Source organism: Peromyscus maniculatus, chromosome 23 (assembly GCF_049852395.1).
Source record: "Peromyscus maniculatus bairdii isolate BWxNUB_F1_BW_parent chromosome 23, HU_Pman_BW_mat_3.1, whole genome shotgun sequence".
NCBI lineage: Eukaryota > Metazoa > Chordata > Mammalia > Rodentia > Cricetidae > Peromyscus > Peromyscus maniculatus.
Window position 1 is genome coordinate 5,705,162 of NC_134874.1, and position 70,025 is coordinate 5,775,186.

The 70,025-nt window shown below is 51.2% G+C and overlaps 2 protein-coding genes across 7 annotated transcripts; both read left to right on the top strand.

Moving 5' to 3' along the window:
• The first annotated feature begins 19,343 nt into the window (after positions 1–19,343).
• On the top strand, positions 19,344–46,483 carry Msi1 (musashi RNA binding protein 1). Of its 6 annotated transcripts, none has more exons than XM_076561324.1 (15): positions 19,348–19,499; positions 19,670–19,710; positions 20,317–20,398; positions 20,509–20,593; positions 23,606–23,647; positions 25,462–25,554; positions 28,880–28,928; positions 30,800–30,882; positions 31,614–31,731; positions 36,742–36,822; positions 38,817–38,873; positions 41,317–41,385; positions 42,041–42,228; positions 42,620–42,683; positions 44,637–46,483. In XM_076561324.1, the coding sequence occupies exons 1-14, from the start codon at positions 19,441–19,443 to the stop codon at positions 42,659–42,661; spliced, it is 1,089 nt and encodes a 362-aa protein (XP_076417439.1). In that variant the 5' UTR covers positions 19,348–19,440; the 3' UTR covers positions 42,662–42,683; positions 44,637–46,483. The 6 variants fall into 6 exon arrangements, with proteins under 6 accessions (XP_076417442.1, XP_076417441.1, XP_076417439.1 ...); XM_076561325.1 differs by having other exon boundaries at positions 42,074–42,228; XM_076561327.1 differs by lacking the exon at positions 38,817–38,873 and having other exon boundaries at positions 19,344–19,499; positions 42,074–42,228.
• Positions 46,484–59,199: 12,716 nt separating this feature from the next.
• On the top strand, positions 59,200–67,227 carry Pla2g1b (phospholipase A2 group IB). The gene is made up of 4 exons (XM_006995805.3): positions 59,200–59,239; positions 64,334–64,493; positions 65,648–65,775; positions 67,029–67,227. Exons 1-4 carry the CDS (start codon positions 59,206–59,208, stop codon positions 67,133–67,135), a joined length of 429 nt encoding a protein of 142 aa, XP_006995867.1. The 5' UTR covers positions 59,200–59,205; the 3' UTR covers positions 67,136–67,227.
• Positions 67,228–70,025: the final 2,798 nt, after the last annotated feature.

A 70,025-nucleotide genomic window follows, 5' to 3' on the forward strand; every position in this document is an offset into this window, starting at 1 on the left:
GCTGGCTGGCTCTCTGGCTTCCGAGGAGACTCCTGTCTCTACGTCTCATCTCTTCATGGGCAGCTATGGATGACCTTGAAACCCCTAGGCTGTAATTACAGATGTGCCCGACCACACCCCAGTCAAAAGTATCTGGGTGTGTTTTGTCATCAAATATGAAACGTGCAAAAAGTATGACTGTACAAGCTTAAGCCCAATAAATACAAAGAATACATATCGACGAACTAGGCTTCTCTCTCTGGATCATTCTGAGGGGCTCCCAGGGACTCCGGCTTCTCTGGAGCCTGCTAATGGTGATGACGCAGCAAGCACAGCATCGCTACAGGGACAGCTGGGTCAGTTGCAGTAAAGCAAAATCGGGAAGTCCTCGCTTTTCAGGTTCAGCATCTCACTTCTAGGTCACGGTCGGAAGGACAGGCAGGCGTTGAACCCTGCTGCCTGCTCTTTCTAGGTGCTCTAATACTACACTAAGGAACCACTCTCACAGACTTGCTGATCTCCCGATGGTAGCTTCAGAGTTCAAGGCAGAAGCCCGTTGGTGGAGGATCTGAAGGGACAGGAGCGGGCAACATGGACAGTCCCGGAAGCACCTCAGTGAGGTGACACCAAGTGACTGGCGTAGTGTACCGGGGCCAGGAGAAGAAGAGGCCTGGGCAGGAGGAACCCTGCTCTTCTTCTTACACCTGATGCCACTTTAGCCAAGGAGTGGCGTGTCTCTGGACCTCATCTCTCATATGGATATACTAGTAATTAAAACAGCATCATAGAGTTATCTGATGAGCCAATGAAATAGCATGAGAAAGTGCTTAGGCTGCTGAAAGAGCTCAATAAACCATCGTGGTCATTATTATTATGTCCAAAGGCTTAAGGAGGGCAATGGGTCCACCACATCGTGCATTCAAGATGGAGTGCCTACTGTGCGCTAGTCCACACCACGGGGAACAAGAGAAAACAATCCTTACTTTTGGGAAGGATTTAATGAGGCTGGGATGTAACTCAGTTGGCAGAGTGCTTGCCTAACATGCACCCTGGGTTCTGCCCCCAGTGATCCATAAACTGGGATGGTGATGCAGTGGGGAGGTGGAGGCAGGAGGATTCCAAATTCAAGTTCATCCTCAGCTACATATTGAGTTTTAAGCCAGTCTGGGTTACATGAGACTCTGTGCAAAGAAAAAAAAAGAAAGAGGATTAAGAGGGGGAGGGGGAGAGGGAGATTCAGGGGCATTAATCAGGAGACACATGCACACAGTCACATGGGCACAAAAACACACAGTTGTAGCAAAGGCTGTAGGGAAATACAAGGGACAAGGGAAAGTGAAGCAGAAGGTCTCCGTGGGGAAGTGACACTCATTCTGGACAGACAAGGAGGAGGGAATTTATGAGGCACAGGAAGAAGAGGAGGGCGTATTTAGGGGATAGAAAGCTCAGGCTGAGGAAGGGTGCCCGGGCTAAGATGGGTTTGCCCATAGCAGGAAGATGCTGCAGAATGGGGAAGGACACTCTCGGCAGACAGAAGAAAGCTCCGGGAGAGAAACATAAGGGATGGGTATTCTAGCCAGGGAGAAGGTTGTTGCCAAGGCTGAGTCTGGCGATTTCCAGATTCTTCAAGGTCAGTTAGTAAAAAAAAGAGGGGCAACAGTTGTGGGGCAGATGAGGCAGGGGCCAGGCCACCCTGAGCTTTGTCATCTTCTGGGCATGTTTGGGATTTGCTCTATAGGTTCGAGGGAGCTGCTGAGTCTCAGCTAGAGCAGAGGGCAGTATGACACCAGGTCACGTGTTGTCCCATGTCACTGAGCTACTCTTTTTACTTTTCTATGCCTGTATGGGCCAGTGGACTATGCACATGTACCTGTTCATGTGTGCATGCATGTGCACGTAGAGCCCGGAGGACAGTTTCAAGCATCTCTCTCTCTATTGTTCTCCGTATTAATTTTTGACACAGTCTCTTCACCAAACGCCGAGTTCCCCGATCCAGCGAGATTATCTGGCCAGCGAGCTCCAGGAGTCCTCCTGTCCCGGCCTCCCCAGTGCTAAGATTACAGGCATGTGTCACCAACCTTGGCTTTTATTTAGTGCTAGGGAACAGAAGTAAGGTTCCCACTGTCGTGCAGTAAGCCCTTTTATGGACCGCACCATCGTCCCAGCCATACGAGGTCAATATCGCTCAAGGAAGGCAGCTCCTTGATTCACTTGATAGACAGAGAGGTAAGACAGAAGTAGTTGGATTTGGGCTGGAGAGATGGCTCAGAGGTTAAGAGCACTGACTGCTCTCCCAGAGGTCCTGAGTTCAAGTCCCAGCAACCACATGGTGGCTCACAACCATCTGTAATGAGATCTGGCTAAGCAATACACCTATTTCTTGGCTATGTGGCCTTGGGATTCTATGCACAGTCTTCGGGCTTGGCTTTTCTCTACTGTGTAAAGTTAATAGGAGCTGAGGGTGTCAGTCTCTAGTGGAAGAAGACATGCTTGGCGTACTGGAATCTGAGTCTCACAGACTCCACCCTCCCAAAAGCCTCACGTTTTGAGGAATGACTAAATGAATCAGTTGGTGTGTATTGCTTAGCAAGCCCGTGGGATATTTTGTAAATGGCTGCTACTGCTGCTATCTTTGTTTATCAGGAAGAGAGGGAGGGAAAGACGGGCTTGGCGATGGCCGACCCTAGTGGAGTCAAGTCCCAAGGAAGAGCACTTAGCACTGTACTTGGAACATAGCAGACATTTATTAAATATTTGCTGGATGGATAAATTTCATGCACTTGATTTTTTGCGATGGAGTCTGTTGTGGCCTGGCCTCCGAGAGGAGGCTGACCTTGAACTCCCAAGCCTTCTGCCTTTCCCTCCCTAGCGCCATGAGCACAGCCTGACTTCCTCTCTCCATTTTTGCTAGAGTAAGTTCTAGCCTGTGTAAGTCAGTGACCCTGGTTGAGCTTTACTGTAGACCGAGCGCCCTGGCTGATACTGGAGACAATAGCTGGGTGAGGGGAGAAACACCAGCTCAGCCAGAGGGCTCTCTCCCCCATGCCTGCCTCTGCCTCTGCTCGAATGCCAGACTTCTTTCCTCTCCATCCACTGTCTCCTTCCTTTGAGCCTCCGAGGTTCCCTAAAGATCTCATTCTGTGTTATAACTTCTTACAATGTGTCCTTGAGTTGGAGGCTAGACCTCCCTGAGAACTGGCGGAAGGTCTTGCTCAGGTGGGATACTGACTGCTGAAGTAACTGGCGTGCTGGCCAAGGTAAGTTTGATTCACTGAATGAAAAGTCAAGATTCTTTTTTTGTTTGTTTTTTTGTTTTTCGAGACAGGGTTTCCCTGTGTAGCTGTGGCTGTCCTGGAACTCACTTTGTAGACTAGGTTGGCCTTGAACTCAAGAGATCTGCCTGGGCCTCCTGAGTGTTGGGATCAAAGGCGTGCGCCACCACCGCTGGCAGGAAGTCAAGATGCAAAGACGGGGCCACCAAGCTAGTTGTATGGTCTTGGACTAAACACTTCCTTGTCCGGATCTATAGCTAGAGTTTTTCTCTCCAGGTCCCGCCAAGCCCCGGCAGTCCCATAGCCCACTTATAAAATAAACATACAGATGCTTATATTATTTAAACTGCTTGGCCATCAGCTCAGGTCTACCACTGTCTAGCTCTTACTCTTATACTCAGCCCATTTCTGTTCATCTATATGTTGCTACGTGTTCTGTGGCTTTACCTGCTGCCTTTACATCATGCTCCCTGGACGGCAGGCTGGCGTCTCCTCCTCTCTGCCTTCCTGTTCTCTCAATTCTCCTCTCTGCTAGTCCCGCCTATACTTCCTGCCTGGCTACTGGCCAATCAGTGTTTTGTTTATCAATCAATCACCCACAGCACGGATCCCTGAGTGTCTGTCTGTGAGAGGGTGGCAGAGCCTCTCCATGGTAACATGCGCTCAACCATTTTGAAACTGGTATATGGATGACGAACAGCTTTCCCATGTGACACACTTCCGTGGGTATTCAAATAACGCAACCTGAAGTTCTAAGTCACCCCAGGTCGATCTCCCCACCAGGAGAGCTTATCTAAAGGGCCGAGAGCAGGAATGACATTGTTAGTGGATGTAACCTTGACGACACTCTCTCTCATTTGTCTCGTTGCTCTGCTCGTCTTTTCCTTCACACCTTTCCAAGACTCCACGGCTCACAAAATGAGGCCAGGGCTTTAGAGAGATGATTGAGCGGTTAAGAGCACGGGCTGCTCTTGGAGAGACCAGAGTTCAGTTCCCAACACCCCTGTGCCGGTACACAACCACCCGTAACTCCAGTCCCAGGGGATCCAACATAGTCGCCTGGCCTCCAAGGGCACAAGGCACGTGTGGTACACAGAGAGCACTCGGAGAGTTCCAGGACAGTCTGGGGTACATAGCAAGTTCAAGGCCAGCCCAGGCTACAGAATGAGACCCTTTCTCAAAAAGAGGGGGTGGGGCATTGAGGATGTATGTGGCTCAGAACAGTGCTTGCTTTGCATGCCTGAGGCCCTGGGTCTAATTCCCCAGCAACAAAACACACACACACAGGAACACATACACCGCCCCCCCCCCCACAGGAACACACACACAAACACATACACACATGGTTTTTTTTTTATTATTTTTTATTTTTATTCCATGGTTGGTTAAATTCATGGATGTGAAACCTTTAGACACCAAAGCCTTACTGTATTAGGCACATCTTGCCCTATTCCCCAATTACCTGTATCCATGGCAGACATTGATAATCAATCACAGATTTCCATCCTCACCCAGCCACAGCTACTGCCCGTCAGTAGAAAAACTGAGTTCAATTTCCCGTCTCTAGTATAATTTGGCCACTTTCCATTTTGCACATGAATAAACTAGGGCTCTGGGAGGGGAAGAGCGTGCTTCAAGGTCAGAGACAGAGCCCCAGGCTCCTGCCTCCCTGTCAAATGCTTTTTCCTCTTTATTCGCTGACTCCAAAAGCTATTTTCTCTGGGACTGCTGAAAACCTGATCTCTAGGGAGAGGGCACAGGGCGGGGGACCCTGCCCTCTAACCAGCCCTTCATCTCTGTGCCCTGCCCGAAGTACAGGGGAAGCCCCTGCCAACAGCCTGCAATCCCCTCCCCCACGGGCACCAGCAACAGACCTGTGGTTTCTGTTCAGTTTCCCAAAATAAATACTTATACAAAAAATGTTTTTTTTTTTTTTTTTTTTAAATAAAGGAAGCATGCTTTTAGCATCTCCGTGTTCGGCCCCTGAATTGTGGGATTATTAATTGACCAGACTAAATCAAATAGTTAATTACAGGCAGGAGGAGGCAACTCCGGAGGCCGAAAACACAGAACTCTGAAAGCAGCTCTCACCCCCTCCTTCCACCAGCACATCAAACTCGCTCTGGTTGTCATTGGAAGCGACAGTGAGAGGGTGAAGAAGAGGGAGAGTCAGCAGATCTGGACACACTGGGTGTTCTCAGCCGGGCAAGCCGAATCGTTCAGTGAATTCCCTCATGCCAGGGCCGGGGCACAAAGCAAAGGGAGCCAACTCCTGCTGGAGGTGGCTGGCTGTTTGATCTTACCTGGCTTGTCACTCTAGGCACCTCAGCCTCGGTTTCTCACCTGCAGGACAGGCATAAGACCATAACCTATATGTATTGAAAGGCTGCCCTAGTTCCCATAGGGATGCATAATTACAGGCCGGTGAGACAGCTCAGTGGATAGAGGTGCTGGCCGATCGCTAAGCCGGCCAACCTGAGTTTGATCCACGAGCCCAACCTAGTAGAAGGACATAAAAGGCTCTTGAGAACTGTCCTGACCTCCACATGCACACGGTGGCACACATGGGTGGGCATACACACATAAACATTAAAGAGGCGTGCAATTATTACGTATTGATTAAGACTGAAGTTAGGGAGCTGGGAGTGGTCATCCCTGGGATGACGGTATAGGGTGCTAGTCCCAGCTACTGATGAAGGTAGGGCGGGGGGGGGGGGGGGGGGGGGGAGGCTAGTTTGAGCCGAGGGTTTTAAAGCCTGCCGAGCAATACGGTGAAACCCTCCCCATCTCCAGCGGACTTACCTGAATGCAGCACCTGGGTCTGTGGGTATATACCTCATCGGGACAAAGCATGGCTTGTATGTGTTACATGCGTAGGTCTGTGGGTTTGATACCCAGGACCAATACAATAAGATAAACATAGAAGGTATTTTGAGAGAGAAAGAGAGAGAGAGAGAGGGAGGGAGAAAGAGAGGGGGAGAGAGAAGGAGGGAGAGAGAGAGATAGACAGATGGACAGTCAGGCGGAGAGACTGTATCTACTACATTGCAGCGATTTTTAAATGATTTGGTTAAAAAGTACAGTTGTAGCTGTGTAGATGACACACCCTTAACTCCAAGCCTACAGGAGGCTGAGGCAGCAGGACCAGGATATTAAGGCTAGCCTGAGCTACACAGAGAGACCCTGTATCTCAAACAAGAACAGTCTAACTCTGCATAACAGTGCTTTATGCTTTATTATTTACTTATTTATTCGAGACTGGTTTTTCTCTGTGTATCTCCAGCTGTCCTGGAGCTTGCTCTGTAGACCAGGCTGGCCTTGAACTGGAAGATCTGTCTGCGTCTGCCTCTGCCTCTGGAGTGCTGGGATTAAAGGCGTGCACCACCACTGTCTGGTTTTATTTTGTTTTTGTTTTCGAGGCAGGGTCTCCTGAAACTCAGGTAGGCTTTCTATTTTTTTTTAATTTATTTATTTTTATTTTATTTACATTGGTGGTTTGCCTGCATGTATGTGTGTGAGGGTACCAGATCCTGGCGTTATAGACAGTTGTGAACTGTCATGTGGGTGCTGGGAATTGAACCCAGTTCCTTTGGAAGAGCAGTCAGTGCTCTTAACCACTGAGCCATCTCTCCAGCACCCCCAGGTAGGCTTTCAACTCAGCAGGTAGCCTAGCTGGCCTTGGTCTCCTGACCCTCCTGCCTCCACCTCCCCAGCACTGGGATTATATGGTGTGCCAGTGTGCCCAGCATTCATCATGATGTTTCGGTGTGCACAGTGATGGTTCCACAAGCTGATGAAGGAACGGAACTGTCCCTACAGCCTGATGATATCGCAGACCTCGTCACCCAGCAGCACAGTGAGTCACTCACCTGCTTATGGCCAGGCTGCTGTGAATGTACCCACAGCCCTGCCGATCGTTAAAGGAGCAGGGCAGACGTGGTTATGTGTAGCATCTCTCTCCTAAGTGAGATCTCGACAGGCTCGCTATTTCCCATGATGCACTGTACCCCCTCGCTATCTTTGTTTATTTATTTACTTATTTTTTTGGCATTGGAGATTGAACTCAGGGTCTTACCACCCATTAGCACTTGGCAGCTCCATTGCTAATTAATCAAATTTATTTATTTACTTTACGTTGGCATGGAGTCATCTAATAGATCGTGGGCAACTTATCAGTGGCTACAGCTCCCCTCTCCCCACCAGGACCAGCAGCCGTCCACTGCCTGTAGCTCCTTAGCTTGGGGGTGGGATCTCATGAGCCATTCCTATCCATGCTAGAATCTTGCCCGTCTGCTTAACCTAATGCAGGGAACCACATTTAGGAACGATCACTCCCTGAATGATCACGTTGACCAGTTATGAATCTCCGTCTTTACGGCTGACTGATGAAAAAAGAAACTTCTCTAAGAACAGCACGAGTCTGTGAGTGTTCACGTACGTATCTAGAAGGAAGTTTGACCACATGCATTTAGTGAGGCAACAGTAGTAGTTTCCCTCTACGGTTTGTGATCTCCTCAGCTATGGACTTTGGATCAGGATTACAGTACCAGGCATGAATTCCCCACTGGAAATCATGGGCCAGGCCTCAAAGCCAATCAAAAAGGGATTGGTTACCCCCATGACAGCTACACACCACTATTGCATTAGTGTGTACATTTCCCCTGGCAGTGTCCACCACGGGGTAAGACCATGAGTTACTTTTCTTCCCCAGTTGCCTGCATATCACCTGGCCAACAGGGAGGAGGTGTCTAGGTCTCCGGCTTGATTTCTCTAGGTTCTGTGACCAAATGTATTATCTTTAGCAATAGGGTCTTACTATTCTAGTTCTGGTAGATAATCTAGAGTCATGGCAGTAGCCTGTGTTTTCTGGAGGGCTTTTGTTGTTCCCCTGGCTGACAATTCATAGAAAGATATCCAGGCCTGGTACTGAAATTTTTGTTTAATGACTCATGTCTTATGAGTGTAGCATTATCTACCCATGCAGGGAATTCTGTTCAAACAACTTCTCCTTCTTCTTCTTCTTTTGGTTTTTGAGACAGAGTTTCTCTGTGTAATCCTGGCTATCCTGGAATTTGCTCTGTAGACCAGGCTGGCCTCGAACTCACAGAGATCCGCCTGCCTCTGCCTCCCAAGTTCTGGGATTAAAGGCGTGCGCCACTGACACCACCACTCAGCCTGTTCAAACTTATTTGTAAATATATATATATATATGTATATACACATATGCATATATATTTAAATTAGCTTATAATATTCATGTATCTTTTTCATACATCCTTAGTTTTGTTTACACCTATTTACTCCCATTCCATCTTGCATAAACATTCCATCTCCAGTTTTTTCCCCATCTCCCCTTCCCTGTATCCCCTATCCACCCAATTGGTATTTTAGAATGTACTCCTTCTACATATGAATAAATATACATATAATTAAGGGGACTAGAAACACAGCTCAGTGGTAGCTTGCTCCCCCAGCATACCTGAGGCCCTGGGTTCAAAACTACAAGAAGGAAAAGAAAGAAAGAAATTTAAAAACTAAAGCTAGGCGGTGGTGGCACACACCTTTAATCCCAGCACTTGGGAGGTAGACCAGGCGGATCTCTGTGAGTTCGAGGCAAGTCTGGTCTACAGAGCAAGATCCAGGACAGGCACTAAAACTACACAGAGAAACCCTTGAAAACAAAACATGGGTAGCCTCTCAGGGCCCACATCCCTGAAGAAAACTCTCCCCGTCACACACACACACACACACACACACACACACACACACACACACACACACACCCCAGCAGCCATCAATTGGCAGAGATCCTCAGATCTCTTGAAAAACAAAACAACAAAACAAAACAAAAAACCCTAAAGCTGGCCAGGTGGTGGTGGCAGCGGCGGTGGCGGCAGCAGCAGCAGCAGCAGCAGCAGCGGCGGCGCTCGCCTTTAATCCCAGCACTCAGGAGGCAGAGGTAGGCAGATCTCTGAGTTTGAGGCCAGCCTGGTCTACATTGGGAATTCTAGGACAGGCAGAGCTACACAGACAGACTGTGTCTCAAAACAACAACAACCAACCAAACAAAACCCTAATTAACTCTGATCATGGTGGTGCATATATCTCAGATCAGAAGTTTAAGGTTGCTGGGTGTGGTGGTACATGTCTTCAATCCCAGCACTCTAGAGACAAGAGTTCAAAACCAGTCCAATGTCCTTAGTGAGCCCCAGGACAGCCAGGGCTACATAGATAGACCCTGTTTCAAACATCAACAGTAACAAAACAACAACAACAAAAGCTTATGGTTATCCTCAATTCGAGTCTAGCCTGGGGTATGTGAAACATTTAAAATAATATCTTTCTCTTTTTAAAAATAATGGTTTTAGTGGAAGCTGCGCGGGGTCTGTGGACCAGTCCTTAGCCCTCACCGGAGAAGCTGCTTTTTGCAGAGACCTACAGCTAGTCCATGTGCAGACAACGAGAATGTGGAGTGCTCAGCTCTAAATGGGACACCTGTATCACACCTCCATCCCCCAAGGCTCTGGGGTCATCTCCGAAGAAGGGGCAGGAAGACTGTAAGAACCAGAGGGAGTGGACATCGGCAGAGAAACTACTTCCTGGACAGGACAGAGCAGCTGCAAACACGAACTCACTGCGGCTGGGCTGCACGCACGCACAAGACTTGCACCAGATCAGGCTGGCCCCAACCCTGGCAGGAGCCCCCAGCACAGTGGGGGCAGGGCTGGTGACATTGGAGCTCTATCTGAGGATCTCTGCCAATTGATGGCTGCTGGGGTGTGTGTGTGTGTGTGTGTGTGTGTGTGTGTGTGTGTGTGTGTGTGTGTGTGTGGTGTGACAGGGAGAGTTTTTTTTCAGGGATGTGGGCCCTGAGAGGCTACCCATGTTCCAGCGGATGGTCGCAGATCCATGCACTAAGGCAGTGGTTCTCGACCTTCCTAACACTGCGACCCTTTAATACAATTCCTCATGTTGTGGTGATCCCCCCCAACCACAAAATTATTTTCATTACTACTTCTTAATTGTAATTTGCTACTGTAATAAAATAATAATAATAATGTAAATATTTTTGGAGTTAGAAGTTTGGCAAAGGGGTCATGACCCACAGGTTGAGAACCACTGCACTCAGTGGCCTCAGGTAGTTAGAGTACTCGAAATTGGGAGAGGGGAGTGGTGGGCTAGAGAGTTAGAAGTTTGGCAAAGGGGTCATGACCCACAGGTTGAGAACCACTGCACTCAGTGGCCTCAGGTAGTTAGAGTACTCGAAATTGGGAGAGGGGAGTGGTGGGCTAGGAGAGGGATTGAAGGAGGAGAAATGGGAGGGGGGTTTGATTAAAATGCACTGCATACATGTATTAACTGCTGTTTTAAACTTGACTGTGTAACAGTTGGCTGTGGTAAGCCGTCAGGGGCCTCACTTACTTGGCGCTTGACTGTCTTGATCACATCAAGAGGACACGTCAAATGACCGACTGTACTGGTTAGGTTGACGTTCACACAACAAAATCCCTCAGCTTACTTCTCAACACTGCTTCGCTGTGGGGAAGGGACACGCAGACGTATATAAATCTGTGCTCCGGTCTGTGAGCGTGGGAATCGCTGTCTTACTCACCATCCCTTGCTCCCTAACTGAGATGACCCTGAACTTCTGATGCTCCTGTCTCCGCCTCCTGAGGGATGAGATGGCAGGCATGTACTACCATGTCCAGTTTATGTGGTTCTGGGGATTAAACCCAAGGCAATAAATACTCTACCAATTGAGCCACACCCCCAGCTTCTGACCTTGAACTTGTGGTCCTCCTGCCTCCCCCTCCAAAGCGTGGGGATTACAGGCAAGCATCACCACACCTGGCCTCTGGGTTAACGCTTAAGTACTCAGTATCTGTAATACATGGGTCCAAAGGTGGAGAGGGGGATGGAAACTTCAAAGAGGCTTAGAACAGGGTGCCTGCCCTTAGTAGCCCTCATCCTAGCACAATAGATAATCCAGAACCATCTATGATTACCAGGTGTATTGTGTACACTTTAAAGAGGTGGGTAACATGGTACAGTGGTTTATGATGGGAACAATGACATCATAAACATCTCTGACGTCCCCAGCTCACCCACCTGCTAACAATCTGACATTTGTTTATTTATTTGTTGTTGTTATTTTGAGATAAGATCTCACTATGGAGCCGAGGCTGGCCTCAAATGAATGGTCCTCTTGTGTCTGCCTCCAGAGTGCTGATACGACAGATGTGCACCATCACAACTGGCCAGTCAGAGCTAATAGGAATATATTTGCTTCTCCGTGATCCTGTTTCCTGGTCTATGAAATAAGAGTCCAGCCCCAGAGTGGTTGTAAGCATTGAATGAATGTACCGGTGCCCAGTGTTCAGTACAGGGCCTGGTACATCCTGATTGCTCAATACACCATTGCATTGAGATGTTATTTTATCATTTATTGTACGACTTTGGACAGATTGCTTAACTTGGTGCCACTTGTTTCCTTGGTCAGGAAAACAAAAATAGAATAAAATTGCCAGGAGGACAAAATTGGAAAATCCTGGGAAGTGCTTAGGACCGTGTCTGGCAGATGAAAAGTGCTTCATAATGTTTCGACGATGATAATGAAGGAGAAAGCATGTCATGACGAGGTGGGGGGGGGGGGCTGGGGCAGTACATTCATTTTGTTGATAGGCACTAGGTTAGGGACAGGGTCACACTAGGTAAAATTATACTTTTTTTTGGCAACATCTTTACTGCAATATAATTCACATACCATCCAATTTACCTACTTCAATCCTTAAAATAGACTCATAGAATTTTGAAACATCACTATAATCAATTTTAGAACATTTTCATTATTCCAGAAAGGAAGCTGAAGCCAGGTGTAGTGGCACATCCCTGGAACCCCAGCACTCTGGCGTAAGGAAGAGGATCATTTCAAGGTCATCCTCAGGTACAGAATGAATTCAAGAGGCCAGCCTGAGGGCCAGTGGCACAACTCAGTGGATAATGATGCCTCTCGCCAAGGCCAAAGTTGTACTGTGATCGATTGCTGGACCCACAGAGTAGGAGAGAAGTGACTTTTGAAAGTTGTCCTCTGACCTTCTCACACATGCACATGAAATGTAATACATTTTAAACAAGAAGCTAGCCTGAGCTACATGAGACCATGTCTCAAAAACAACGACAAGAAACAAAACGGAGCTGGAGAGATAGCTCAGGAGTTAAGAGCACTGACTGCTCTTCCAGAGGACGCGGGTTCAATTCCTAGCAACCAGATGGCAGCTCACAATTGTCTGTGACTCCGGTTCCAGGGGATCTGATGCCCTCACACAGACACACACACAAACAAAACACCAATCAATCTTCAGAAAATAAAAATTAAAAGTTATTAAAACAAACAATCAAACAAACAAACAAACAGCCCTTAGGAGGTAGAGGAAGGAAGATCTCTGTGAGTTCCAGGCCAGCTGAAGCTACATAGTGAGACCCTGTCTCAAAACAACAATAACAACAAACCAAAAAAAAAACTCCCCCAAACCATAAATGAGTCAGGTAGTGGTGGTACACACCTTCAATCCCAGTACTTGGGAGGCAGAGGCAGGCGGATCTCTAAGTTTACAAGACCAGCCTGGTCTACAGAGTGAGTTTCAGGTTCGCCAGAGCTATATAGTGGGCCCTATCTCTAAATAAAGTAGAGCAACATCAAGCCGTGACCTAAGTTTTGCTAATTACGTGTGTGTGCACGTGTACACGCGCATGGTTGCTCGTGACATAGTGCATTAGAGGGTAGCTTGCCAAGTCCATTCTCTTCCCACCAATAGGCCACGAGGTTTGGCGGCAAGCACCTTTACCTGCTGACCCACCTTGCAGCCCCAGGGAGTTTTTGAGGTTTTGTTTATTTATTTATTTTTTTGGTTTTTCTCTGTGTAGCCCTAGCTGTCTTGGAACTCACTCTGTAGACCAGGCTGGCCTCGAACTCACAGAGATCCGCCTGCCTCTGTCCCAAGTGCTGGGATTAAAGGCATGTGTTACCACCGCCCGGTGGTGCTCTTACTGGCTGAGCCCTCTCTAGCCCACAGGGGCTGATTGCTAAACTGCCAGTTCTTCCCGTTGATCTGTATGTCTCTGGGAAGGCTAACACGACACACACTTCATTTTTCTTTTCTTTTTCCAGTGCTGGGAGTTGAACCCAGAGAGCTACTTGTATATGTGAGGACCACTGAGAGCTGTCCGCCAGGCCCCAGTCTGGATAGTAACTGAATCTGAATTGGACCAGAGAAATGCACAGAGAGCTCTCTTATCTCTCTGTCCACTTTAAAGTTTTGGGACGCTTCCAAGTGCAGGATCTCAGTGCTGAAACATCTGTGAGAGGACACAGGGCTCGGAAGGCTTCATGGTAAAGCCCGAGACCCATATAGAGCACCAGAGATCCCTGGACCAGTCTATGGGTTGACTCCCAGTCAGCCGCTCTCATCTCGGCTTATTAACTCCTGGTGGAGTCCAGAAATTTGAGAAAACAAAAGAGGAGAGAAAAATTAGAACCTCCCCCCCAAATTGCACATGGCCATCTCAGCAGCTTTGTTTATAAATTGCCTAAACTTGAAAGCATTCATGTTCCTCAACAAATGAATGAATGGGTACATACAGAGAACGGAGTATTATTCAGCACCGAAAAGGAGGGTATGACATCACACACCTTTAATCTCAGCACTCAGGTGGCAGAGGCACAGAGGTCTCTGAGTTCAAGACCAGCCTAGCCTACGGAGAATTTCATGTCAGCCATTGCTACACGATGAGACCCTGTCTAAAACTAAATAAATGATGAATGAATGAAGAAATGAGTCTCAAGGCAAGAGAAGATATGAAGGGACCTCACGTGCACATTACTATTCAAGGTTGGCAATCTGCAAGGCTATGTACAGTGCATGTCCCCGAGAGCTCTGAGGCATTCTGGAGGAGAACCTGCTATGGCAATGGTAAGATAAATGGTATCTAGCACCAGAGGAAGGGGGTGTGTGAAGAGGTAGAACCTGGACAACTCTGAGGACAGCAAAAGGGCCCCATTTGCTCCCATGATGGTGGAGACACAGCATGTGTTTTCTATACCCCACAGCGTCCACCCACAGTAGCCTCTGCGGTAGACTATGGAGTCCCAGGGATACCGGATCTGCAACATTTGCCTATTCCTACAAGTGAAGCAGTTGGTGGGGGACCTTGTTGACATGGTTGGTGCTGGTCATGCGTGGTGGCCAGGCATCCATGCAAATCTCCCTACCTTCGGACCAGTGCTGCTGCGAACCAAAAACCACTCTCAAAAGCATGATCTTACTTTACTTTTTAAGCGAAGGGAGGTTGTAAACTGGACCGGTTCTCCGGGCAGGTAGGCCAGCATGTACCTGTGAGACCAGCACTTGGGAGGCAGAGTGAGGATGACCAGGAGTGTTTAAGACCAGCCTGGGCTCCATGAGATCCTGTCTCAAAACCAAACAAAGCAAAACAAAGCAGAATTCCAGAAGAATGAAAGGAAGACCTGGGGAGATGGCTCAGCCTGTACAGAGCTTGCTGCACAAGCGTGATGAAGATGCCAGGCGTGGGGGGTGCTAGCTCCCGGGCTGCCGCTCTCGTCTAGTTGGTGAGTGAGCATCGGGCCATGAGAGACCCTGTTACAAAGAGGGGACTGTGTTCCTGAAGATACCTGAAGCTGTCCTCTGGCCTTCACACACACACACACACACACACACACACACACACACCATCCACACGTCATCCACACAACCTCACACTCCCTCACACACACCAGAAAATGGAGGGAAAAAGAAAGGAAACGAGAGGGAGAGAGGGGTGGGGGAGACGATGAATGGAGACTTCCTCATCAGGTTAGAGTCAGATTTCCCTTCCGTGGGAAGAACCGGGATGCGCTGGCTCATCCGGGCGCTTCGCCTGGGTACTGCATTTTCAGAGTGAAAACACGGTGCCGCCGTGCTTTTAAAATCACACTGACTGATGGTGCGTGCACGAGCATCTATGTGAGCACGCAGGCGCCGAAGTCAGGGGGCAACTTTTGGGAGTCAGTTCGAGCCTCGGCAGCGGCAGCGAGAGCCTTTGTCCTCTGCGACACAGTGCAAGCATTTTAACACAACATCGAACCGGGACCAGCAAGATGGCTGAGGTAAAAGGGCCTGCCACACAGGCCTGGCGATCTGGGTTCGATTGCAAGAACCCACAGTGGAGAGAGAACGCACCCCCTCAAATTGTCCTTCGACTTCCACGGGCATGGTACAGTGTGCCTACACACTCTCACAGCACACAATAATAAATCAAAACATTTTGAGCTAAGTCCTACAAAACCAAAGGCAAACATATTATAATTTAATCCTCAGTTTGGCAGTTGCTCCCAAAAGCTCCTTAAAGTAGTGTTTCCCCAAAACTTGCCTAAAGTGAAACCTCAGCTATCAGCATCGTCTGAGAGGGGCTTATTTCGGAAAAATGCTGATGTCAGAGTTCTGCTGCCAGGCTCGGTGGTACATGCCTTTTATACCAGCATTTGAAAGACGAGGCAGGAGGATTGCCTTGAGTTTGAAGTTAGCCTGGCCCAACCTCACACAGTGAATTCCAGACCAGCCTGGGCTACAGAGTGAGACTCTGTCTCAGACAATGAAGTTGGAGGAAGCCCAAGGCAAGACACTCAACAGAGTTCTTGCTTGGCATGTGTGAAGCCCTGGATATAATCCCACCACTTGGGAAGTAGGCGGAGAAGGATCAGAAATTCAAGGTCATCCTTGCTACACAAGCCAACCTGGACTACATGAGACCCTGCCTTAAAACAAAACAAAACAAAAAACAGTGAGATGGTGGTGCACACCTTTAATCCCAGCACTCCAGAGGCAGAGGCAGGTGGGTTTTTGAGTATGAGGTCAGCCTGGTCTACAGAGCGAGTTCCAGGACAGCCAGGGCTACACAGAGAAAATCTGTCTCAAAAACAAAACACAACAACAAACGAGTTCTGGATGTAGATTCATGTACGTTCTCTCCAAGTCTTTGCCAACTTACCACCTTCCCTAGGAGGGCTTTCCTGATTTAAAATTAAATATTAAGGGGCCAGCAAGATGGTAAAGGCATTTGCTGCCAAGCCTGACTTTCTGAGTTTGGTCCTTAGGAAGCACATGACAGAAGAGAGAACTTTTGAGAATTGTCCTCTGACTTCCTTCTGTGGACCATGGTGTGCACGCACGTGTGTGTACACACACACACACACTAAAATATAATAGTAATCCAAATTGGACATCAAACCAGGTGTGGTCTCATGCATGTAATCCTGGCACTTAGGAGGCTGAGGCAGGAGGATCATGAGTTCCAGGGCAGGCTGGGCTACCTAAATGAACAAATCTGAGTATCACTTCCTCCCCGATACCATCCAATCTCCCCATCCCTTCTCCATAACACTTAACAGTGCTCCTAATTATTCATCAGATTCTCGTTGGCACAAACCAACCATCATAATGGTGGCTGTGAATACTGTACTGGGGACAGTGTCTAGAAGGGAGGTGTTCTGTAAACATTTGAGACGGGCTACATCACCTCCATGGCTGGCGCGCCACGTCCCTTGTCTGAGATGTCTTTCTCAAGAGTATTGAAAAGCATTATAAAGCAAACGATTCTTTTATGCTTGGAGTGAGCGTGGGTACGTAGTACTGGAGAGGAAGAGCCGGGGGCTACCTCCTCTAATCTCCCAGTTCTAGAGTCTGGGTCCCAGTGATCTGAGGATCAGTTTTCCTTAATACCATCCAGATCCTCCATTTACTGTGAGGATCATGCATCTTGCAGCTGCATTGTCCTGGGAGGGCCACCCTGAGAAGGATTCCTTGTCCCTTGTGTGAGCCAAGTGAACGGAACCAGCCAGGTAGCGAAGAACCTGCAGAGGCAGGGGACGCGAGTCCACTCCATGCCACTGTGCTCCACACTAGTTATTGACACAAGGAAGCAGAGGCTTTCTGCTCCAGGGGCCTGAATGAGGGTGCCAATAAGGGATGCTATCTTAAGCTACTACCTACAGTCTTGGCTGGCTTTGAACAAACAATGCTTACTATGTCCTGGCCTCTGAGCCACCTGCCAAAGGCATGAGCACAGAGACCAGCGTTCACACGCCCTTCCCTGCATGTCTCCGAGCACATTTTCATACACAAGGAACCCGAGGTTCAGATCCAGAAGGAATCAGGTCACCAACACCGGGCACAGGGTGTGGTTTACCGGCTGACCCTCATCTAGGTCTCTGCTAATGGCACACCTGAAGTTCCAGCTTAGGTTGAGATGGTAAAAACCGTCCTGTATAGGATGCTGCCCCACCCCACCTCCCAATCCAGGGGATGCTGAGAAACTGGGGGAGAGTAGGAAGAGACAATTAGGAAAAAAGCAAGTTTGTTTGTACTCCGTGGCAGGATATACCTGCTGAGCGTTCCCACAAGGTCCCTAAGGAAATCCTTAAAGGCGTCTCAGTCTCTCCCGGGGTGATGGATGGGGGAGGAAGGTGCTAAGAGGACCCGGGTAGCACCTCCAGGTTGGGATGCCAAGGCTGGGGGGGGGCGCACATCAATACAAAGGTACATAAGTGCAAGATGGGTACAAAGGCTACTGGGTGACACTGGTGGGTTTAAGGAAGGAAGGGTGAGGGAGGAGAGGGAAGGTAGCAGGGAGGAGCTTGTGGAGATCCACAGCAGGTACAGGGATGGAGCTGGGCCCCCTGACCCTCCTGTCTTGACCATTTCTAATTTGGTTTCAACCAGGGAAGTCAAGAGATCCCTTAGGCTTGAGGAAGGAGGGTGGACTGTACCTCCCGTCAGCTATAAGAGACTCTCTTGGTCTTCCCAGGCTGGAGAGAAATTTCAGGAGTGAGTGAAGAGACATGGGGTGTAGTAGGAGGGAGGAGATCCTAAAGACAAACGAGTCAGACCCGAGGAAGGGAAGGAGTTCGGCTTCATAGAGGCGAATGAGTTACGGAGGGAAGTTAACTCCAAACTCGGTGGGCAGGCAGGCAGCTCAGGTCCTTCCAAAGCAGACTGGAGGGAGACTAGGACTCTGTAAAAAGAGGGGGGTCATTCGAGGGGAAAAGTGCACAGAGATTCCCTCCCTGGAATCCCTGAGACACTGATTCTCTTCCAGCTTCCTCGGGATCCAGCGGCGTCTGGAACCAGGTCCCCCCCACTCCAGACAGAGTCGGGAAGGGGCTGGAAGAGTGAGCCGGGAGGAGCTGGCTGTACACACAAGGGCGGGGAGGCAGCACACTGAGAACCCAGGCTCCAGGCAGGGCATCCTCTCAACAGACCACGGGGGTCCCAGGTGTGGAGAGAAAGGATTTGGGGGGAGTCGCGCGAGGCACTCAATTTGGACCCCGAGGGCCCGGGAGGGACGAGGAAAACTGGGGAGAGATTGTACTGGTGTGCTGGTAGAGGTTCCCCACTCGGGACGCGAGGGACTGCGAGGGCTCCCCAAATTGGACGTGGGAAGCTAGGAGTGGACTGGAGACCATAGTCAGGGTAGTCTAAATTAGGTTCAGGAGAAACTGGGGGGCTCCAAGGGCGGCTTCTCGCTCGGACTGGGAGGAGAGATTCTTACCCGTTGGAAGGTGTGGGGACTGGGGCGGGGGGCCACTGGGCTATCTCCAACCCGACCCAGGAAGATTAGGGGCGTCTTCTAAATTCTGAATAGCGGGGACCTGGGAGGTAGGACTGGGGAGGGTTCCCGATCCGGAGCCGAGCTACCTTGAACGCACCGGGAAGCGCTTCATCCCGGGAGGGCGTTCCCGCGGCCGGGCCCCCGCGCCGCTGTGGGTGAGGGGTGCGGCCGCGCCCCAGGCCCCGGGCCCGCACCGGGAATCAGGGGGAGCTCGCTCGCTCGCTCGCCCCCCAGGACGCCCAGGAGCCCCGCGGGAGGGGGGTCCCAGCGCCGCCGCCTCCGCGGGCGCCCGGGCGCGCGCCGGGCTTTATGCGCGCAGGGCGGCGGGGGGAGGAGCCGGCAGGTCGGCCCCCGGCGGGCCCTCCCCTTGGCCGTCCCCGCCCGCCCGCCCGAGCGGGGTCGGGGGAGGGGGCAGCATGGCCTGTCCGTCCGGCCCCCTTCGCCGCGCTCCTCATCTGCCCCGCGCCGAGCGCCGCCGCCGCCGCCGCCGCCGCCGCTCCGCTGCCCGCGCCGCCCGCGGCTCCCGATGGAGACTGACGCGCCCCAGCCCGGCCTCGCCTCCCCGGACTCGCCGCACGACCCCTGGTACGGTCCGGCCCGGCCCGGCCCGGCCTGCCCAGCCCGCGTCCGCCCCGGCCCCGCCAACATGGCCGATCCGGGTCGGGCCGGGGCCTCCCCGGGGCCCGAGCCCGCGCCCCCTGCTCCCTGGCGCCCGGCGCTCACGCGGGCCCTTTGTGTCTCTGCTCCTCCCGCAGCAAGATGTTCATCGGAGGACTCAGTTGGCAGACCACGCAGGGTGAGCCAGCCCGGGGAGCACCCGCCGGCCCCGCACCGCCACCCTGCACCCCTTGCGGCGCCCCAGCCCCGGACGCCCCTGCCCGGCCCTGCGCCCTGCTGACCCCGGGCGCCCTCGTGCCCTCTTCCGCGCCCCGCCCCGGGGACCCCGAGAGCGCAGCACGCTTGGCGAGCGCGCACGGCCCGGCGCGGGTTGGGGAGCAGTTGACGGGGGGGGTGGGTGGGGTGGGGTTCAGGGGGCATCGGGGGGGGGGCGGGCTGGGCCCCCGGGACCCGCCAGCGGCAGCTCCAACTCCGCTCGCACCTGCGGCTCAAACTTTTGTGAGGCGGCTCCCGGAGCGGCGGGAACCCAACCGGAGCGGTCCCCCACTCCAGCCCGGCCCGGCCCTTGCCTCCCCGAGGCCCCGGTGGGCGCCAGGAAGGCTCCACGGGAACCCCCCGGCGAGTGCAGGGGTGGCGGGGGGGGGGGCCGGCAGTGGAGAGCGCGCGCGGGCAGCTTGGCGCGGGGGCGGCAGGGCCGCGCTGGGGTCACCGGGGGCAAAGGACGGGGGAGGAGGGGGAAGGGCTCCGGGCCTGGGCTGGTCCGAAGGCGGGTGTGTGGTTACAGAAGGGCTGCGCGAATACTTCGGCCAGTTCGGGGAGGTGAAGGAGTGTCTGGTGATGCGGGACCCCCTGACCAAAAGATCCAGGTGAGTCGCCGAAACCTCCCCTGCCGCCGGGGCTCGCCCCTTCCACCCGCGGCCACTCACTGCCCTTGTAAACCATCTGCCTGCTTCTCCCTCCTCACTACGCGGCGCAGGGGTTTCGGCTTCGTCACTTTCATGGACCAGGCGGGGGTGGATAAAGTGCTGGCGCAATCTCGGCACGAACTGGACTCCAAAACCGTGAGTGGCCCTCGGGGTTTCGGGGGTGGTGGTGGTGGTCCTTTGGGAGTGGGAGGCTGCCGGAGGGGAGAGAATCAGGACGCTCTCCAGGGGACAGTTGGATGGGGTTCTGGAGGAGAGGGGGAGAGTTTTCTGAGACTTGAGAGCTGTCATGCATTGAAACTTTCTCAGTAGAGTTGGGGGCAGAGGGAGGAAGAAAAAAAAAAAAAATCCCAGGCCAGGCCTGGGAGAAGATGCCACACACACACACCCACTCAGGTATTGACGAGGGCAGCAGCAACAACTACCCTCTCTCTCTGTGAGTACTGATCTTGATACTTCAGGGTTTGGGGTCGAGCTAGGTCCCTCTCCTACCCCAGATTGAGTGAGTCAGGGCCGCAGTGACCCACGGTGGCTTCTCTGAAATCTAACTGCTGTGTGACCCTGTGACACCCCCTTTTGCATTCCAGACCAATGGCAAAGCATCCCAGAGCCCCCCTCCCCTTCTCCCGCCCTCCTTCCCGGACTTTGGTCACTGAGCTCTCCTTGCTTTGTGTAGAAGACAGGCTTGCACCTTCTTTGCCCTTACAGGGGATTTATGAACACGGAGCTAGCAAAAAAAAAAAAGTCCTTCTGAAGACTAGATCTTAGGAGAAGCCGCTTGCTTGGCATTCAAACTCCTGGAACATTTTGCTTGTTTCCCACTGCTCCCCAATGTCTAGAACCCTGCAGGGGGCGCTGGCGGAGGCCATCTCAGGGGTTCCACAAGGAAAAGGAGGAAAAATCATAGGAAGGCTTACTTGGTGATGGGGGGTGACTGTCTGCCGGGGGGCGGGGGGGGGGGGAGGGGGCTGGGACAGTGTGACCTCTCTCCACACTCCCTCGTTCTTCCCCAACCCTGGGCCTCCCTGCTTTGGGCCCAGTCACTGGCTCCTGTTTACCTGCAACAATGGCTGGTTGTGCCCAAGAATTTGTTAAATTACCGTCTGTCCCCAGCTCCTCTTATCTCTGCCCAGTGGCTCCCACTCCTGTTCACAGTAATGAGCGAATGAGGCCAGGCCTCGACTTTGCCTGCTCTTCTGAAAGGATCTTCTTGGCTCAGCCTGAGTGACCCAGGCTGGGAAAAGCGGAGACAGTGGCCTATTGTTTTTTTTGGCGATTATCTGCCATCAAGCAGCTTGTTTCTCCTACCATCCCCTGTCCTCAGAATGTCCTGATGGCTTCTGCTGCTTTTAGGAAGCTTGAATTTTGGGGCTGGGGCTGGGGCTGGGGTGGGGGTGCCTGGCTGAAGGAGTGCAAGATTGATAAGGGAAGGGGGGTGGTGGATGGTGAGATGGGTATCCTCAGGAGATGGAGGCTGCCAACCGCAAGGGCTTTGTCTGTGTTTAGCATCTCTTGGGCTGGGGAAGGGGGCGGGCAGGAGTCTATTTTGGATGCCGACTTTCACCTTTTATTTACTTGTTGGGTTTTATTTATGTTGCCAGCTGTGAGTCAGAGTGGAGGTGGTGTGTGTGTGTGTGTGTGTGTGTGTGTGTGTGTGTGTGTGTGTGATGAGGATTTGGTGCATGTGGGTCTGGGGGAGTATGGCTTGGGTGCTGTCCGTCCGTCGGGGGTCTGTGCATTGAGGTATGTAGGTAGGTGGCTGGGGAGCCACATCTGGGAGAAATGAAAAGATGTGAGTGTCCATAGAGGTATGGAACCAACACTTCAGGCGGGCAGTGCGTGGTTTTGATTGTCCCGAGAGATCACAGAACCCTCGCTGGCGGAGGGACATTGTCCTAGGGGTAGGTTTTGGAGTTCCGTCTCTGGGCAGATTCCAGTAGGAGAGCTGGCGAAATTCTACTTCCTGGTTCATGCCATGCAGGCCGAGGGAGGCTGGGGCCAGTTGTCTAGAACGAGGCCGAGTTTTGAATGGAAGGAACTTTGGGAAAAGATAGATCTTGCCTGTGATTGGCTGGTAACTTCTAAATGATGTCCGTCCGTGCGAGCGGCAAGAAATTGGCATGACCAAGCCTCGTAGGCCCGGTCTGGGTCACAGAGTGTCGCATTCTGTTTCTTACGGTCTGCTGGGGCGGCTTGGGCACCCAGGAGTCGTACCCAGGTGCGTCCTGATTTGGTTCCCTCTGGTTGTTCACCGGCAAGGGCAAAGGTAGCCTTCTGGTAATAACACCTTTGTTTGTGCGGCGAAGGGATGTTCACAAAGGGCCGCTTTCACCCTTTATCTCGTTTGGTCCCCCCCCCCCCCCCCCCCGCAGCTGCCCTCAGCAGAAGTGGGTGTGATTTGTCCCCACTTTGCAGATGAGGGAACTGAGGCAGGTGAAGCTTCTGAGATCACAGGCTTGGCCTCCAGCCCAGAGTTTCTAAGTCCAAAGCCCCCCATGCCTTTTCACACCACGGAAGGCTGCGGCCTGCCTCACCTGGAGCCTGGCTGCAACTATCAGGAGCTGTTTTGTGTACAGCAGCCTCTAGGAGGGCTGGTCAGGGGTCAGGGGTCGCGAGGAAAGAGAACTGAGTCTGTTCCTGGAGGGTCTGGACTCTCCTCCTGGCCCTCTCCAGGCAGAGAGTCTCCGTTGGCAAAGTTAGAATTCCGTGCCTCACCGAGGCAGTAGGGTCACGACGCTGACGCCCGTGTGGCGTCTGTTCGGCAAGGCCTGTCCGTGTCTCATACTTGGTGAAATAAGACTTGTTTTTTTCTTTTTACTGTGAGCTAGACACCGCGTCACATGCTTGGTTTGCATTATCTGCAGTAGTAACCTGCAGGCGGCCCTTTGGAATAGGTATGAGTTGTCCGTTTAGCAGGTGAACTTGACCTTGGAGCTCTTCGAAGTTTAAATAACTTGCCAGGGGTCTCTCATAGCTAGAAAGTGGCATACACGGGATTCGAACCCAGTGTGTCTTCCTGCCCCAAAGCTACTGCGCTTATCCTCACTCCTGTGTTCTGGGGTGAAGGAGACTGGAGGCTGTGCAGCCACCCCAGGCTGTATGGGGTACCCAAGACCACCCCTTACCTGTCCTCTTACATGTCTCTTGCAGATTGATCCCAAGGTGGCCTTTCCCCGGAGAGTACAGCCTAAGGTAGGTGTGCAGATTGTGCGTGCGCGTGCGTGCTGGGGAAGCGCCTTTATCCTGGGCGGTTCCGGGTAATGGTCTCCCAGGCATTCTCTTCTGTGGCAGATGTGTCTGGAACCTCGGTCTGGAGTGTCTCTGGGGTGTGCTGGGGGTGAGGAGAGGGGATACCTGTGTTGTACGGAATGAAGACCCTGTGCATCATTCCACCTGTGTGCTGGGGTGGGCAGCAGATGGCCTGGCGTGTTTCGGAAAAGAGAGGAAGTCATTTTGTTGTCCTGTATTTGAAGCCAATACAGTTTGGACCCTGAGTGTGATTTTAGCCTCATAGGTCACAGTCTCTGGACCCTGAGTCTTGGAGGGACAAGCTTGTCTTAGCTTGGGATGAGAGAGTGTGCCTCTGACTTCAAGTCACTCTCCTGTCTCTGGGTGTGAGGTGTGTTGTGCTTTTGGAGGGGAACCCTTCAAGTCTGTCACCTGTTGTGTTTTTTGTTTTGGGTTTTTTGTTTGTTTGTTTGTTTTTTGGTTTTTCAAGACAGGGTTTCTCTGTGTAGCCCTGGCTGTCCTGGATCTCGCTCTGTAGACACGCCTGCCTCTGCCTCCTGAGTGCTGGCATTAAAGGACCGCCGCATGGCTACCTGTTGTGTTTTAACTTGACCATCCCGGGCTCTCAAGGGTTTTCTTCTAGAGCAGAGGGTGGGCAGAAGGAATTCTGAGCAGTTGAGCAAAAGAGCGCTCAAAACTTTCGATGCAAGGTGAGGACCTTAGATTCAATTCCAGACATCATGGCGACTGACCAGATCTTAGCTTTTAAGCCACTGACTTACGGGGATGGGAAGAAAGGCCAAGTCTGGTACCAGGAGTCTGGGCTTTGCTGAGATCGCCCCAGGACTGGATGATCCTTCTCAAGGAGGTCTCATTTCCCCCCTTGGTGGCAAGTAAGGTGCTCTGAGATTCTGCACCATGAATTCCATCAAGGCTGCCAGCTCCTGCCGGGGTGGAGGGAAAGAAACACGTTTTAGGGGACAGAAAGGGGCATCTCTGGAAAGGGTCCAGCAGAGGGTCTGAAAGCAATTACGGGAGCAGGTATTCGAAGGGAGCCACACCAGGAAGCACATGGTCGGAATTGGGTTAATTCCATTAAGCAGTTTGGTGACAGAAGGTCCCTTAGTGTTAGGATGGGGCTGGGAATTGCCTGGGATTAGCCATGCGCTCCTGGGGTAATTAGGACCATGTGTTCTTCCTAAAACAGGGCTGGGGCCAGGGGGCTGCCAGAGGTTGGGTTGGGAGGAAGGTTGATGAGGAAAATGTCGGTGTTAAGTTTGGTGACACCCTGTGGTGGCTTTGGTGTCTCCCAGGAGGACTGGTGGAGTCTTCGTGCTAGGCAGTGGGTCTGGGCTCTGGGCGTACCCCCCCCCTTCCTTGTATAGGTCCTTAGGGAAGGCATTCTCCATACACAGACCCCAGGGTGGGTGGGAGGCACACTCAACGCCAGCCAGTGTGGGGTGCACAGATGCTTGTGACGGACCTAGAAGCAGGAGACCGAGGGGGAACTTGGAAGGGGAGCCTTAGAGAAGCCGGGGCCCTGGAGAAGCCGGGGCCCTGGAGAAGCCGGGGCCCTGGAGAAGCTGGGCCCTGGAGAAGCCGGGGCCCTGGAGAAGCCGGGCCCTGGAGAAGCCGGGGCCCTGGAGAAGCTGCGGCCACCACTGTGAGCTTGTCAGCTGGCATCCTGGCAGGGGGGACCCCCCCTCCCCCAGCCCCTGCTGGTGGCGGTAGGCCACAGGACTCAGATGCCCACTTTCTCATTCCTTCTCCCCCGACAGATGGTCACCCGAACGAAGAAGATCTTTGTGGGGGGGCTGTCGGTGAACACCACCGTCGAGGATGTGAAGCAATATTTTGAGCAGTTTGGAAAGGTAGGTCTTTTGGAAAGGGGGGTGCTTAGCTGGGGCCGGGGAAGCCCCGGAGAATAGATCAGGCCAGGTTGGGGGGTGGCAGTCAGATCATCCTGGTTCCAGCGCAAGGGCAGAGTAGGGTCTGGCCCTCCCCTCAGGTGAGGTCAGAGCAAGTCAGTTTGGGTTCCCCACCCATCGATGGGCCTCAGACTCTGGACCTCTCCAGGGAGAGGAAGCCGCATGCATAGTCTCTCTGTTACCCTCCTCTGTATTTTTCTCCTGCTTCTCTTCCCAAGGGAGGAGGTGCTCCTGTAGCCAGTTCAATCCAGTCCGTCCTCCCCCCCCCCCTTTGCCTCCTGGGAGCTTGCACCTGTCTAGGCCACAGGCAGCTGCACCTTCCTGGGGAGGATGATAAGACGCCAATAAATAAGAATCCTTATTGCGTTGGGTACCCTGCTTACCCAGGTGGGGAGCTGGGGATGGTGCTGATCCCTCAGGTATTGGGACTGAAGAAAAACATCCCGAAGTCTGCTCTGGCCCAGATAGATGACCAGCCCCTCAGCTCTTGGGTGTGTTGAGATTTCATTTCTGGGCCTTGGAAGAGGTAGGCCATGAATAGGAGGTGTGGGGCCACTAAGACAATAAAGGTATCCCTAGCAAAACCGAGCAGTGTAAACTTCAAGGTTCCATGGGGAAATGTCAAAGGGGGTCGGTCTGTCTGAAGAGCAGGGGATGAAGGAGGGCCGCCTGCTTGCGTGTTTCAGGTGAGATAGGCCAGGGCTTGGGTCCCTTGCCCTCTCCATCATGACATGTGAATTCCCCAGAAGGCCAAGCTGGCCCTCGGCTTGGGAGAGAGACAGTGAGCTGTGGCCGGGTGGGGGGTCTGCAGGCCAGAGGATGCTGACGTGTTGGGGCCAGAGGCCTTGGCTCAGGCGCCTCCTTGGGGACCTGGGTCCAAGATGCAGGGCAGGCAGAGCCTGGGCCCCAGAGGGAAGGGCGCTCCTGGGAAGCTGCAGGCCCCGGCTCGGCTCCGGCGGGGTGTCTTTGTGTCTGAGCACCGAGCATTAGAGCCCGCACTAATCTGATCCAGCAGCTGTGATTGGAGGCCGCCTGCCCCCGGGGCCGGCGTTGCCATGGCAACCGGGCCCCAGGAGAAGCCGTCAGCGGCCGCGTCTTTTGTTCGGGCCTAAATCGGCGTTGGCATGTGAAACCGGCCCGGGGAGGCCAGGGGGAGCTGGAGAATAGGCTGCCAGGGAGCGAGGGGGACAGCCGGGGATGCCAAGGGCCCCGCGGCTGGGGGGCCACCCCCCCCTCCCGCCTGGATCGAGGGGCCGCCACCGAGGGGGGAACAATGGTCAGCCGCCATGGCTGCCACTCAGGCTTAGCCGCCGCCGAACTTGGCGGCTCCCACTGGTCAGCAGGCCTCGGTCGCCTCCCCTCCCCCCTCCAGAGCCCCCCTGCCCCCAGGTTCCCATGGAGACCAAAGCCTATTAAGGACACTGGGCTGGTAGCCTCCCTCCCCTCAGCCGGCCCCAGGATGAGGGGGGGGGGAAACACCACCGGTGTGGGGGTACCCTAGACCCCAGCCACTTTCCTCAGGGGGCCCTACCCGGGCTTCCACCCCACCGCCTCCACGGGGTTCTGTCCAGCCAACCGAGCCCGGCTTGGAGGACGTTGGGGACCCAAGGATGTTGAGTTTGGAAGCCTGGGGTGGAAGAGGCCCGGAAGGACTGGATTTGACCTGAATCAGTTTGTGGGTCAGGCCAGAAACTCAAAGCTGCAGGATTAAGGAGGAAGGGTGTGGCTGTTTTTTTTTTTTTCCTTCTTTCTTTCTGTTCATTCACTCATCCATTCAAAAAATAATTAATTGAGCACAAGTCAAGATGCCGGGTAGAATAGTGATGTCGATTATAAACTGACGCAGCTGCCCTGGTGGGACCTGGGAGTCATTCTCTCCGGTTGGGACCTGTGGGCAGGTCCCTCCATAATAAAGATAATCACAGCTGCTGTTTATCGAGTGCATCCTGAACCCCAGCTCCTGGAAGTTGAGTATTCTGTGTACTCCTTACATTTAACTTCTCTAAGAAATAGTCTCTATGAATACCCATTTTACAGACCGAGGGATCAAAGTCGTAGAAACCCAGAGCCATTTACCCTGAGGACACCCAGCCAGCAAACACAGTATCCAAGACGCCAGCTCACGCCTGCTCTCCTCAAAGCTTCCCCTTTTGATCAGACCCTCCTGGGTGTCCGTTTTCCAGTGCTTAAGCGAGGGGTGAGATGTGCTGAGCCTGACGAAGTGTGCTGAGCCGGCCGAGCTGGGGTTAGAGGTCTGAGTGTGGCCATTGGCTCAGGAGTGAGGGATGGCATTCTGCTGCGGGAAGCTGTCATTTTCTGCTGAGATTCTCCAGGAACCCCACGGTCTCGGGTTTCAGTGGGGTCTTGGTTCCCTCTGGGGAAACCGGAGGCCTGGTCTAGCTTGACCCCTAAGGAGAGAGCTTCCGGGTTCTCTAAGGAGGCCCACCCTATTTCTGGGTCTGCACTTCCTGCTTTAATGAGGCTTGAGAGGCATCTTTTTAAGGCTGATGAAGGGCCTGGAGTAGGGTGGGGAGAGGCTGTGCCTTCTCGTCTGAGGACATATCCCTGCCATGAGGAGTCAGGTCAGTGGTTGGAGCAGACGGAGGCCCAGGAGAAGGCGGGCAGGTTGTCTGTGTGTCTGGAGCTGTGGCTGGGGTTCAGGAGAGAGTAGCTGATGTTGACCCTCCCCCTCCCCCTCTCTCACCTCCTCCCCTCCCCCAGCCAGTGCCAGGCTAGCAGCTCAGGCAGTGAACTCTACTTGCTTTAATTACAGCCTCTAGCTAAAGGAAACCTCAATTAGAGAACAGATCTGTAGCAGAAGGGAGTCTGGCTGCTGGCCTTTTCCAAAAAGGGAAGAGGCTTTGGTTTTCCCACCTCATAATCTTGTTCCCCCATATTTCTTCCTCCAGTACCTACTTTGTGCCTTTTCCTCCCTGGCTTGGTGCGGGACTTGCTGTGTGACCTTGGGCAGGCAACTTCACCTCTCTGAGCCCATTTCCCGTAGCTATACAGTGGGGGATGAGCCTGTGCAGGGAGCATTGAGATGACAGAAGCCAAAATGTCAGGCATACGTTTGGAGTCTAATAAATGCATGGCTGATCCGTTGAGACTCTGACCCGTGGACTCTGATGTGCTGTGATGTCTAGGGTGCTGTCCCCCTGGAGAGAGCAGGTTTAAGATAAAAAGACTGGGGTAGTCAGGAGGGGTGTAGGTTTGGGGGGCCCCGGGTTGGTGTCTGTGGGTCCTAACACAGCAGGCTGTGTTTCAGGTGGATGATGCCATGCTGATGTTTGACAAAACCACCAACCGACACAGAGGTGAGTGCCGCCCCTCCCCCCTCCCTGGCCGGGCCCGGGGCCTGTGATCCATCCGCCAGGGGGCTGCAGGTCACAGCTGCCCTTTCATGGTGCCTCCTGACATCCTATCCCTGCTGCCGATCCAAGTCCTCTCCAGGGCCGGGCCTCACAGAAGGCTTTTGTCCTCTTTCCTGCACTCGAAACTTTGCCAGTTGCAGACACACACACACACACACACACACACACACACACGAGGAGCTGAGGACACCCCCCAACGGGATCCTGTACCCCTTCCTTGGTCAGTGTCTGTCCCCCTACCCCAGCTACCTTGTCCCTGGTCACCAGAACTGAGGCCAGGCTGCCCCAGGGTCAGATAGACTCTACCCCTTCAGGGAGTCTGCCCCCCCCAAGCTAAACCCAGGTCCTCCCCCCCCCAGTCCTCCTGGCCCAGAACCTGGTCACATCTGGGCCTCGCTGCTGTGTCCTGCCTGGTGATTTTCTCCCAAGGGTTTTGCCTTCTGAGAAATCCCAGCCCAGCCCTTGGGGGACTCCCTGAGGGAGGGGGCAGGGGCTGTTTCTCCAGTGGCTTCAGGGCTTTTAGCTTCTTTGGGCAGAGTGGCGTGGGCTGTGAGTGTGTAATGGGTGTGGTGAGGGGGTCTTAAGTGTGCCTGGTATGTCAGGGCAAACACACCTGTAGAGTCCCGTCCCCCCCCAGTGTCTGTGAGATAGGGTTTGCATGTATACCTACATGTTCTCTGTAGGAAGGTTTGTTTGGGCATTTTAGGCGTGAGGTCATCCCCACCTTTCTGTGGAGTTGTGTACTTTTGGGCTCAAGCAACTTCAATTTAAAAAGACCCCCCCCAAAAAAAATGATATCTAGAGAGCTGAGAACGCAGCCCAGTGGGCTAGTAGATGCACTGAAAAAAAAGAAAGAAAGCCGGGCGGTGGTGGCGCACGCCTTTAATCCCAGCACTCGGGAGGCAGAGCCAGGCGGATCTCTGTGAGTTCGAGGCCAGCCTGGGCTACCGAGTGAGTTCCAGGAGAGGCGCAAAGCTACACAGAGAAACCCTGTCTCGAAAAACCAAAAAAAAAAAAAAAAAAAAAAAAAGAAAAGAAAGAAAAATAAATAAGAGAAAAAGCCCCTAAGCCCCGTTAACATCTGTACTGAATACAGATGTTTCCCTTGCCATTAATCTTTGAGCTGTAGAGTGTAATGGGATTTGTGGACCACTTACACTGTGCTGGGCAATAGACCCGAGGTAGGACTGGAGTTTACTGAAGGGCATGTGTGGGTTCTATGCAAATGTGCCATTCTGTATAAGGGACTTGAGCATGGCCTAGATTTGGGGCTCAGGGCAGGCACCTAGAACCCTTAGCCCTCTGATTCCAAAGGATGACTGTATTTTCATGGTGGCTCTGCCACATTAAAAAAAAAAAAGGTTTATTTTGTGTGTGTGTGTGTGTGTGTGTGTGTGTGTGTGTGTATGTGTGTGTGGAGGGGGTGTCTTTGGAGGCCAGCTGGAGTTACAGGCAGTTCTGAGCAGCCCAATGGGAGTGTGGGGGAACTGAACTCACATCCTCTGGAAGAGCAGCAAGTGCTTTTAGCAACTGAGCCGTCCCTCCAGCCCCAGGGCTACCACTTTCTAACTTGGCTGTGTGACCTTGGACAAGTGAGCTCACCTCTCTGAGCCTTGGCTTGTTCATCTGTAATTTGGGACTTGAAACCTTGACTCAGCCAGTAGTTGAGGTGCTCTTAGGCTGTGGGCAGAGCCTTTCATTAACTCTCAGACACTCGCCCGCAAGAGATGAGCTGTGGTATACGTGTGGCATGGGGCTGGGTGTTGACTGTGAGCCCTGGTTCTGACCCTGCCTGCCCCTTGTCTAACCTCTAGGGTTTGGGTTTGTCACGTTCGAGAGTGAGGACATCGTAGAGAAAGTGTGTGAGATCCACTTCCACGAAATCAACAACAAAATGGTGAGCTGGGACTAGATGGAGGTCGGGGATCGGAGGCTGGGACTCCAGGATGAGGCAGTCAGGGAAGCGCTGGGGTTCTGAAAATGGGCAGGGGTGGGGCTCTCCCCGAAATCAGCAGAGCCTGTTCTCCTACACCCTTGAGGACGCAGTGTCACAGGGTGGTCCTTCTCAGAGCCCAAGTTTTTTTTTTTTTTTTTTTTTTTTTTTTTTTTGTGACAGGGTTTTTCTGTGTAACTTGAGAGCCTTTTCCTGGCCTCGAACTCACAGAGATCCGCCTGGCTCTGCCTCCCTAGTGCTGGGATTAAAGGCGTGTGCGGCCACCACCGCCTGGCCGAGCCCAAGTTTTCATAAGATAGGAACCCCAGCTTCATGGGATGGCACACATCTGTAATCGCAACTTTCTGGAGAAGGGCGAAAAGATGGTCACGAGTTCAAGGCCAGCCTGGTCTACATAGCAAGTTGCAAGCTAGCCAGAGCTCCACAATTAGACCCTGCCTCAAAATCAATCAATCAATCAATCAATCAATCAATCAATCAATTTAATCGAAACTGAAAGTAAATCGAATCACAGTACGCGTTCACCGTACGTTTGGTGTGAACATTCAGTGAGTGAACTAGCGGGTGTAAAGCCCTTCAGATGCTGTGAGCGCTTCTTCGTAAGCAATCATTGAAATGGTGACAATGAGACCTGCCGTAGCACGGGAAACTCTGACCCTCCGGTTTCATCGCAGGTGGAGTGCAAGAAAGCCCAGCCAAAGGAGGTGATGTCCCCGACGGGCTCGGCCCGGGGCCGGTCTCGAGTCATGCCCTACGGAATGGACGCCTTCATGCTGGGCATCGGCATGCTGGGTACGTGCCTGGCCCTATGCCTGTGGCTTCTTCCTGCCTAGAACCCCTCCTGGGGCTGGGGGGGGTGCGGGGGGAGCTGTGTGGGTGGGACTTCTCTTCTGTGGTCTGCCCTCCTGCCTGAAGTCCAAGCTGTGCTTCAGATCCGGTGTGCCGGCCCAAGGTGGGCAGTTTGGTGTGGAGCACTGCCCTCTTGTGGTGGCTCCAGTGTAGTCCAGCCGCTCCGTATTCTTTGGTCCCCTGCCGGTTCACCCCTGCTCTAACCCATCAGGGTTTCCGTTTCCATCCCGCATTGAGCGCCTATCCGTGCCATGCCCTCTGCCGGGAAGCCCGGCAGTGACCTCCCTGAGATTTGTGGTCTGTCAGGGAAAACAAGAAAAGACGGACAAATTTAGGGCGAAGTGTAGGATACCAGGAGAGTGTGGTCATAGGGAACTGGACCAAGGCTCTGGAGAACCAGGAGCTGTGTTCGAGTTATGCTGAGTCTGCAGGGTGAGTGGGTGCCAGCTGTGGGAGGTCAGGAAGAGGAAGGGAAGGGTGAGCCGGACACAGGGAGCAGCATCATAGAGGCCCCAAGGCGAGAAGTCTGCTCTTCCTACTCAGCTGATGTTTATAGTGCTTTTTGAGAGGCAGGAACAGCTCTCAGGGCTGTGATTCAAGTGAGAAATAGGAGTCTCTCCATAGAGTGACCGGAGGCCTTGGGAGGCTCAAGAAGGCACCCACAGAGCCCTGGGTGTCAGGGAGGCTCCCCGGAGCAGGTGACGGAAGTGGCCGTGAGCCCTGACAATCAGACAGGACTCAGCTGCACCTTGAAGAGCACCCAAGAAGCCGGGTAGTAGTGGCTCACACTTTTAATCCCAGCACTCAGAAGGCAGAGGCAGGCGGATCTCTGAGTCCGAGGCCAGCCTGGTCTGCAAAGTGAGTTCTAGGACAGCCAGGGCTACACAGAGAAACTCTGTCTCAAAAAACCAAAAAGAGAAAAGAAAAGCACCCAAGCGACTAGGGGAGATGGCTCAGTGGTTAGAGCACTGGCTGCTCTTCTGGAGGACCCAGGTTCAATTCCCAGCATCCACATGGCAGCTCACACCTGTCTGTAACTCCAGTTCTAGAGGATCTGACGCCCTCTTCTGGCGTCCACAGCATTGCATACATGTGATGCAGGACACATATGCAATCAAAACACTCATACACGTAAGAGAAAAACAACATTTGCAAAATACATACATATACATATATATTGGTTTTTGCGAGTCAGGGTTTCTCTGTTGTTTTGGTTCCTGTCCTGGATCTCGCTCTGTAGACCAGGCTGGCCTCGAACTCACAGAGATCCGCCTGCCTCTGCCTCCCAAGTGCTGGGATTAAAGGCGTGTGCCACCACTGCCCGGCACAAAAATATTTTTTAATTAAAAAGAAAAGGTGAATCTCAAAAAAGAAAGAGAAGGGCCCAGCTCTTAAGTTGTTATAGGTGCTCAGCCCTTAGGAAACACGTATGAGGGGACACAGGTACACACATGCACGCGCGTGTACACACACACACACACACATACACACACACATACACATGCACACACACATGCACGCGCGTACACACACACACACATGCACGCACGCGCACACACACACACGCACGCGCGTACACACACACGTACACACACACACACACACACACACACACACACACACACACACACACACACACGTATATAGGGGCCAGGGAGCTAGCTCAGCAGGTAAGAGCATTTCCTGCTTGTGTAGAGATCCTGGGTTTCGTTCCCGGCACCCAGAACTGCCTGCACCCCCAGTTCCAAGGGATACTGCCGTTCTTCACCCTGGCATGCAGGCGGCTCACATGTGGCAGACATACACAGAAACACATGGAATAATAATAATAGTAACTCTTACAGAGGACTTGAGTCTGGTTTCCAGTTCCCATGTCTAGCAGCTCCTGAGTCTGGCTCCAGGAGACCTGGCCCGTCTTGTAGCCTCTGTGAAGACTTGAGGGCTCCCACACAGTCACATAGTGTACACATAATTAAAAACTAAAAATAAATCTTTAAGGAACTGGGCTTGGTGGTGCATGCCTTTAATCCTAGCACTTGGGAGGCAGAGGTAGGTAGGTCTCTGAGCTTCAGGCCAGCCTGATCTACATAGAAAGTTTAAGGTCAGCCTGGTCTATATAGTGAGTTCCAGGACAGCCAGAGTTACATAATGAGACCCTGTCTCAAAAATAAAAAAACAACAAACAAACAAAAATAAATAATAATAATAGTAATAAAATAAATCTTGTAAAGAAGTACAACTCTGTCAATTCTGGAACTTGCTCTGTAGACCAGGCTAGCCTTAAACTATGTAGATCAGGCTGACTTTAAACTCACAGAGATCCGCTTGCTTCTGCTTCTGAGGGCTTTAGAGTAATTTTTATTTTTTTTTTTATCTTTTTATTTTTTATTTTTATTTTGGTTTTTTGAGACAGGGTTTCTCCGTGTAGTTTTGGTGCAAGACACGATTTCTCCGTGTAGTTTTGGTGCCTGTCCTAGATCTTGCTCTGTAGACTAGGCTGGCCTCAAACTCACAGAGATCTGCCTGGCTCTGCCTCCTGAGTGCTGGGATTAAAGGTGTGTGCTTAGAGTACTTTTTAATTTTTAAAGTGTTATTATTTGTGCGTGTGTGTGTGTGTGTGTGTGTGTGTGTGTGTGTGTGTGTGTGTGTCGGGGGGGGCACACGCGTGTGTGTGCATCCTGTGGAGGCTGGAGGACAGTTTCAATCAGTTCTCGTCTTCCTTCTTCACGTGGGTTCTGGAAACTTACACTCGGGGATCATCAGGCGTGCTTAACATGTGCTTTGCCCTCTAAGCCATCTTGCAGGCCCCCCAACTTTTTATTTTTATTTATTGTGACTGTGTGTAGATGAGAGCAGGTGTACACAGGCAACAGGGTACACGTAGGGGTCAGAGGACAACTTTCAGGAGTCGATTCCTCCTTTCCACAGTGGGCTCCGCTGGGCACGAACCCAGATCGTCAGGGGTAGGGGTGGATGCTCTTACCCACTGAACTGACCCTCCCACCTCACCTCACCTCACGACGTGGTCGTCAGCGTTGGGATTTTATATTGATGAAATACTGTCATCTAATGTACTATTTTCTCCTGTTACTAGTTGAGCAGATTATTTTGCTGTTGCCAGATTATTTGTTTGTTTGAGGCAGGGTCTCACTTTGTAGCCCTGGCTGTCCTGAACCAGGCTGGATTCACAGAAATCCACCTGCCTCTGCCTCTCAAGGGCTGGAACTAAAAGTATGTGTCACCATGCCCGGCTCTACTTTATTTTATTATCTATCTATCTATCTATCTATCTATCTATCTATCTATCTATCTATCTATCTATCTATCTATCTATCTATCTATCATCTATCTATCTATCTATTTAGAGACAGGATTTCTCTGTGTATCCCTGACTATCCTGAACTCACTATTTATAGACCAGGCTGGCCTTGAACTCAGAGATCATCTGCCTGCCTCTGCCTCTCAAGTGCTGGGATTAAAACACACATGCCACCACTGCCAGGCTTTATTTTATTTGATTTTATTATTATTATTTTATTATTATTATTATTATTATTATTATTATTGAGATGGACCCTGTAGCCCAGGAGAGTCTAGAACTCACAGTGCAGCTAAGGATAACCTCGAACTCCCAAGAGGACCGGCAGGCACGCGCTGTCATGAGTTTACGTCATGCTGGAGGTTGAGCTCGGGCTTTATTTATGTGCCGCAGCGAGCGTTCTGCTGAGTGGGATGCATCCCAGCCCCAGAGTTGTTCTTTCTCGCAGATCTTGGCCCCCCCAGACAGGATGGGGCTGGAATGAGGCGTTCCACTGTCCCGTCTCGTGTCCTCACGTCCACCCTGCACTTTGAGAAATGCCTCTGTCTTTTGTTTGTTGCTTTTGGCTTCTGTGATCTGTGAGCTGCCTTACCCTCATTTCCAACACTGAAGTGCAGGAAAAGCCTGTCTGCAATCAACAGTTTGCCGGGTACTGGCTCCGTGGGCGGAGGGTCGCTGCGCAGCCGTGGTGACTTGAGTTCGTAGCCCCAGAGAGCCCCTTGAGAGCCGGTCACAGCTTACGGCTGTCACCTCTGTACCGGGGGCTCGCAGGTCACCCGGTCTAGCCGATCGGTGAGCTCTAGGCTCAGTGAGAGACTCTGCCTCAAAATAAGGCGGAGAGTGACAGAAAAGAACACCCAGCATCAGTCCCTGAGAGCAGGCTTGTGCGCGTGCACCAGTACAACACACACACACACACACACACACACACACGCACACGCACGCGCACGCGCACATGCACACACACGAAACTTAAAAAAATAAAAGGAGCGAGGTTGGTGGTGCAGAACCTGGAGCTAATCAGGTCTGAACTTGAATTCCAGCGCTCCGTTATTACTGACTGAGGCGTTTTCTTTGAGAGGTGGACTATCCGCCCTCACAGAAACCGCGAGCGGATGACATGGTGGAAACTGTAGCCTCAGGCCGAAAGCTTCGAGTCGGGATGCCCGGCTGACGCTACCATCGTAAGGCCTCAGTGATATCTCGGGGAATGGCACAGGCAGAGATGACTGTGCGTGCGGAGACCCCGGGCTGCGCTCTGCACACTTGAAAAGCAGCAAATCAGTGTGGCTGAGGAGGCAGGAAATGGGGACCGGAGGAAGGGTGGGCACAGTGGGAGGGAGTTGGGTATCAAGGTTGCATTGTTCTCGGTCAGTGCCGTCTCTCTGTGCCTCAGTTTCCACACCTGTACCTTGAGACTCCTTGCAGTGTTTTCCCATTACAGTAGTTGCAAGGTTTAATGAGATAATAAAATGGACGCTGTGCTTAGCATGAGACTTGTGTGCACAGAAGGCCTCTGGGAAACTGAGGATTATCTGTGGCAAGGTGTGGGAAGAAGATGAACAGCTCAGGTCCGAGCCGGCCGCCCCCCAGCTGTGGGCCAGGCGTCTCATACTGCCCCCTTGTCCCATCAGGTTACCCAGGTTTCCAAGCCACGACCTACGCCAGCCGGAGTTACACAGGCCTTGCCCCTGGCTACACCTACCAGTTCCCTGGTAAGTCCTGCTGGGGTGACCCTCTGCCGCCAGCATGCCCCCAGTCCCCAGGCAGTGTTGACTCCTCGGGGTGGTGGTGTCTGGGGTGCATGGCTGGGGGGTCCACCTAACTGGAGACTTGGAAGGAAGGGCATGTCTGAGGAAGGAAGTCCTCCCCCTCCTCCTTCAACCCCCTCCACAGAAGCTGAGAGTCGGGGCGCCTCCTGTGGCACTGCATGGTACAGTTCTCGCCCAGCCGTTCATTCTCTGTCTGTCTCCTCCCTTCCCCGAACCCCTACCCGACTCCAGGATTGCCACTTCTACCAGAGACAGCACTGGACTTGTAGTGGGGGCTTCCCCAAGGGCCAATGTCAGTCAGGCTGTTACAAACCTACTTAGAGGTGCTGTACTGAGCCCTTACGGGTCACGCAGACTGAGAGCCTACGTGCTGATTTTTTTTTTTTTTTTTGGAGACAGGGTTTCTCTGTGTAGTTTTGGTGCCTGTCCTGGATCTCGCTCTCTAGACCAGGCTGTCCTCGAACTCACAAGAGATTCACTTGTCTCTGCCTCCCGAGTGCTGGGATTAAAGGCGTATGCCACCGCTGCCCGGCCATGCTGACTCTTAAAGCTGAAATACTCAGCATAAAGAGAACACTAGACCTGCCATTTAAACAGAAATTTCAACAAAATTCTGAGCTGGCCTGTTATTATCATTTTCCTTGAAGTCTCAAATCATTCCCCGGCCCTTATTCATTCATGTAGTGCTGGGAATGGACTTGGGACCTCACACACACCAGTACTCTAGCACAACCTCATCTCTTAATATTGGTCATTTGTCTTTGAAACAGAGGCTCCTGTAGCCTAGGCTAGCCTCAAACTCACCATGTAGCCACACGGCACCTCTTCAGTGCCGTGATCACAGGTCAGGCACCCAACCAGCTAAGCTACAACCTCAGTCCCCTGCCATTATTATTATTATTATTATTATTATTATTATTATTATTATTATTATTATTATTATTATCTTTTCCCCCCCAGTACTGGGAATTGAATCCATGGCTTTAAGAGTGTCAGGCAAGTGCTCCACCACTGAGCCACATCCCAGTTCATCTGAGTCTTAGTTACTGGAGGGTCCCTAAGCATTTGTATCCTGTGCCCTTGGGCTGTTTAACTTGGAGTCCTTAGTACGCATGTTGTCCGACCCTCTCAGGAATCCCATTTTATAGACTAAGAAACCAACTGCTCCCGAAAGACGGGGGAGCTGCTGCAAAGATCCCCGGGGAAGGCGTGCTGCGAGGCGCTGACCCCACCCAGGGACACTGGCTGTCCTAGAGGACTGAGGTTCAGCACCCATATGGTGGCTTGCAGCTGTCAGTAACTCCGGTTGCAGGGGACCTGAAATCCTCCTGAGCTCCAAGGGCACCAGGTATGCATGTGGTATGCATATATACTTGTAGGCAGAACACTCATACACACAAAATACATCCTTTTGGTGTTTTTGAGGCATGATCTCTCTGTGTAGCCCTGGCTCTCCTGGAACTCATTCTGTAGACCAGGCTGGCCTCAACCACCTGCCTCTGCCTCCCGAGTGCCGGAATTAAAGGTGTGCACCACCACTGCAGGGCTAAAATAAATAAATCTTAAAACCAAAAAAACCCCCCCCAAAAAACGGGGCTTGGAGTACCGCTGAGTGGTAGAGTGCTCGTCTGGCTTGTGTAAAGACCTGGGTTCGACTGTCAGCAGCAAAAGTCAAGAATCTAGTGCCGGTGTTGCCTGTGCCCAGGTTTAGCTGGTGCCTCTGGCTTCCTTCCTTCTTTCCTCTTCCTCTCTGGGCTGTGCCACCCCTCTGCCCCCGCCTCACCCACTGAGACTGTGCACTCTCCATCCCGGGGTCCTCGAGTCCCATGCATGGCCTGTCCCCCGACCCATGGTCCCCGTGGGTGCATCTCTCCCCCCTCGGCCACGCCGGAGGGGCCCCCTTACTTCTTCCTAAGCTGTTTTACGTTTCATTTTAGAATTCCGTGTAGAGCGGACCCCTCTCCCGAGCGCCCCAGTCCTCCCTGAGCTTACAGGTCAGTGGCTCGGATTCCGTGTATCTCATAGGCCACGTGGGGAGACAGAGAGAGGGAGAGGGACCATCCCCGGGGAGAGCTGGCAGGACCCCATCCTCCCGCCCGCCCGCCCGCCCGCCAGCCCCATGGCTGTGAGGACACGGCAGACCGTACCTGGGCACTGGCCAGTTGGTTCAGCTACCTGGCCCTCGAGGGTGGGGCGTGAGGCCAAGCAGAGCAGATGGAGGTAAAGTCACTCATTCATCCGTTCAGCAAATATTGATCCAGCGCCTCCCGTGCGCCAGGCACCACGGAAGCTCTGGTCCCCAGTGGTGAACAGACCAGGGTCACAGACTTGGAGCACAGTGGGCTCTGGGGACTCGGTACACGGACCCGGGCATGCCTGCACTGAGTGCCAGCCCATCCTTGAGGGGCTCCAGGTGCGGCACTCACGTCTCATTTCTCCCGAGAAGCCAGGACTCCCAGCTTTGACTCTCTCATACGGATGTTCAATCTTTATTCTGTCATAGTAACGCCCCCCCCACACAACTCAAGAGACTGTGGGCCAAGTGACACGTATCTGTTGGCTCCATCTGACCCCAGGGATGTCCGTGGGCTCCCACTGGGAAAATGAGGTCAAAGTCCCTGTCCGTGAGGGCCCCAACCAACTCAGTTGTGAGGCTGGGGCGAGGCTGAGCGGGGAGTACTGTGCACATGAGGGTGGGCCCCAGGGGTTTCTCTGTCCATCCCGCTTCTCCTCCACCCGACCTGCGGACTCCGCCCCCGACCTGGCTCTGTGTGTGTGGGGGACTGCTTCAGATCTTCCTTCCAAGGGATGCCCCAGCGGTCTGTCAGAACAGGGGTGGGAGAAGAGAGACCCAGGGCAAAGGACAGGGAGCAGGAAGCAGAGTCCCCGTGGTGGAGGAGATGATGGCCGTCTAAACGAACAGAGTGCTCTGGCACTTGGAGCAGAGGGCTTTCCTGTCTCCTCACGTAAGACCTCTGTGTGAGGACCTACTGTGTGCAACGTGTGCCACCAGGCCACGGGGGGGGGGGGGGCAGAAGGAGCAAGGCCCTGCTGTTACTGAATATGTTCAGGATAGCGGGGATAACACATGTGTATTATGCCAAGAATAATTCTTTACACTTTGATAAATGCTCAGTGAGGTCGGCTACTTAAGAGTTTGCTTTGTGAAAGGTTAGACCTTAGTGCCCAGGGTCTTCTACCCGGTAGGCCTGAGTCAGGAAATGTCAATGCTGATGGTATCTTGGCAGGGGGAGGGCCTGGGTTCCAGTCTCCGTAGCTCTTGGGAATGCGGTGTCTGAACTTTTCTCTTGGCTTGGGACAAAGAGATTTGGGTATGTCTTTTATGTGTTCAGTACATATTTATTGTGCCGACTCTGGGCCAGGCACTGGGGGGACGTATAAAAATAAGCAGATAAGGCCCCTGCCGTCCAGAAGCTGGTGTGCTAGTAGAGACGGATGGATTAATTAAGTAAATGAAGTTTCTTGGAAAGATAAAGCACAAAGCTGTGCAGAGCGCGTAGGGTTTCATGCTGGCGGAAGTGCCAGGAGAAGGCGAGGGGGTGAAGTCTCAGCGAGAAGCCGCCAGCCAGATGACGGTTTGCAGAAAGGGGGATCCAGAGCTCAGGAGCCGCAGGCGCTGGGTCTGAATCCCCTGCACAGCGACTTTGCTAAAGATTTCCGGGGGTTGGACTGCTTGCCTCGTATGCCCGAAGCCCTGGTGTCAGTCCCCAGCACTGTGTGGAACCAGTTACAATGGCACACACCTGCAACCCCAGCGCTTGGGAGTCTGAGACCAGCCTGGGCCATGACTCAGAAAGCCAAAAGAAAATGGAGGGGAAAAAAAAAAAGAGCAGAAGTCTCTTTTACCTTTTTAGTGCAGGCATTTATTAAGCACCTGTTGTATACAGAACTGAGGAGGGAAACAGACGTAGAGGACAAGAGAGGGGCATGGATCACTTAGCCTGGTAGTCAGGGCGGCCCTGGGGAGCGCAAGGGGGGTTGCAGGACCCACAGCAGCAAGACATAGCAGAGCTGGGGTGTTACCAGCCTGACCCCGTGGGGAGCCCTGCAGCTCACAGTACTCAGCCAGTCCTGCCTTGAGGTCATGGGCCTGGCTTCTGTGCCCTGGGCCAGTCGGTGACAAGGAGCATCATGTCCCCTGCCAAGGGCCCTGTGGACAAGGAGCTACTGCCTCTGCCACAGCACATCAGCGGTGTCCTAGAGTCCAGAGTGGAAACTGAGGCTGGGCTGCTCCCTGGGACCCGTCAGTCAGGTCAGGGCACGGAATGGCTAGCCACAGCGGCTATCTGTGCTTTGACCCGGGGCGGGGGGGACACACAGTGACCTCCTTCTCCAAGCTGGGGCCAGGTAGGAGAAGCCTGCCAGGTGGTAGGGTCCCCTCCTCCTCGCGCTCAGTGCCCACACCTTGTCTTCCAGCTATTCCTCTCACCGCATATGGTCCGATGGCGGCGGCGGCGGCGGCAGCGGCTGTAGTCCGAGGGACAGGTGAGGCCTTCTGGGAAGGGAGCTCCCGAGGGGGTGGAGGAGTCCGGGAGGAAGAGGCTCCTGCTCCACCCACTGACAAAGGGGTTCGTTTATCCACTCACCCACACGTGGGCTGAGCTGAGTACGTGAGCCAGCCGAGGGCGACGCTGGCAGCGTCCCCCCAGAGCATGCACAAGCTGTTGGGGGGTCGGTGTGCCGAGGGGCAGCGTAACCCGGAAGATCGCTGCTGCGGCTCTAGAGGCATCGGGTCCTAAGGAGCTGCCGGCGGGTGCTTTGGGGGAGGCCGAGGAAAGGCTTATGGAAGAAGGGGCAAGGATTGTTCCGGCTGAGAGATCAGTTAGTCTGCATGGGTCAAGTACAGGAGCAGGGAGGGGGGGGGTGAGGGGGTGAGGGGTGGGGGTGGGAATGGCTTCTAGCAACAGGGTGACCTAGGCCAGCCTTAGACAAGGTGCTGGGCCGCAAGAGAGGAGGACTTGGAGGGGCTCACAGGGAGAGGAGGCTGTCCGGTGGTCAGACAGAACGTGGTGGGGGCTGGGGAGGAGGCCTTCGTGATCCCCAGGGAGGGGCATCTACAGGTCCGGGGCAGGGATGGAGTAGCTGTGGTGGGGTGGCCGTGGGCATCCGGGCTATCACCGTCTTCTTTCTGGGTTACCAGGCTCTCACCCCTGGACGATGGCTCCTCCTCCAGGTTCTACTCCCAGCCGCACAGGGGGCTTCCTGGGGACTACGAGCCCCGGCCCCATGGCTGAGCTCTACGGGGCGGCCAACCAGGACTCGGGGGTCAGCAGTTACATCAGCGCCGCCAGCCCCGCCCCCAGCACTGGTTTCGGTCACAGTCTTGGGGTGAGTGGCGAGGCCTCACGGCCTCCACCTCACCCCCTCATCCTGGGAGGTCTCTGAAATTGGGGGAGGGAGAGGCCTTGTCCATCTTCTCGGGCAGAGTGAGACTGAGGGATGATGGCAGAGAAGAAAGTGTCTGTGAGAAGGACGAGAGGGTGTCTCTCTCCTTCCCGTGTGGTCAGAGTCCAGCTCAGGGTTGCCCTCGTTTTATCCCTGGTTCTGTGCAGGTTCCCAGGCCCTGCCTTGTACACGAGTAGATCTGTATCGGGGTAACACGTGCCAGCTAGAAGAATCTGCGTCTCCCCCTAGGGTTCCCACGGGGGGGACAGGAGGAGCCCCCCAGTTTGTCTGAACTTGGCCCAGGATCCTAGGAGTCTAATTCTTTTCTTTTCAGGGTCCCTTGATTGCCACAGCCTTCACCAATGGGTACCACTGAAGCAGGGGAGAGGTGGCAGGAGGTGAGGAACTGGAGGTGGGTGGGGCCGCCGCGGAGCCGGTATTGTGAATGCCAGCCCCATTAACCACTAAATAGCGTGCACAGCCTACGGGGGGGGGGGGGGGGGGGGGGGGGAGACAGGCCTGGATGCCCTCAGTGGCCAACAAACCCAAGAAGTTGCTTAGCTTGCTACAGTCTGATGTAAATTAAGCCAGGCACGGTGGCAGAGGCCTACAATCCCTGCACTTGGGAAGCTGAGGCAGGAGGATTCCTTTACGCTCTAGCTCAGCTAGGGCTACCTAGTGAGATTGTCTCAAAAAGAGAGCGGGAGGGCTGGCCGAGTTGGTCAAGGGCCTGCTGGGCAAGCAGGAAGACCGGAGTTGAGATCCCACATCAAAGGGTGAGCACAGTGGCCCACGCCTGGGAGCCCCGAGCCCCGAGGGGCGGGTCCCTGAAGCTTGTTAGCCAGCCATTCTAGCCAAATGGTAGAAGACGATTGCCACCAGCCACTGGCCTCCACATGCACATGCACACGAGCGCACTTACGTCCTCACCTGAATGTGCATACACCCACACCAACAAGTAAATACACCATACAAACACACACAGCTGCACAAAGAACATATAACTTAGCTCAGCACTGGTGAGACAGAGATCGGTAGATTATAAGTGCAAAGCCAGCCTGATATGTGTGGCAAGACCCTGTCTCAAGAAGCCAAATATTAATTAATTAATAGAACAAATATGTAAATGAATTATAAGTTAATTGTGCTTCACTGGACTGACAGCGTTTTTTGCAATTGATAACACCCCACATTGCTTTCTGTCTAAATTGACTCCAAGTTCCCAAAGGAAAGCCTTACACATCAAGGGGTTTTTTTGTTTTTGGTTTTTCGAGACAGGGTTTCTCTGTGTAGCTTTGCACCTTTCCTGGAACTCACTTGGTAGCCCAGGCTGGCTCACAGAGATCAGCCTGGCTCTGCCTCCCCAGTGCTGGGATTAAAGGTGTGCACCACCACCGCCTGGCACACATCGAGGGTTTTAATTTGTGCTGGGGATTGAACGCAGGGCTTGTGCATTCCTAGCATCATCTACACTGTGTGCGGCCCCAGCCCTGTCCAGGTTTGGTTTGGTTTTAAATTTATTTTATGTGTCGGCATATTTTGCCTGCATGTATGTATGCTCACTAGGAATGTATATGGTGCCTGCCGAGGCCAAACAGGGCATCAGGACTTCTGCAGCTGGAGTTGGAGGTGCCTGTGAGCTACCATGTGGGTTCTGGGAGCCAAATCCAGGTTCTACATAACAAGTGCCCTTAACCACAATACACACAGTAAATCTTTAAAAAGGTGTAAAAATAACGGGGTGCGGTAGAGATGGTTCAGTGGTTACGAACACACACTACCCTTTGCAGAGAACCTGAATTCACACCTGGGTGGCCCACAACCACCCGTGACTCCAGTTCCGGGAGTTCAGATTTAGTGCTCTCTTCTCCCCACAGGATCCTGCACTCACGTGCACGTATACACACAAGTGAACATTTTCATTTTTGAGACAGTCGTACCGTGTAGTTGCGGCTGGCCTGGCACTTGCTGTCGGAGACCAGGCTGACCTCAGATCAGAGATCTGCCTACCTCTGCTTACAGGGCATGCACCACCATGCCCAGCAGTGAACATAGTTAAAAACATAATAACAAGATAAATCTTTAAAAATGTAAGAATACAGCAAACACACGAGATACTTCCAAATAGCTTACAAGGTGCTGTTTTCAGTGGGGTTCAGATCAGCTTCCCAGGGAACAGGACATAAACCTAGCCGCTCAAGATCTGGGGTAAGCACCCAGCGCCAGCCCCCCCAGGGGACAGGAAGTGTAAAGTCTGAACTCGGAAAGGGGGCACGCCTATCCTGTGGGCCCCAGAGAGAGAGGCCAGGGGGGCTACAGCGCCCTCTGTCTGTCTTGCCGTTCCCTTTCAGCGCCCCAGCCTGCAGCTGACTGAGGACCAGAGTGAGCCAGCCAGGGGATGGGGACACCTCAGCCGCAGCAGCCCAGCCCCTCCGCTGCCGCTCCGCCTCGGACCGCTACTGCCTGTCCCCCAGCCCCTGGGCCCTGCTCTGCTGTCCCCACACATCTGGTTCCCTTACTAACCTCCCTTTTCCGACCTTGCGCCCCCCCCCTTTCCCTGTTCGCTTTTATTTATTTTGGATTAGCCGGTTGCCCCCCCCCCCACCCGCACCCCTACCAGATTTCCCCTCTCGGGTCTGCCCCGTCCTCCCCTGCTGCCCCGTTTAGAACACCCCAGAAGGCTTTTGTATCTGCGCATAGCTAGCGTGGGGACAGAGGGAGGCGGCTGCGGGCCGCAGCCCCAACCCTGTTTTTTTTTATTCTGGCTTTTCCCTCTTTTGCTCTTTACATTTTTTTTTTTTTTTTTTTTAAAGGAACTGTTTTTAAACTGTTTCTAGGTTTGTGAATGTGAAGCCCCAGGCCGCAGGGGGCAAGGGGCCAGGTGCCCCCCCACCAGCTGAGAACAAAGTGTCTATCTATGGGTGTGGTCTCCTGGCCACCTCCCTCCAGTCCTGGAGAGGGGGGCGGAGGGAGGGCAGGGCGGCGGGGAGGCCAGGCCGAGCCCCTGGAACCATCCCGTCCTGTATCATATGTAAATACTGTGAGGTGAAGTCCTATCCCCACCCACCCTCTCTGAGGCCCCCTGGGGTGTGGGCATTGCCTGACCCCCACTGGGCCAAGGTCTCCCCTTTCCCCCCTCCCCGTCCGTCCCCTCCTCCTCAGACTTACTGTAAGCTTGCAGACCTCAGCTCTCGCCATGGCAGGCCCCACACACCCTCTCAGGCCTCCTGGGTTCAAGGCCTTGGGCCGACTCTCCCCAAAAACCCAGTGTGTGTGGGGGGGGCGGGCAAGGGGCCAGGGAAGAGGAGGGCTGCCTAGAGCCCCTGCTGGGAAGGAATTAGCTCTCCAAAGGCCTCCTGGCCACTGCTTAGGCGGGGCCCCTCATGGTTTCTGCTCTGAGCCCTCCTCCACCGTGGGTGGGCGTCAGGGGCACTTCAGTAGGGAGTAGATGCCAGGAAAAGCAAAGGGCTTCTCAGGGAACCCCCACATTCTCACTGAAGTTTCCCACCAGGATAGTCCCGCATCCAGAGCCCCTGGAGCCCCTTTCGGAGGAAAGAGACAGGGTCAGGGTGTGAACGTGGAGTGAGACCTGGCTGGTGCGGCAGGGCTGAGGCCTACCTGCTGTTGTCCCCTCTCTGTGTCCTTCCCCACCCAAGTCTGAGGCTGGGGGCTTAAGCTCCCTTCCCCAGCAGAGCCCCCCAACCCTCAAAACCCCCCTTGGAGAGTTAATTGTCCGTGTGAGGCGCTCATTCAACCCATTAGCCCTGAGAACTCAAAGCAATAATCTTCGTCACCAAGATGCGCGGCTGTTTTCGGTTTTTGTTTTTTTTTTGGTTTTTGTTTTTGTTAAATATTTCCTAATAAAAGAGAAGCTGCATTTTACTGGTTTTTTATTTTTAATTTTCTACGCATCTGAGCTGAGCCCCGGGAGACTTAGCCCCCCCTTCCCCCCCTCCCGCCCCCGCCCCTGTCCCTGGGCCCGCTTACCCCACTGGGCCTAACTGTGGGTTCAGGGACCCGGGACTCCATTTTCTGATTTGTTTGAGAAAAAAACATTTTTTTTTTTTTTTAAAGGATGTTACATGGTGTTTTTGAAGCCAGCAAATTCCACCCTCGGTGTCTCTCCACATCTGTAACTTCTTTTTCCAGGTCTTATTTTGTTTTGAATTCCTAATAAATTATTTGAAAACGGTGCTGAGCTTGCGTCTCCGTGTGTGTCCTGTTTTGAGGTGCCCCTCAGGGGAGGTGCAAGGTGCCTTATGACTCTGTCCCCCCTCTAGGTCAAACTGACATAAGAGAGATGACCCGTGGGAGACTGGCGGTGTAGCTCAGTGGTAGAATGCTTGTCTGGCATGCACAAGGCCCCAAGTTCAATCCCCAGTACTATAAGACAGAAGGTAGAGTAACAGGAGAAAATGATACCTGTTGACTTAAACCTTAAATGGCACAAGTGTTCTCATAATGATGGCTCAGGAGCTGGCGGATGGCTCGGAGGGTAAAGGCGCTTGCCACTCAAGCCTGTTGGCCTAACCTTGATCCCTGGGTCCCACATGGTGGGAGAAGGAAGAGACGGACTCCCCAAACTGTCCCCTGGTCTCAATAACCACGCGCTTACCCATGTGCGTACGTGGGTGCATGCACACACAAAACGATGAACTCATTCCGAGGAAAGCTTTATGACTCCTAAGTGCCAGGTGTGGTTTGTGCCAGTAATCCCAGCAATCAGGAAGCTGAAGCAAAAGAATCTTCAATTCCAACCTAGCGTGTCTCCAGAGCGGAACCCCGCCTCAGCCCAACAGCCAAGATCGAGGCGTAGTTCATGACCCCAGTTCCAGTACTCAGGAGGCTGAGGCAGAGGATTCCTGCAAATTCTGGTCTACATAGTTCCAAGCCAGCCAGAGCTACGCAGGGAGGTCCTGTCCCACCTCCCACCCCAAAGGAAGAAATGCCCTAAACATAAAGACTTCTGGGGGTGGTGAGTGGTAGCAGACAGCTTTTTTTTTTTTTTTTTTTAATTTTTAATTTTAAGATTTATTTATTTATTATGTACACAGAAGAGGGCGCCAGGTCTCATTACAGATGGTTGTGAGCCACCCTGTGGGTGCTGGGAATTGAACTCAGGACCTCTTGAAGAGCAGTCGTTGCTCTGAACCTCAGAGCCGTCTCTCCAGCCCTAGTAGACAGCTTTGATCCCAGCTCAGGAGACAGATAGGTAGAGCTCTGTGACTTCAAGGCTAACCTGGTCTACATTTAAAGATCTTCAAAACAAACAAACAAACAAACGGTTCAGGTTTGTTTTTTGTTTTGAAGTTCCACCGTGGTGTAGGGTGGTTGAACTCAACTCACATCATCAGGTTTACGTCAAGTGCTTTTACTTCACAGACCAACTCACTTGCCCAAACAAAAACTTTAAAACGTTAAATGACTCAAATGGGACGGTGGGTGAAGGGCACTTGTACAAGGCTGGTGACCTGAGCTGGATCCCTAGGACCCACGCCAAAGTGGAAGGAGAGAGAGCTGATTCCAGAGCTGTCCTCTGACCTCCGAAAGTTCTCCATGACAACACACACACACATTTTAAACATCTTCACTGCTGTTGTCCCGTCCTCTTTTCTTCCTGGGGACAGTCCTGATTTTCCACCCCACCCAACCTCTGTCTCCAGCTTCTTCTTCTTCTTCTTCTTCTTCTTCTTCTTCTTCTTCTTCTTCTTCTTCTTCTTCTTCTTCTTCTTCTTCTTCTTCTTCTTCTTCTTCTTCTTCTTTTCTTCTTCTTTTTTTTTTTTTTTTTTTTTGTTTGTTTGTTTTTCGAGACAGGGTTTCTCTGTATAGTTTTGCGCCTTTCCTGGAACTCACTTGGTAGCCCAGGTTGGCCTCGAACTCACAGAGATCCGCCTGGCTCTGCCTCCCGAGTGCTGGGATTCAAGGCGTGCGCCACTACCGCCCGGCAAGTCTCCAGCTTCTTGACCAAGCACAAGGAAGGGAAAAAAAGAGGGGAAGTCGGACAGATGAGCTCTGGAGCCTTTGCACTGGCTGGGCCGGGGGCGGAGCCTCTTTGGTAGAGTGCTGTATGAAGACTCTTTTTGTTTTGTTTCTGTTTTTTCAAGACAGGGTTTCTCTGTGTAGCCCTGGCTGCCCTAGAACGCACTCTGTAGACCAGGATGGCCTTGAACTCAGAGATCGACCTGCCTCTGTCTCCTGAGGGCTGGGATTAAAGGCGTGCGCCACCACCACCTGGCTTATATGAAGAATCTTAATCAAATTTGTTGAAATAAATGACAGCAATGGGGCCAGTGACGGAATGCAGTGGCAGGAAGCTTACCTAGCATGTGGGGCCTGGGGGCTCACTCCCTGGGTTAACGAAAACAAAAACAAAACAACCTTCCAAAATACCATAGTAGTTGCCAGTGGCTGGGAAGGGGTGAAGTGTTACTCAGTGGGTTCACATTTTAGACGTGCAGGGTGAAAAATTTAACAGTGTTAGTACCCTTAATACTATTGAACCATCAACGTAAAAACAATGAAGATGCTTCCCCACAAACACAATAAAAAGGTCCTTGTGAGGGCACTGGAGAGGTGACTCTGTGGTTAAGAGCATTGTCTCCCTTGCAGAGGACCTGGGTTCGGTTCCCAGCAGCCATACGGGGGCTAAAAATGTTGCCTGTAAACACTCTCTTCTGGCCTCCATGGACACAGCACAAATGTGGTGCAATGACCCACACAGATAAAATAGAAATAAACCTTGGTCAGGTGTGCTGAACACTCAGGAGGCAGACAGAGGTAAGTGGATCTCTGTGAGTTCGAGGCCTGCCTTAATCTACATAGTGAGTTCCAGGACAGCTAGTGCTACACAGTGAGACCCTGTCTCAAAACAAGCAACAACAACAAAAAAAAATTCAAAATAAAAATAATAAAATTATTTTATTATTTGAATAAAAATGGCCCCAATAGGGTCATACATTTGAATGCTTAGTCACCAGAGACTGGCACTATTTGGGAAGGATTAGGAGGTGTGTTGGAGGAATTGTGTCTCCGAGGGTGGCCTTAAGGGATCAAAAAGCCCAAGCCAGGCCCAGTGTCTCTCTCTCTTCCTGCTGCCCGTGGATCCAGATGGAGAACTCTCAGCTCCTTCTCCAGCACCATGTCTGCCTGCATGCTGCCACGTTCCCACTATGATAATGAACTAAACCTCTGAAACTGTAAGCCAGCCCCAGTGAAATGCCTTCCTTTATAAGAGTTATCATGGTTATGGCTTCTCTTCATAGCAATAGGACACTGACCAAGACAAAAATAATAAAGGGCTGGAGGGATGGCCTGGTGGTTAAGAGTACTGCATGCTCTTACAGAGGACCCAGGTTCAGTTCCCAGCACCCACACTGAGCAGCTCACAGCCTCCTTTCTCTCCAGTTCTAGGGTCTCTGACACCCTCTTCGGACCTCCATGGGCTCCAGCATGCCCCTGGTGCACATACAAACAAGCAGGTACACACACAGGCACACAAAGAAAAACTCTAAACTTTCAATAAAAGTGCAAGAGATGGGGCTGGCAAGACAGCTCGGAAGGTAACAGTGTGTGCCACACAAGCCTGAAGTGTGACACCGGCAGATGTGGTGCCAAGGGTCTGTAATCTCAGCATCCTACCTGGAGATGAGCGGTGGAGACGGGAATCACAGGGTGGTAGAAACAGTGAGAGACCCTGCCTCAAAGACATAGTGGAAGAAGGGAACCAACTTTGGAAGTTGTCTGTGGACCTCCATATGTGTGCTGTGGCATGCATGCATTCTCTATCCACCCCCTTGTCTGTCTTTCTTTGTGTGTGTGTGTCTGTTTCTCTCTATTTCTTTCTCCATCTCTCTCTTCTCTCTTTGTTTCTCTGTGTGTCTCTCTCTGTCTCTGTCTTTGTTTTCTCTCTGTCTCTGTGTCCCTGTCTCTCTGCCCTTCTGTCTGTCTGTCTCTCTTTCTCTCTCATCTGTCTCTCCTCTCTCCCTCTGTCTCTCTCTCCCTCTGTCTCTCTCTCACACACACTCCGATAATAGATTAACTAAAATAAAATGAAATGACTGGAGATGTCGCTCAGCCGGAAGAGTGCTTGTCTAGCGTGCATCCTGTAACTGGGTGTGGTGGTTGAAAGCCTATTAATCTAGAACTTGAGAGGTGGAAACAGAAGATTAGAGTTAAAGGTCATCTTTGGCTACATGTCAAGTTAAGGCCACCATGAGATATGTGAGACTCTGTCTTAAAAAAAAAGTTCAATGTAGAAAAAAATGAAGAAGAAGAAGAGGAAGAGGAAAAAGAAGAAAGATTGGGAAATGTTGGCAGGAACTGGAGCTGAGCTTTGTTATGTGAGTTTATTTTGCTGTCTTCTCTACTTATGTTTATACATTTTCACTAAAAGTTCCCTAATATACAACAGAAATTAAAGAGAGAGAGACAGCATATAGAAGTGTTCTGTTTTGTTTTGGAGATGGAGGTCTCCATCTGCCGCTGGGCTTTAACTTGTAGGCTTACTCGGTTCTCAGCTTCTTCTCCTTCTTCTCCTTCTCCTCCTTCTCCTTCTTCTTCTCCTTCTTCTCCTCCTCCTCCTTCTTCCTCCTCTTCTTCCTCCTCCTCCTCCTCCTCTTCTTCTTCTTCCTCCTCCTCCTCCTCCTCCTTCTTGTTTTTTTTTCCAGAGCTGAGGACCGAACCCAGGGCCTTGCGCTTGCTAGGCAAGCGCTCTACCACTGAGCTAAATCCCCAACCCTGGTACTCAGCTTCGTATGTAGCTGGGACCACAGGCGTGTGCCACCACCACTCTTTGCACACACATACTCTCACACGTATGTGTATGTGGGTATGATTATTTTCTTTTTTTTTTATACGACTGTGTTTATTCTGTGTGTGTATATACATGTTCTCATGTGAGTGGGCACATACATGTCTGCAGATGCTCATGAAAGCCTGAGGTTGATATACAGTTTTCCCCTATCTCTCTCCACTTCATTCACTCAGGTTGCTGTGTGTGTGTGTGTGTGTGTGTGTGTGTGTGTGTGTGTGTGTGTGTGTGTGTTGTTGTTGTTGTTGTTGTTGGGGGGGTCCCCTTTTTCCAACTCCCTGTGAACTGGGATTACAAGAGAGCTGTCCTGCCCACCAGCACTAAATGAGTTCTGGGGATTTGAACACTGGTCCTCCTACTTGCCTGCAAACACTTAATCCTGAGTCATGCCCCCAGCCCTCTCCTCCCTTTTAACTGTTTTCTTATTTTTATATTTTATGCATAGGTGTTTTGCCTGTATGTACGTATGTATGTATGTACGTACGTACGTACGTACGTATGTATGTGTGTGTATGTATGTATGTATGTATGTGTGTGTGTATGTATGTATGTATGTGTGTGTGTATGTATGTATGTGTGTGTATGTATGTGTGTATGTGTGTATGTGTGTATGTATGTGTGTATGTGTGTATGTATGTGTGCCACGTGCATGAATGGTGCCTGCAGAGACCAGAAGAGGCCATGTGGGCATTGGGAATCGAACCTACGTCCTTTGGAAGGACAGACAGTGCTTTTAACTTGGGTGCCATCTCTCCAGCCCCTGCTCACCCACCTTGTTTTTAGACATGGTCTCACTCTGTCACCCAGATCGGCTTGGAACTCACAAGGGCTGTCCCGCTTCAGCTTCCCAAGTGCTGGGGTTTCAGGCATGCAACGCTCCATGCCTCTCTCCATCTCCACCACTTTCAGGCCGTGTGGCTTGGGACAAATGATCTAACCTCTGTGAGGCCACTTCATCACCTGTCAAAGGGGGAAGATGACTTCAGGGGACCCATGGCTGGGGATTCTGGGGCAAAATTCATCACCTTCTGTGCCAGGCCTACGGGAGCACTCGGTGGCGGCAGCACGCAGCTCTTTTAAGCATTTCCAGGAAGCCGGGGCCTTATCCTTTGAGGCCCCAGCAGATGTGACCTTGACCTTGCTGGAGTGTGGGTATGCCGGCACCTGAAGGAGTCAAGAAGCTATCGGGGGCTGTTCTTTCCACTAGAGATTGTGGGTTTTTTCCAGGCGGGGGAGAGGCGGTGCCTCGCACACCTGTGCATGGATTTCCGCCAGCAGAAACCAAGACACAAAGAGCGCAAAGGGCCCGGGAGGTCTTCGGTGAGCGTCTTTCAGGGACTGCAAAGATCGTTGTCACTTAGCGTGACCTTTCTGTGTGGCACACACTGTTAGGCCATCTCTTCATCCCCCGTTCCGGGTTCTGTGCCTGAGCCCCCCAGCACAGGAGAATTTGTCCAGACTGCCCTGGAGGAACCCATAGTGCTCACTGCCCTGAGGTGCCACTGGTATCGCTGTGCTTCTGATGGGGTGTCACTCAATCTCTCTCAGCCTCCAAAGCACCCCCTGGAAAATGGAGGGTTTGTTGTTGTTATTTGCACTTCTGGGGATTTGAACCCAGGTCCTTCCACACAGCAGGAAGGTGATCTACCGTTGAATACAGTCCCAGTTGTTTTTGTTTTCAGGGAGGGGATTGATTTTTGAGACAGGCTTTCTCTGTGTAGCCCTGGCTGTCCTGGAATTTACTCTGTAGACCAGGCTGGCCCCAAACTCAGAGATTCACCTGCCTCTGCCTCCAGAGTGCTGGGATTAAAAGGGTGCACCTCCACAGCCTGGTTACATTCTCAGTTTTTAAATGGAGTTTGAAGGTTGGTAAGATGCAGCCTATGATGCAAGCCTGTAGACCTGAGTTCGATTCCTGGAACCCATTTAAAGGTGGAAGGAGCGAACTGACTCCACAGAGTTGTCCTCTGACCTCCCCACATGTTGAACATACAAGCACATGCACCCTTGAGTGTGTGTGAATGCACACAATTAATTAGTTAAAGAAAAAATTTGCAACTGGATCTATCTCATAGGCTGTGTCAGGTTTTATCAACAGACAGCATGTAGTTCATACAGTTAACATGGAGGATTGTTGGGGACAGTTTCTCCTGCCTGGGGCCACACACGTCACTATCAGCATCCTGCAGACCCAACCCCAGGAGCAATGTCTAGATTTTCTTATGACCTCAAAGCATCCACGGGCGAGGGACTTGGCACTTTGCCAGTCACTGACTTGAGCTGGTTGAGGTGTTGGGCTAGCTCTTTCTCTGTCTCTGGGACAGCACTGATTCAGGCTCTGTCACCATCTACAGCAGCTCTGCAGGTCGGGACTGTGTGTGAGGGTGCACATATTCTACTTCTGTGCTACACACACAGTAGTCACAGGCCCCGTGTGCTGACTGGACACTGTCAGAGCACAGCTAGAGGAGCAAGAGTGATTCTGTAGCCCAGGCTAGCCCGGGACTCTTCAATTCTCCTGCCTCAGCCTCCTGAGTGCTGGGATTACAGTCACATGCTACTATACTTGTTTTATTTTCTTGTGTTCATCTTTTTCTTCTGAGATTATCACCCACTCAGGAACAATTGACTCGGCCACAGCTCACACGCACAGAGGACCTCACTCCAGGTGGAGGAAGATGGTCGGGTGGAAAGCTGCAGGTGTGGGCTTATACCAGAATGTGGCCATTTCTGGTTGTACCTCTCAGCCTGCTTCCTTACCTGGAAAATGGCCAAGATGTCCCCCCTCCCGCCCCCCCCAAAAAGAAGTGATCCAGTGAAACATGGCAGTGTGCTGGAATGGCGCTTCCTCCCACATCCTACCCTGGTGCATCTACAAGATTCCTGACCAGTGCACCTCAGAACTCTCAAGGCCACAGCAAGAGAAGGCTGGAAGCTGCCACATGGGGGTCACCAAGGACACAGGACTGTTCAGGATGGGACATATATTCAAAACCAGCTGTGGAGGCATGGGGGCACACCTCTGTCATCCCATCGCTCAAGCCCAGGCGGCAGAGGAAGAAGGACCACTACAGGTTGGGGGTCAGCCTGGTCTACATAGGTGGTACACATCTATAATCAATAACTCAGTAGGCTGAGGCAGGAGGATTAGGAGTTCAAAGCCAGCCTTGGCTACATAGAAGACCCTATCTCAAAAAAAAAAAAAATATGTAGAAGTAAGTGCTCTTTCAAGGGAGACGACATCTCAGTCAGTAAAATGCTTGCTATACAGGCATAAGGACCAGAGTGTTGTGGAATATTTGTTTAACTAGGTGAAGATGTGTTACATTTATTTGTTCATGCTGCGTTTGTTAACTATGTGAAAATATGTTGTATTTGCATTAATTAAATAAAATTAACCTGGCTCAGAGAGGCGGGGTTAGCAACTGGTTGACAGGAAGTAGCAGGGAGGGGCTTAGCGTGGCGGTGTGGAAGGTGGTGGCTTCCGGGATGCCAGCAAAGAGAGAAAGTTAGCCAGTTGCTACTCTAACTCTCTGGGCTCACAGGTTTTTCACCCTAGCCTTTGAATCCCGAGTTTTATTAGAGCAATAGAGATTTAGAACTGCCTTTAGTGGTAACAACAGAGCCATTGTCTGGGGGAATAGAATTCCCCCCAGGCTACGGCCTTAGAGCCTGGCCACTAGTAGCTTAAAGCGCAGCCACAGTTAGGAATGTAAAACAGCGCTGGAGTTTGGATCCCCAGCATCCATGGAAAAGCTGGACATGGGGTACAGAGACAGGCAGATCCCTGGAGATTGCCAGCCAGCCAGTCTAGACGAATTGGTGAGCTCCAGGTCCAGCGGGAGACCATGTCCCCCAAAAATAAGGTACAGAGTGACTGAGGAAGAAACTCTGGTCTCCACACGCACAAACATGCACATGCATGTACACACACACACACACACACACACACACACACACACACACACACACACGTGCACACACCAGACACAAAGTACACACAGGCAGATGTGGTAGTCCACACCTGTGATTGCAGCAAGCTGGAGGGGGAGGGAGAAGGATTGGGAGTTTGAAGCCAGCCTGGACAGACAGTGACCCTGTCTCACATAACCAAACAGTCTGGAGATGTAGCTCAATTAAGTGTTTGACTAGTATGCACAAAGCCCTGGGTTCCATCCTAACACCACATAAACTGGACATGGCGGCACATGCCTACAATCTCAGTGTCCCAGAGGTGGGCGGGAGATCGGGGTTCAAGGTTAGCTGGGCATGGTGGCGCACACCTTTAGTCCCAGCACTCAGGAGGCAGAGTCAGGTGGATCTCTGTGAGTTCAAGGCCAGCTTGGACTACAGAGTCAGATCCAGGACAGGCTCCAAAACTACATGGAGAAACTCTGTCTTGAAAAAACAAAAAACAAAAAACAAAAAAAAAAAAAAAAAAGAAAAAAAACCTCAAATACTGGGGGTGAGGAGGAAGAGACTAGAGAGATGGCTCAGTGGTTAAGAGAACTGGCTGCTTGTCCAGAGGATCCAGGTTCAATTCCCAGCACCTACAGGTCTGCTCACAACTGTCTGTAACTCCAGTTCCAGAGCATCAGTGCCCTTTTGAGGCCTTTGTGGACACACACACCATGCACAGACATACACACAGACAAAATGCTCTTATGCTAAAAAAATAATAATAAAATAAATTAAAAAAAGGAACCATCAGTGAACTTGCATGTCAGTTTGTTAATGCTGTGATTATGTTAATGTTTCACTAGTTGTAGAGTGTACACCATACTAATGTAAGACATTGATTAATAAGGGAAACTGTCAAGTGAGGGGAGGGTGTGTGGAAATCTCTGCTCCATAAGAACAATCAAATGAGGAGACACATAATTACTATTTGTCTGGGGATAGAGAGATGGCAGACAGTTAAGAGCACTGGCTGCTCCAGCAGAGGACCTGGGTTCGGTTCCCAGCACCCACATGGCAGCTCACGCCTGTCTATAACTCCAGTTCAAGGGGACCCAACTACCTTCTAAAATATTTTTGTCTGAAATGTTTGGGATAAGGGACATTGGAAGGTGTAATAAGTAACGTCTGGAGAATTCTGTCCTCCTGGCATGACAAGAGTCATCACCGTTGTGAGTTCAGGACAGCTGTGAGGACCCATACTCATGAGAACTCCGTAAGATCAGGCCTGGGTGGTGTGAAGAGGATCATTAGACCCTCACCAGCGACTCCAGCCTCTCCTTCCTCCTCTCTGTCCCCCGGGTGTGTGTAACGTTGTCTGTTGCGTGTGGTCTCTCGAGGCCCTGGGAGGGGAAAGGGACTCCATCTATGAAACTTTTGGAGATCATCACCCATGCTGAGGTGGGAGTTTGTGGTGATTCGGCTGTTTTGGAGGTCACCCAAGTTCCCGTAAGTAAGCTCTGTGAACTCACCGGCCCACCATCAGCCTCAGGTGGAATCGTCCCGATAGTCTGCTCTTAGTGCATTGTGTAAAGTGAACATGTTCGTATCTCCCAGAAAATTGTGCAATGTTTATAACTGATTAACTCTGCTTCCTAAACCACCGGACCCAGTTTCCTCAGGTTTAGGTCTACCTGTGTGTGTGTGTGTGTGTGTGTGTGTGTGTGTGTGTGTGTGTGTGTGTGTGAGAGAGAGAGAGAGAGAGAGAGAGAGAGAGAGAGTGTATCTTATGTATGGAACTCATGTCTAAAAATAAAATTCATGGCTGGGCAGTGGTGGCCCATGCTCTTAATCCCAGCACTCGGGAGGCAGAGGCAGGTGGATCTTTTGTGAGTTTGAGACCAGCCTGGTCTACAGAGTGAGTTCCAGGACAGCCAGGTCTATACAGAGGGACCCTGTTTCAATAAATTAAAAAAAATGAATAAATAAAATTCATTTATGTTCTAAAAATACTCAAATACTTAACCTGGGAGTAATAAGTACTTTGATATTATACTTTTAGCTCATTTGAACTTTGACAGAAACCTGTACATGGAGTGGAATTTCCTAACTGTGGCATGAAGTTGGTTGGTGCTCAACATTTTGTATTTTGATTTTGTCTGACACAGGGTTTCTCTGTGTAGCCCTGGCTGTCCTGGAACTCACTCTATAGGCCAGGCTGGCCTCGAACTCAGAGATCTACCTGCCTCTGCCTCCCAAGTGCTGGGTTTAAAGGCGCGCATCACTACTCCATGCTCTGGGGTTTGGATTTTTAGGTTTTTTAAAAATTTATTTAATGTCTGTGTGTTTTGGGTGTGTGTATGTATGTACACTATGTGCATACCTGGTTCCCTTAGAGGCCAGAAAAGGATATTAGATGCCCCGGGACTGGAGTTACAGACAGTTGTGAGCTGCCATGTGGGTGCTGGGAACTGAACCTGGGTCCTCTGGAAGAGCAGCCAGTGCTCTTAACCACCGAGCCAACTCTCCAGCTTGTGGATTTGAATAAGAATATTCAACATGTATGAAAGATACAGAAGTGAGAAGACCACGGAGACACACGGAGCATTAGTAGTTGTCAGGGGTTGGGAAGGAACACGGTTCTTCTTGGGAGGATAAAAATGTTTTGAAACTAATTAGAGGTGATGGTTGCACAACACAGTGAAAGCACTCGATGCCACTTACACACTTACACTTACACACTCACAGCAGCTAATGTTATGTTATGTGAACTGTGACCCCCCCCCCAAACGTTACGTGTTGGGACTGGTTAGAAGGAAGGCTCAGTGGTTAGACACACTCTGGGCCAAGCTTGACTACCTCAGTGTGACCCTTGAACCCACATGGTGGAAAGAGAGAACCAATCTTTCAAGTTGCCCTCTGACCTCTACCTGTGCACCACGGCCTAGGTACACACACACCCAATAGACAAACAGACAAATACATATTTTTAAAATGAAATGCCACATACACACTTGATAGAACTCCACTAAAAGTCTTTGCTATTCTGTAAGTCGCACCTTAGAACTCCACGTCTCCAAAAAACGTTCTCACAAACCTCCACTGGGGAGTGAGAAAGGAATGTTTACGGAGGGGGGGGGGGAATTGAGATGTGTGCCCTGGAATCTGGCAGATCTAAACTGGAGCCGGCCTTACTCTGCCATTTACTGATTGTGTGTCCTTAGGCAAATTACTTCAGCTCTCCGAACCCATCTCTTCATCTGTAAGGTGGGTGACAGAACCATGCAATGACGTCCCCCACACAAACCCAAGCGTTACAAGACACAAGGGCATCAGTCACCTCCACCTTGTCCCCTTCTCACGGGGGTCCAACAGGATAGATGCCCCGGTCCCTTGAAGCTAGACTGAGGACCAGTGGATGGAGGTGAGGAACAAGACTCTCCATCAGGGCTGGGGAGGTGGGTCAGTAGAGAGAGTGCGTGTCTAGCATGCATGGAGCCCTGGGTTCAATCCCCAGCGCCGAGTAAACCGGGCACAGGGGTTGGGGGAACGCCTGGGGCATGCCCTGCCACCTCAGAACTCGGAGATACAGGCAGGAGTGTCAGAAGTTCAAGGCTGGGCTTCGGGTTAAGAGTGTAGTACCGCTGCAGAGCACCAAGTTCCATTCCCGGCTTTGTTGGTGGCTCCCAGCTACCTGTCACTCCAGCTCCAGGGAATCTGACACCTTCTTCTGGCTTTTGTGGCATCTGAATCACACGTGCCACACATAATTAAAAATACACATAATTAAAAATAAAATAAATCTTTAAAAAAAAATTCAAGGTCATCTTCAGCTCCATAGCAAGTTTGAGGCCAGCCTGGGCTAGAAACCCTGTCTATAAATTAAAATAAAATAAAAAGGAGTTCAAAGTTTTCCTCAGATACCTAGCAAATTCCAGGACAGCCTGAGACTTGGCAAAAAGGAAAGAAAAAAAGACAATAAAAGACTCGAAGGTCTGAAAGCTCCAGAACCCATCCCCTTGGTGAGGAAATGCCAGCCACAAATCCATGACATTGTTTTCAGTGATCTCTTACAGGCAAATCCCTCTGGGTTGTTCCTCCATAGACTCAAGGCCAGCCCAGAGTGGCTAAGAGCAAAGCAAACAGCCTTATCGTGAAAGTGTGGGGCCCCGACTATAAATAGAGAAGTCACTTGAGTCCTCCTCTCACTCAAGATGAAGCTCCTTCTGCTGGTCACTCTGCTCACAGGTAGGACCCTTGTCCCCTCTGGGGGCCCCTATCTCCCTTCTCTTCAATGCCCAGCCTCCCTGTTGATCTCACCTGAAGTTCTGTATTGGAGTTCCCTTTGGGGTCTAATAGCCTCTGGGTTGGGGTTCCCTCCTCACCCCCATGTAGACAACAGCTGGCACCTCTAGCCTCTAGATTGAACTCAGATGGCCCTTTAGAAGAATCCACTGCATTCACCTACCCAGGTAAAGAAAGCCCCCCTCCCGCCTCTGCCATAAGCCCTGGCACCCATTTACCTGACCCTAAGGTGCCCCGGCGATTTGATTTTTCTTGTTCTTTAAAAAAAAATTGACTTTTATTTTACATGTATGAGTGTTTTGCTTGCATGTGTGTCTGTGAACTATGTGTGAGCAGTGCCTACAGAGGCCAGAGGAGGGGTCTGATCCTCCAGAACTGGGTCTTAGACAGTGGTGAGTTGACATGTGAGTGCTGGCCCTGAGCCTGAGTCCTATGCAAGCTCAACAAATGCTCCCGACTGCAGAGCCATCTCTCCGGTCATCATCATCATCATTATTGATATAATCTTATAATGGGGATGAGGATGTCCTCCAACTCACCATCCTAGCCCAGACTTGCCTCAGCCTCCCATGTGTTAGGATTCCATACATGCCTGGCTTGTGCCTGCGATTCTCTTCTTTCCTTCTTTCCTTCTTTCCTTCTTTCCTTCTTTCCTTCTTTCCTTCTTTCCTTCTTTCCTTCTTTCCTTCTTTCCTTCTTTCCTTCCTTCCTTCCTTCCTTCCTCCCTCCCTCCCTCCCTCCCTCCCTCCCTCCCTCCCTCCCTCCCTCCCTCCCTCCCTCCCTCCCTTCTTTCTTTCTTTCTTTCTTTCTTTCTTTCTTTCTTTCTTTCTTTCTTGTTTTTTAGGACAGTCTCTCTGTGTAATCGCTCTGGCTCGCTCTGTAGACCAGGCTGGCCTTGAACTCAGAGATCCACCTGCCTCTGCCTCTGAGTGTTGGGATTAAAGATGTGCGCCACCACATCTATGTGTCTGCAATTCTTATCTTGTTGATTCACTTACATATTTTGGCCCCATACACACACACACACACACACACACACACACACACACACACACACACACACACAGCTTATGCTCCATTAACAATTATTGACATCATACATTGAGTAAAACATATTCGGCATAGGAGTCATTTATATCATCCAATGATGATAGAGACCTGCAAGGAGTCAGGTTCTAGATTGAGACTGGGGACTCAAAGATGAAGTATAATGTGTTTCTATTCCAGAAGCACATATATGCACACACTCTCTCACACACACACTCACACACACGTGCATGCATAAGCACACACACACACTATGCCCATTAGTATATCTAGACTGTATATTTAGCTTCTGCAAAGCACAAGGCTAGCCACCACAGAGGTCACTCACAGTAGGGGAAGCCAGCTGCTCCCTGTCTTTGTCCCTGGGGTTTCTTCATAAATGGTCAGTTAGAATGAGCCCAAAAATGAAGAAAAAGAAAAAGAGTAAACTGGGCAGAGTGGTGCATGCCTTTGATCCCCGTGCTCAGGAGGCTGATGCAGGAGGATTTCAAGTTTGATACCAGCCTGGATGACAATCGTAAGACCCTGTTGTGCTGTTCATGCTTGTAATTCTAGCTCTCTGGAAGCTGAGGCAGGAGGATTATCATGAGTTCAAGGCCAGCCTAGTCCACAGTGTCAGCTCCTATCCCAGAAAGAAAGAATGAAGGAGGCCAAGTGTGGTGGCGCATGCCCTTAATCCCAGCACTCAGGAAACAGAGGCAAATGGATCTCTGAGTTCAAGGCCGCCTGGTCTACATAGTGAGTTCCAGGACAGCCAGGACTACACAGTAAGACCTTGTCTCAAAAAGATAAAAAAGAATGGAGGAAAGAAAGATAAAAAGAGGCTGAGCAGTGGTGGCGCACACCTTTAATCCCAGCACTTGGGAGTCAGAGGCAGGCAGATCTCTGTGAGTTTGAGGCCAGCTTGGGCTACAGAACTAGTTCCAGGACAGCCAGGGGTACACAGAGAAACCCCATCTTAAATTTAAAAAAAAAAAAAAAAAAAAAAAACCCCGGGCCAGAGAGATGACTCAGCAGTTAAAAGTGCTAGCTATTCTTCCAGAGGTCCAGAGTTCAAATCCCAGCAACCACATGGTGCTCACAACCATCTGTAATGAGATCTGGTGCCCTCTTCTGACCTGCAGGCAAACATGCAGGCATAACACTGTATACATAATAAATAAATAAATAAATAAATAAATAAATAAATAAATAAATAAATAAATCTTAAAAATAAAATAAATAAGTAAATTAAAGAAAGAAAGAAAGAAAGAAAGAAAGAAAGAAAGAAAGAAAGAAAGAAAGAGATAAAGAGGAGGGGGGAACTTGTGAGACCATAAAACACCACCGGTGACTGATGAAACAGGACCCCAAAAAGCCATTTTGTTCTCTGTGCTCTTTACGCAGCAGAACTCTGTGCAAACGGGGTCAAGGGCTCTGCTTCCCCAGCCTGATGTGCAAAGCCGGTGCTTGCTTTGGACAAACACTGTCACCTATGGGACAGGTTTGTCCATTCATTCAACAGAATTTTACAGAGCACCTACTAGGTACCAGGCACTTTCTTCACCCATTGATTCGTTTATTCATAGCTTACCCATTCATTCATTCAGCTCAGCACACACACACACACACACACACACACACACACACACACACACACACAATGTACTGTGTGTTAGGCACAATAATAAGCTCTAAGGAGCAGGAAAACCATGAGACCCGCCCTTGAGAACTTCCTGTCCTGCAGAGAGGGAGGGAGGACACCAGCAGGCAGGTATAAAGGGTGGTAGAGATGCTAGGAAACAGTGTGAACTCAAGTTTGGGTGCCTAGCACTCACCGAGAAAGCCAGGCACCGCAGTGACACCCCCCCCCCATAATCCCAACACTTGGGAAATGGAGATAGGAAGGTCTCTGGGGCTTGTTGGTACAGCCACCATAGCCACACAGCAAGCCCCTGGCCCATTGAGAGACCTTGTCTCAAAAATAAGAGAGTGGGTTTAGGAAGACTCCAGATGTTAAACTCTGGCCTCTATGTCCGTGTGCACACATGTACATATACATATGTGAACACGAATACAAACACAAACCGAAGTACTAGGAACACAAGAACATGAAGAGACGTAACAGAAGAGGGGCTCCCCGGGTGCACAGCCAGGAAGGTCCTCTTTAATGGGGAAGCAAACTCTCTCCAGCCTTTCAAAAAGTGACAGGACTCCCTATACCTGGCGGTTGGTGCATGCCCATAATTCCAGCATTCAGGAGTCTGAGGCAGGAGGATTGAGAATTTAAGACCAGCCTGGACTATATAGGCAAACCCTTAAAAAAGTGAAAGATTAAATAAATAATAAAAGTTCTGTCCAAGAGCTTGTCAAGAGCATCTCAGAAGAGGCGAGTGTGCTGGCACTTCCGGACACTTGTCCATCGGTGACCTGGCCAGGGATGGAAATGGAGGGAAGGAGGAGATGAAGTGGAGCCCCAGACTTAGGGAAGGGGGGAAGCTGCAGGTTGAGGTGACACGGGGCCGAGGGCAATCCAGGGCATTCTATGCGTTTGTGAACACAGTCCCCAAACGGTCCAGGGACACAAACACAGAATTGATCCACTTCCTGTTGTGATCTCCTGAGTGTGGGAGGCACGTGAACCACGCTGTTTTTTTTTCATCCCTGAGTTGGTCTTCTCTTCCTCCTCCCTCTCCAGTTTTCTCTTGTGAAGCAGGTTAACACATGGCATCCTATGCACCATTCCGTCAATGATTACCTTGCATTTCTGATCATCCAGGGATTGGGGGGGGGTGTACGTGGTGCTGGGGATGGAGCCAGAGCTTCCTGCATGCTTGGTGAGCACAATACAGACGGAGTGAAATCCCCAGCCCTTGTCTTGATGGATTGGAACAGGGTCTCATATTACCCAGGCAAGCCTTCAGCTTGCTGAGTAGATGAAGATAATCTTGAATTTCTGATCCTATTGCCTCAGCCTCCCGAGTGCTGGGACTACACAGTGTGTGTTCCACTGTACCTGGCTTCTCCTGCATTTCAATGGTGACTAAGTATCCCACTGCAGACTGAATCCTAGTCATTTACCTACTCCTCAGCTGATGAACAGTTTGTTGTGTCAAATGCTGATGTTACAATGATGATCTGACCATTATCTTTGTCTATGAGCTGTGCGCGGCCATACAACAGATTTCTTCTAATTCTTCCAGTGTAAAACAATCAGCGTGTGTTGGCTGTTCTCTGGCTCAAGGTCTTAGCTAGAACTGTGATGAATCCCACTGCTGGCTAAGGCTAGGGTTTCACCTGGGCTTGAGTAGGGATGGGGCAGCTTTCAAACTAATAGATGGTTGGGTTGTTGGGTTATTGAACTAAGAGGTCAGTTTGTCCCTGGCTGCTGACTTGAGTGTGTTCTCAGCATCTCAACACAGAGACCACAGGGCAGGTCACAGTGTGGTGTCTGTCTGTCCTGACAGTGAGAAATGAACAGTCAAGCAAGGCAAAAGACAATGTCTATGAACTTAGTCCTGGGGAGTCAGCCCAGCCGGGTACAGTGTTGTTCATTTATAATCATACCACTCGGAAAGCTGATGCCAGAGGGTTGCTACAGAGTACAAGGCTAGCCTGGGTTACAGGGAAATGCTCTGTCTCAAATACATGGACAACTTCCTTATCAGGCCTGATGACTTGAGTTTGGTCTCCAAGATCTACATAATGGAGGGAGAAAATCAACTCCCTAAAGCTGTGCTCTGACCTCAAGTGTGTAGCATGACATTTATGAGTTACCCTAAGTTTGTGCTTTTGAACCCCTGTGTGAGCAAGAGCGCACACACACACACACACACACACACACACACACACACACACACACAGAGACACACACGCACACGCACACACACACCTCTATTCACTGCTCTCCTGATGCAGCATCTGGTAGGAGTCAGGAGGAAGTAAGCAGGCAGGCATCAGACCCCTGGTAATGCACAGTGGGATTGATGGAGTTGCTGTGCATTCTTGCAGCAGGCGCTACTGCACACAGCATCAGCCCTCGGGCTGTGTGGCAGTTTCGCAATATGATCAAGTGTACCATCCCCGGGAGTGATCCCCTGAAGGAATACAACAACTATGGCTGCTACTGTGGCTTGGGCGGCTCAGGTACTCCGGTGGACGAATTAGACAGGTGAGTAGATCAGGTGGGAGACTGGAGTGTCTGAGTGGGGGCGGGGGGGGGGGCAGGTCTCTCTCTCTCTCTCTCTCTCTCTCTCTCTCTCTCTCTCTCTCTCCCATCCATCTATCCATCATCTATCTATCTATCTATCTATCTATCTATCTATCTATCTATCTATCTATCTATCTATCTATCTATCTATCTATCTATCTATCATCTATTGTTTTTGTTTGTTTGTGTTTCCAGATAGGATTTCTCTGTGTAGCCCTAGTTGTCCTGGAACTCTTTCTGGAGACCATGTTGGCTTTGAACTCAGAGATCCTCATGCCTCTGCCTCCTGAGTGCTGGGATTAAAGGCGTGCATCACCATCCGCAGCATGTATTTTCCCCTCTTGTCATGTAAAGAAATCTATCCAGCAGGATCCTGTACTTAGTGGTCCCTGAGAGCAGAATGTTTAAGATGTAAATAGTGGGCAATGCTGCCATCTCGTGTCAGACCAGGGAAAGGACAAAAGTGTGAGCTATAAATAGTGGGCAATGCTTCCATCTAGTGGCAGACCAGGGAAAGGCCAACCATCACAGCCACAATGAAATGTCAGCCTAGGTTTTACAAAGTCATCAAAACTTCAGGATATATAATTTCATTATGTTCCTAGAGCTTTGTTTGTTTGTTTGTTTTTTTAAAAAACCACTTTTTCTCAAGACAGAGTCTCACTATGTATCCCTGGATGATTTTCAACTGATCTATCTGCTTCTGTCTCCCAAGTACTGGCATCGAAGCCCGGTACCCACCACACTCAGCAAAAATTGCTTTCAATCAATATACCCTAATAGCTGGGCGGTGGTTCCCCATGCCTTTAACCCCAGCACTGAGGAGGCAGATGCGGGTGGATCTCTGTGAATTTGAGGCCAGCCTGGTAATATAGAATGAGTTCCTGGACAGCCAGGCCTGTTAAGGAGAAACCTTATTTTGAAAAACCAAAAGATAAATAAATTAAAAAAATATATACGCTAATAGAGATCCCAGATTCTCGGGCCTTAGGACGATTTCTTCTGGCACATCATGTTTAGTAATACTAACATGTGAGAAAGACGAAGAGATTTGAAAAAGAACTGACCTCCTGTGGGTCCATAGTCCTCCCTCAGCTGCTCCTTCCTCTCTCCAGGTGCTGCCAGACTCACGACCACTGCTACACTCGGGCAAAGAAGCTGGATAGCTGTAAATTCCTCATAGACAACCCCTACACCAATACATACTCATACTCGTGCTCCGGGAATGAGATCACCTGCAGTGGTAGGTTTACCATCCGGGACCTCTGGACTCTGCTTGGCCCTGGGTGGATTTTAAAAAGACACAGAAGTGACAGGGACAGGCACCATTTTGCAGGCATTGCCTTGGTCTCATTTGATGTCTAGATACCCGAATATAGAGATGGCGTCCCTGATGAGGGAGATGAGGAAGGCAGGGCCTCTTGCCCAAGGTCACCCAGCTTAGAAGTGGTGACATTTGGTTCTGGAACACAGATCATTCCAAATTCTCTTTTTAAAAACATTTCAAGATTTAATTTATTTCTGGGGGAGGCATTTCTGTGCCACAACAGAGGTGCGGAGGTCTGAGAACAATGTGCCTGTTTTCTCCATTGACCATGTGAGTCCTGGGATGAAACTCGGGTTCAGACTTTGCAGAAAGTGTCTTTATTCCCTGAGCCATCTTGCCTGCCCAAAGCCTCTCCTGTTAGCTGCTGTGTTATACTGATTCCATATTGACTAAGCAATTGAGAGCTGCATCATTGGCTATAAGCCAGATACTGGAGTAAACACCTATGCGGGGCAAGGTTTATTATTCCCATTTTACAGATGAGGATTCAGAGGGCTGGGAATATAGCCCAGTTGCTAGAGTGCTTGCCTAACATGCACAGAGCCCTGGGTTCCACCTCCAGATCCCATGAATTGAACAGTGTGGTGCACACCTGTTAATCCCAGCACTTGGGAGGTGGAGGCAGGAGGATTGTCTTAAATCATATAATTTTACAAATGATAGATGATATTTGTGGTTTTCTAGGTTTTAGGATTAAATACCCATATTTATTGATTTTTATGTGTAGGAAAGAGTTGGCATCCCGTGTTTTCTTCAGTCACTGTCCACCCCGTCTTTAGAGCCTGGGTCTCTCTCAGTAAACATGAAACTCACCTTTAGCTAGCCTGACTGACCAACAAATTATGGGGATCTGTGCTCCCCACTTATTAATAGAGTTACAGATGCCCAAGCACACCTTGCTTTTTCCATGGTCTCTGGGCATCCTAGGTCAGGCCCTCATGATTGTATGCCAACCACTTTACCAACTGTGCCATCTTCACAGCCCACAACAACTAATGTTCTTATTACAAGTGTGTTCCAGCAATTTGGACAACCCAATCGACTCCTGTGTTCATTGTCTCTCAATCCCTAGTTTGCACCAATGGGAGGGTCACCGGTTTCTTTTGGTTATAAATTGTACAGAACAGGGTCATGGGCTCCACACAACTTCCTTTCTTGTTTCTCTGCAGGCAAAAACAACCCCTGTGAGGCCTTCATCTGCAACTGTGACCGCGAGGCCGCCATCTGCTTCTCCAAGGCTCCATACAACAAGGAGAACAAAGGCATTAAGTGTTAGACTTCTCACCTCAGTTACTGTACACCATCCCTGCCTGCCTGGTTGTCTTCACTACACACTGTGTCCTCTAATAAAGCACCTGTTGAAAGAGCTTGGCTGTGGTAATTCGGTAGTCTCTGTCTACTGAACATAACTAGATCCTCAGAGAACATCATTCTGTAGCCCTGGAAACTTCAGGTTAATGGGAAAGACATTGCCATTAGGGGAGCCCCTTGAAGAGTGGGTGATGAGCCAGGCCATGCCTTCCATCCCAGCACATGGGATGCAGAGGCAGAGGCAGAGGCAGAGGCAGAGGCAGAGGCAGAGGCAGAGGCAGAGGCAGAGGCAGATCTCTTGAGTTCAAGGACAATCTGGTCTAAAAATCAAGTTCCAGGACAGCCAGAATTTTACACAAAGAAATCTTGTCTCTAAACACAACAACAAAAAAGGAAAAAAAATCCACCTGAGATCCATAGTGGGGTAGAGAGAAACAGAAGGGGGAAGGAGGGGAGAGATGAGGCAGGGATAGAGACAGGAAAGAAGGGGATGGGTGGGGAGGGAAGGAAAGGGAAGACAGAGAGGTAGGAGGGGGGAGAAGAGAGAAAGAAGCAGTGTCACATGGCCACTAAAGGAACATCTTGGCCATAAAAATACTGACTCAAAGCAATTCTGCTGTGAGCTCATCATAAGAAGTGGGATATAGGTAACCAAACTGGACTGACCATAAATGACCCAAGGCAGGATTACATCCTGGTGACTTTGCAGTCTCCACTGTGCCTAAACACAGGTCAGAGGATAATTGTCCGGCTATGGTACACAGCAGCCTAACTTTTTGAACACATAAAAGAGAATACTTTGTCTCCTCTACCTTTCTCTATCACGGAAGCCCATAGGTGAAGCCAGGTTAATCTCTGGTCCCCTGATCAACAGGATTTAGGAATGAGATGTCTCATTGGCTAAAGGCTACAGGGATCTCTCTTTTCCTTTAGTAAACAGCTGCCCAGTCCTCAGCCTTTTCACCCCCAACCTCCTGCCCACCCGTGACTCAAACTCATGTTTCACCCCTCTCAAAGTCAGGCGTGGTGGGCAATAGGTGCAGCTGCAGCCGCCTGCGCAGGCGCAGTGATTGGTAGTAGCTGGCAGTGGCTGTCCAGAGTTCTGCTGGGAGGGTAGGGAGAGCTTGAGTGTGGGGAAAACCAACTCAACTCACCCCTACATGGTTTGTATCCAGGGAAGAGGTGAGTAGTGGGGAAAAAGAGGTGCTAGGATGCTAATTTTCAGGGTACATGACAGATGGTCAAACGCAGAGGCCAGAGGGCATTGGACCAGCAGACATTGTTCACAGGCCACCATGTGATTGCGGAGTATTGAACCCTTGTCCTCCATATGAGCAGAAAGTGCTGTTAAGTGCTGAGCCATCTCTCCAGCCCCTGCAATGGTTGATTGTCAGCTTCACAATCCTTCAGCCTCAGTTGAAGGATGGCCTGCATTATATTGGTCTGTGGGCACATCTGTTGGGCAGGCATTTGCTGTCTGTCTTTTTAAATTTTTTTTTTTTTTTGAAAGTGTTTCTTTGTGTATCTCCGGGCTGTCCTTAAAATCACTCTCAGACCAGGCTAGCCTCAAACTCAGATATTCACCTGCCTCTGCCTCCAGACTGTTGACATTAAATGCATGCACTCCACCACCACCACCACCACCACCACCACCACCACCACCACCACCACCACCACCACCACCACCACCATCTGCCTACATTTTTAGTTTTTAATGAAGTGTGTGGATTAGTAAGATCTAGCCTACAATACAAGTCTCTTGACCTGAGTTTGATTCCTGGACCCCATTTAAAGAAGAAGGAGAGACCTGACTCCACAGAGTTCTTCTCTGACCGCCACATGTGCACACAAGTGCCCTGTCTGTCTCTCTGTCTCTGTCTCTCTTTCACACAAACAACACACATTAATAATTGGTTAATTAATTAAGGATTGAATATGTAACTGGATCTACCTCATAGGCTGTGTCAGGTTCTTGGGACAGACTTAGCATGTAGTTTAGACAGTTAACAGGGAGGATTGTTGCAGACAGCTACTCTTACCTGTGGCCATACACATCACTATCAGCATCCCTCAGACCCAAGCCCAGGAGCAATATATATATCTTCTTATGACCTCAGAGCATCCATGGGGGAGGGACTTGGCACTTTGCCAGTCACTGACTTGAGCTGGTTGGGGTGTTGAGCTAGCCCTCTCTCTGTGCCTCTGGGACAGCACTGATTCAGGCTCTGTCACCATCTACAGCAGTTCTGCAGGTCGGGACTGTGTGTGAGGGTGCACATGTTCTACTTCTGTGCTACACACACAGTAGTCACAGGCCCCATGTGCTGACTGGACACTGTCAGAGCACAGCCACAGGACTCTAAAGAGAAGTCACTGAGTCCTCCCCTCATTCAGGATGAAACTCCTTCTGCTGGTCACTCTGCTCACAGAAAGGACCCTTGTCCCCTCTGTGTGCCCCCATCTCCCTTGTCTTCAATGTCAGGCCCTGCTGGTCACACCTGAAGTTCTGGTTTGGGGTTCCTGTTGGGGTCTAATAGCCTGTGGGTTGGGGTTCCCTGCTCACCCCATGTTCACAACAGCTGGCACTTTTACCCTCTAGGTCAACTCAGATGACTCCTTGAAAAAAATTCCACTACAGTCACCTTCTCAGCCAATGAAGCCCCTTCTTGTTTCTGCCATATTGCCTTGGCACCCATTTCCTTCGGCCTAAGGTGCCGTGACAATGTGATTTTTCTTTTCCTTTTAAAAAACATTGACTTTTATTTTATGTATATGAACCCTTTGCCTGCATGTGTGTCTGTAAACTGAGTGTGAGCAGTGCCTACAGAGGCCAGAGGAGGGGTCTGATCTTCCAG

Coding starts and splice junctions, on each gene's coding strand:
- Msi1 (XM_076561324.1), top strand. CDS start 19,441: ATGGAGACTGACGCGCCCCAGCCCGGCCTCGCCTCCCCGGACTCGCCG. Junction 31,732..36,741: donor GCTGGGCATCGGCATGCTGG/GTACGTGCCTGG, acceptor TTGTCCCATCAG/GTTACCCAGGTTTCCAAGCC. Junction 36,823..38,816: donor CTACACCTACCAGTTCCCTG/GTAAGTCCTGCT, acceptor GTTTCATTTTAG/AATTCCGTGTAGAGCGGACC.
- Pla2g1b (XM_006995805.3), top strand. CDS start 59,206: ATGAAGCTCCTTCTGCTGGTCACTCTGCTCACAG. Junction 64,494..65,647: donor CCGGTGGACGAATTAGACAG/GTGAGTAGATCA, acceptor TCCTCTCTCCAG/GTGCTGCCAGACTCACGACC. Junction 65,776..67,028: donor GAATGAGATCACCTGCAGTG/GTAGGTTTACCA, acceptor GTTTCTCTGCAG/GCAAAAACAACCCCTGTGAG.